At 45.7% G+C, this 70558-nt stretch overlaps 5 protein-coding genes, 2 non-coding genes and 1 pseudogene across 9 annotated transcripts; 3 read left to right on the top strand and 5 right to left on the bottom strand.

The window, feature by feature from the left end:
• Window positions 1–13257: 13257 nt before the first annotated feature.
• On the top strand, window positions 13258–14499 carry LOC127318578 (zinc finger protein GIS-like; annotated as a pseudogene).
• A 15624-nt stretch (window positions 14500–30123) lies between these two features.
• LOC127318529 (uncharacterized) lies at window positions 30124–32715 on the bottom strand. Its single transcript, XM_071824035.1, has 7 exons — window positions 32620–32715; window positions 32332–32526; window positions 32078–32251; window positions 31616–31984; window positions 31320–31535; window positions 31141–31251; window positions 30124–30471 (listed from the first exon to the last, which is right to left on the bottom strand). Exons 1-7 carry the CDS (start codon window positions 32647–32649, stop codon window positions 30124–30126), a joined length of 1443 nt encoding a protein of 480 aa, XP_071680136.1. The 5' UTR covers window positions 32650–32715.
• Window positions 32716–34540: 1825 nt separating this feature from the next.
• On the bottom strand, window positions 34541–35849 carry LOC139833693 (uncharacterized). The gene is made up of 3 exons (XM_071824034.1): window positions 34840–35849; window positions 34648–34761; window positions 34541–34562 (listed from the first exon to the last, which is right to left on the bottom strand). The coding sequence occupies exons 1-3, from the start codon at window positions 35754–35756 to the stop codon at window positions 34541–34543; spliced, it is 1053 nt and encodes a 350-aa protein (XP_071680135.1). The 5' UTR covers window positions 35757–35849.
• A 9497-nt stretch (window positions 35850–45346) lies between these two features.
• Window positions 45347–51756, bottom strand: LOC127318503 (uncharacterized). 3 transcript variants are annotated; one of them, XM_051348983.1, is made up of 3 exons: window positions 51376–51756; window positions 51189–51271; window positions 45347–45659 (listed from the first exon to the last, which is right to left on the bottom strand). In XM_051348983.1, exons 1-2 carry the CDS (start codon window positions 51754–51756, stop codon window positions 51209–51211), a joined length of 444 nt encoding a protein of 147 aa, XP_051204943.1. In that variant the 3' UTR covers window positions 45347–45659; window positions 51189–51208. The 3 variants fall into 3 exon arrangements, with proteins under 3 accessions (XP_051204943.1, XP_051204945.1, XP_051204946.1); XM_051348985.1 differs by lacking the exon at window positions 45347–45659 and adding an exon at window positions 48895–49193; XM_051348986.2 differs by lacking the exon at window positions 45347–45659 and adding an exon at window positions 49580–49935.
• LOC127318528 (uncharacterized) lies at window positions 47282–50137 on the top strand. The gene is made up of 3 exons (XM_071823744.1): window positions 47282–49068; window positions 49156–49274; window positions 49437–50137. The coding sequence occupies exons 1-3, from the start codon at window positions 47517–47519 to the stop codon at window positions 49821–49823; spliced, it is 2058 nt and encodes a 685-aa protein (XP_071679845.1). The 5' UTR covers window positions 47282–47516; the 3' UTR covers window positions 49824–50137.
• Window positions 51757–51787: 31 nt separating the features above from the next.
• On the top strand, window positions 51788–54460 carry LOC127318502 (protein PHOTOSYSTEM I ASSEMBLY 2, chloroplastic). Its single transcript, XM_051348982.2, has 5 exons — window positions 51788–51927; window positions 52095–52174; window positions 52863–53022; window positions 53837–53929; window positions 54041–54460. Exons 1-5 carry the CDS (start codon window positions 51807–51809, stop codon window positions 54169–54171), a joined length of 585 nt encoding a protein of 194 aa, XP_051204942.1. The 5' UTR covers window positions 51788–51806; the 3' UTR covers window positions 54172–54460.
• Window positions 54461–57767: 3307 nt separating this feature from the next.
• LOC127318583 (small nucleolar RNA snoR117) lies at window positions 57768–57845 on the bottom strand. Its single transcript, XR_007861986.1, has one exon. It is a non-coding gene; the product is annotated as a small nucleolar RNA snoR117 (small nucleolar RNA).
• Window positions 57846–58687: 842 nt separating this feature from the next.
• LOC127318582 (small nucleolar RNA snoR117) lies at window positions 58688–58765 on the bottom strand. Its single transcript, XR_007861985.1, has one exon. It is a non-coding gene; the product is annotated as a small nucleolar RNA snoR117 (small nucleolar RNA).
• Window positions 58766–70558: the final 11793 nt, after the last annotated feature.

Here is a 70558-nt window from a genome sequence, read left to right as displayed (position 1 = left end):
GAGTCCCAGAGGGACTCCACCCACCTTGGCCGGCCAACCTAAGGGAGGAGGAGTCCCAAGTGGACTCCCCACCATGGTGGCCGGCCACCCCACCAAGGAAAGGGGGGAGTCCCACTCCCCCTAGGTTTGGTCATATGGAAGGTTTATGTTGGGTTCTTATTCGGAGACTTTGACCTAATCCTTGGGGCTTCCACCTATATAAAGAGGAGAGGGGAGGGGCTGGCCGGCCACACCAAGCCATGAGTTGGCCGCACCCCTCAAGGCTGCCCTAGCCGGCGCCCCCTCTCCCAAACCCTAGCGCCCCTCCTCCACCACATCTCCCGCATACGCTTAGCGAAGCTCCGCCTGAGATCTCCATCGACACCGCCACCACGCCGTCATGCTGCCGGGATTTCGAGGAGAATCTACTACTTCCGCTGCCCGCTGGAACGGGGAGAAGGACGTCGTCATCAACACCGAACGTGTGACCGAGTACGGAGGTGCTGCCCGATCGTGGCACCGTGATCAAGATCTTCTACGCGCTTTTGCAAGCGGCAAGTGATCGTCTACCGCAGCAATAAGAGCCTACTCTTATAGGCTTTGGAAATCTTCAAGGGTTAGTCTCGTTCATCCCCTCGTTGCTCCCATCTTCTAGATTGGATCTTGGCTTGGATTGCGTTCTCGCGGTAGGAATTTTTTTTTGTTTTCTATGCAACGAATCCCTACAGTGGTATCAGAGCCGTGTCTATGCATAGATGGTTGCACGAGTAGAACACAATGGTTTTGTGGGCGTTGATGCTCTTGTTATCTTTAGTTTGAGTACTTTGCATCTTTGTGGCATAGTGGGATGAAGCGGCTCGGACTAACTTTACATGACCGCGTTCATGAGACTTGTTCCTCGTTCGACATGCAACTTGTATTGCATAAGAGGCTTTGCGGGTGTCTGTCTCTCCTACTATAGTGAAGATTCAATTTACTCTTCTATTGACAACATTAGTATCACCGTTGTGGTTCATGTTCGTAGGTAGATTAGATCTCTCTCGAAAACCCTAAACCACGTAAAATATGCAAACCAAATTAGAGACGTCTAACTTGTTTTTGCAGGGTTTGGTGATGTGATATGGCCATAATGTGATGATGAATATGTATGAGATGATCATTATTGTATTGTAGCAACCGGCAGGAGCCTTATGGTTGTCTTTAAATTTCATGTTGAGTAGTATTTCAAAGTAGTTGTAATAGTTGCAACATGAGGTGAACAACCATGAAGACGGTGCCATGAACCTTACGCTACGCCGACGATGATGGAGATCATGCCCGTTGATGATGGAGATCATGTCCGTGCTTTGGAGATGAAGATCGAAGGCGCAAAGACTAAAGGGCCATATCATATCACATATGAATTGCATGTGATGTTAATCCTTTATGCATCTTATTTTGCTTAGATCGTGACGGTAGCATTATAAGATGATCCCTCACGTTAATATCAAGATAATAAAGTGTTCTCCCCTCGTATGCACCGTTGTACAGTTCGTCGTTTCGAAGCATCTCGTGATGATCGGATGTGATAGATTCAATGATTACATACAACGGGTGTAAGCCATGTTGCACATGCGGAATACTTGGGTTTGCTTGACGAGCCTAGCATGTACAGACATGGCCTCGGGACAACGGAAACCGAAAGGTTGAACACGAGTCATATGGATGATATGATCAACATGATTGATGTTCACCATTGAAGCTACATCATCTCACGTGATGATCGGTTTTGGTGTAGTGGATTTGGATCGTGTACCACTTAACAACTATGAGGGATGTTGTATTAAGTGGGAGTTCATCAGTAATTAGATTAAAACATGAACTAATTATCATAAACATAGTCTGAGTAGTATTTTGTATTAATTTTGTAGTATTGGCATCCGCTTTCTACCATGCACTAGTCTTGTTATTGAGATAGAAATATTGTTAAAATCTGACAAGAAACTTTACGGATTGGTACCGTATTGTTAAAGAATCAAGTATTGATTAAGTCCTATTGCAAACTTTTAGTAAACCTCACATTGTTGATTCAAAGAGCTATGGTTTCAATTAGTACCTAAAGTTATCTTGTCTCCGTGAAACTTGAAGTTCAAATTTGTTTGAAAAGTAAGGAGCTGAAAATTTAGTTTTCAGAAATAATCAAGGTATGAGATATATGTGATATCTTAGACCTTATTGCAAGATGATAGAATATAATTTGGTGAGACTACATAAACTCATAAGTTTTATGGGAATGTAGGAAGGTTGAAGACGCAAGGCGTCCCAATCCTCCAACTATTGGGGCACTAACAATATTCGCATATCCATGAAATAATCGTCCTTAGTATGCACCGTTGCTATGACTCGTCGTTTCGAAGCATCACGTGATGATCGGGTGTGATAGATTCTACGTGTGCATACAACGGGTGCAAGCCAGATTTGCATATGCGAATACTAAGGTTAAAACTTTACGAGCCTAGCATGTACAGACATGGTCTCGGAAAGTCATCATGATATAATGGATAAAATTATGAGTGAAATTGTTCATCATATTACAAAGTTACTAATAGTGAAATCTGAAACACTTATCATATGATGATCAACTTAAAGTAAGAACCTCAAGGTTATTGGTATTTGACCAACAAACCTAGAAGTTAATAATGTTAAAGTGTTTTTCTGAATAATGAGGAAAGCTAAAAGAGAAACTGCAAAAGATATTTTGGCAAAAAGAAAAGAAAAGACTAGAAAGTCTAGCTCAGGTGTATATAAATGATATACATGTTATGGTTGTATTCCTAGTTAAATCACACTATGAAATTCTTGGGTATTAGTACTATATTGGTTGGTATGAAGTGTCATACAAAACAACGCAATACAAGAATACAATGGCCTAAGTGACTGACAAGGAATATGATAGGAATGCACGTCTGGAACAAAATAAAGTGTTATTATGTTCGTCGTTAGAATTCTATCTAGCCCTTAGAATTTATAATAAAGAACTTAATAATTGTTATTTTGCTCTGGTCAAATGAAAACAATGAGTTGTTCAAATTATGACATTACTCCATGTATGATGGATAAGTTATTATAAATCTTAATGGTGAAACACACATACATAACACTGACGCTAAAATGCCATAAGGAAAATGATTTGAATTCCACTTATTTGTGGAACCGCTATTTAGGTCATGTTAGAAAGGAACACATGAAGAAACTCCATGTAAATGGATTTTTGGAGTCATTTGATTTTTGAATCATTTGGCGCTTGCAAATCTTTTCTAAAGAGAATGATTAAAATACCGTTCATAGGCCAAGAATTGAACGGGCAACTAACTTAGTGGAAAAATACATGATGATGTATGTGGTTCACTAGACATAGTTGTGTGCGGGAGATTCTTCTACTTCATGAAAACTTTCAACAATGGATTGAGTATATATGGATATATTCGATAAGGAAGAAGTTTGAAATTTTTGAATGGATTCAAATAAATTTCAATATGAAGTGGAAATCATCGTAATAGAAAAATCAAATATCTATGATTGGATCATGGTGGAAATATTTGAATTACGAGTTTTAGCAAACATCTAAGAGAGTCATGAAATTGTTCTACAACTCAAATTTCTTGGAGTATCATAATGATGATATAGTATCCGAGAGATGTATCCAAACCTTGTTGGATTAATGATGAGATAAAATATTATGACGCCATTATATTTTTGTGGATTATGCTTTAGTGACTACCGCTTTTACACTAAATAGAGCATCATCATGATCCGTAGAAATGACACCATACGAGTTATGGCATGGGTATAAACCCTAATAGTCCTTTCTTTAAATTTTGGTCTAAAAGTTTACAACCAAAATCGGATGAATGTCTTTGTTGGTTATCCCAGAGAATTGATTGAGAATTCTTCCCACTATGGAGACAAAGACAAAAGTGTTTGTCAATGTTTCTTATTTCCAAGAAATTGTTTCTAGCGAAATTTTTGAGTGGGAGGACAATAGAACTTGATAAAGTTTATGAACCTGAGCATAATGATCAGAGTAGCGCAGCATTGGAATTGGTTCCAGAAGCGGCCACGACGATCATGGCTCCCATGACTACAAAGTGTTTTAGCCATGGAGATCGAAGTACATATTGAACCTTGTAGGTATGGTTTACTTTGTGATCAAATAAATGATTTGTGGACAAAGGATTGATTTTGAACAATGATAAACCAACTACAAACAAAGAAGTTATGATGGGCCCTGACTCCGTTAAAATGGCTATACGCCATGAAATCCAAGATAGATAAAATTTTGGCGACTAATGGGGCTGGACGGAAGGCCATTTTTCTACCAGTGGAAGTTGTTCCTTTGGTTGCGACTGTTTTTTTTTTTTACTATTTTTAGACTAGCCTCCTTTGGTTGCGACTGTATTCTTTTTTGACTGTTTTTATACTATACAACTCGTTGTTCACAACAAGTTGTAGTCATCTTGTAATTACATTCTGCCTTCTATAAAAAAATTGGTACGCCTCGTCGTACTCTTGAGAAAAGAGACTGCTTATTAGTTAAAAGTAGCAATATTTATGACAGTAAATTTAACAGGTATTCTCTCATCCCAATTTAAGACTAGTCACAATAGGAGTATCATAAGTAGTATCATGCATGCCATGTTGGCAAAAATCTGATGTGGCACACCAATTAATGAGGTGAGAGATAAGAGTGGTATCATAATATGATACCGTATCATAGCACGTAAAACTAGAAAACTTAAGGGATTTCTATTTTCGTGCCCCCGCTTCGTTAGTTGTACTCAGTTTTCCCCAGCCCCTTAGTTTTTCCTCAGTTTTCCCCAAGCCTATGTCTGAAACCCGCAGAAGGAGCTCAGACGGAAGGAATCCGTCTATTTGGACGTTCTGTGCTGACGTATTGCGCCGCGTCGTCTGTGGGGCCGCGTGGGGCCGCGTCGCGTGGGGCTGGTAGAAAGGGACCGCGTGGGACAGGACGAGAAGCGTTTGGTTGCACGTGAGCAGGAGCTGGGTTTTGTCTCTCTCGGCCCAAATTGGCATTTTTAAGAGCATATTTTCCCCTCTTTCTCTCTCTGTCTTTTTCACCAAATTAGTATCAAATCTAGAGAAGCTTCTATTTCTGTCTTTCTTCAATATGGCAGCAAATCTAGTAGTAAATCTCTGGGGTTATTTATGCCTTTTGGCCCTCGTTTTTTGCCCAATATGGCAGCAAATCTAGAAGCTAGTATATGATAAATTCACAACAGCATAATCAGAAAACTAAGTATAATACATAAACTGCATACAGCAGCCAAAAGCAGCCAATAACGTTGTTAATGTTCACGACAAACTAAGCTAAAAAAATATACAAGACGCACGCAATGTATGGACAACAAGAAGATTAGGATACCCCAGGATGAATGAATTTGTTCTTCATTCCTCCTCATATATTTCTTCATCGCTCCATTCCTGCATTACCCCAAGGAAATATTGGTTGAACTCGTTCCGTCTGCAGTGTGCGGCCAATACATCCTCCAGACGGTATGGCCTGTGTTCATTTTTCATACCGTAGTTTCCTATTCTATCCACACGTAGTGGCCACTCATCCCATGCCTTTGTATCATGAGAGTACTCTCTGATATAACCCAAATCCGTGTAGTAGATGCAGCCAGGTCGAAGTGTCGGGTGCACTCTAGTGTCGACGGAGATAGACCGGATATAATTCACGAAGAAGGCATTACTGCCAATGTTACTGACCGGATGGAGAGAGTGGCTATGAGTGTCCACACGGTACACCAATGGTTTGCGCGCCAAAGCCCGGTTGACCAACAACACAAGCAGCAGATCACCATCCTACTTCACAAGGTAGAACTTCTGACGTCCAAGTTCTGGAAATGAAATTAGTGTCTCCATCTTGACAGTGCTCGCGTGCTGCTGCAACTGTACATTGGTGCACACTATTCTTCCGGACTCAAAATTGTCCGCAGCTATTGCATACAGTTCACCATTGAATGGGGTAATGCAACGCAGACAATGGTTCTCGATCGAAAATCTTTCTTCTCCCTAATCTTCATATATATCCTTAGTTGGAGTGCTCTCATCGACCCAACCAATTTCCGGCGGGAATTGTGCGGCAACGAAGACCATAGTTGGGGATTTGATTACAGCGACTGAATCCAGAAAAACAGATGGCATCTGCGCCTCAAACATAGTGTTCGATGCCTTTGTGAGTGGGTTCAGAAGCCGTATCTTGTGCGGCGGGTTCTTCTGGGCAAGCACAATGACGCCACGGCAAAAGCCGATGAAGTAGTATCTAAAATATATAGATGAAGATAACATTCAGCACTAAGATGTTTAAGATTGAAAATAAAAAGGTAGATATGGAGGAATTTGAACCTTGTATGAACTTCCGATAGATCTATGGTGACAGAGCGTGATGTGCCGAGTTGGAGGAAGGTGAACTCAGCGACGCGTGGAAGGGCGTGGTCTAGCATGATCCATTCGTCCAGGTGCACGTCGGGCTCAGGCAAACCTAAGCGCCAATTTCTATAGACTTGCCTCATAGCAGAGTAGGTGTCGGTGTACTCCTCGTTCGCCAGTAAGCATTCGCCGATCTTGTGAAGTGGTCCATCAGCCGAGAGAGAGGCCCAGTTCACGGAGGCGCCGCGCTTGGATGCGCCGCCCTCGGCGGCGACGCGCTCGGCGGCGACGGGCGCGGAGGCAACGGGCTCGGAGGCGACGGTCGTCGGCGCATTCTTCTTCTCCATCACCGGCAGGGTAGCGTGCGTAGGGCGGTTGGGGTTTTTCCGATTTGGAGAAGTTGATGGGACGTGAGAGGGGTGGTTTCGTGCGTGAGCGAGAATGAGACGACTGTGTGCAGAGGGAGGGAAGAAGGGGCTTACGCGTCCTAAATGCGACCTGCGTCCTACGCGTCCACTATTTGCACGTCTGCACCGCGACACGCGTCAACAATGGCACGTCTTCCACTTCTGCACCGCAACACGCGTCCTCGGGTCTAACCCTGGAAATTTAGATATACTCAGGTATACCCTCGAGTCATATACTAGCATTTTTTTTGTGCTCAGTTTTCCCCTTGGGTGCTAATACTGGCTAGTGCAATATACTCAGTTTTACCCTCAAGTGGCTGGTCAACAGAGAGTCAACAAATGGGATTAACCAGTTAAATGAGTTATTTAATATGGAAAAAATTCCGAAAAAGAGTGGCACTTACTCATGGAGTCTTTACCATAAGTTGCCACTTCTCAAATCATAGATAAATCATGGATAAATCAAGTTTTACCACAAATTGCCACTTCTCAAATCACCTAGTAGCTATGAAGGTGCATGGTTTTCCACAATAAGCCCTACCCAAAACAGCTTTTTCCAAAACATACTTTGTCTGAATGAGGCCGTAATTTTCACACTCATGTATATTTGTATTGCAAATAGTTTGAGGTAGGCCAAGATGGGTTTCATTGTACAAAACATGCATTTTTCATTTTTTAAATCTCATATTTGAATCCCTTAGTCTGTTTACTACTCACTTGCCCTTGGTTTCTTGATACTACTCAGTTTTGCCCTCTCCCTTCACAAACTCTCACAGACGCCCAACATTGCCCTGATTGTTCTAGACCATGTCACGCGGATCGTGCCCGCCGACCGTTGATCGTATGATCTAACGGGCAGGATAACCCCTATCTCTCTCTCTGGTCGGGGCCACCACCCTCTCTCTCTCTGTCGTCGGTTAGCTTCACGCAAAGTTTGGTTTTCTGCATTATTTTTCACGAGCTAAATTATAAACTCTTTTTAGGCATTACGTTTCACGCAAAAAATGATAAACCATCACCGATTTGTTGTAGCCATTACTTTTCACGCAAAAAAATGATACACCATCACCGATTTGTTGTATCCATTACTTTTCACGCAAAAAACGACAAACCATCACCGATTTTGTTGTAGCCATTACTTTTCACGCAAAATGATACACCATCGCCTATTTCTTGTAGCCATTACTTTTCACGCAAAAAAACGATAAACCATCACCGATTTTGTTGTAGACATTACTTTTCACGGAAAAAATGATACACCATCACCCATTTCTTGTAGCCATTACTTTTCACGCAAAAAACGATAAACCATCACCGATTTTGTTGTAGCCATTACTTTTCACGCAAAAAATGATACACCATCACCCATTTCTTGTAGCCATTACTTTTCACGCAAAAAATGATAAACCATCAATGATTTGTTGTAGCCATTACGGTAAATGATAAACTATCACGAATTACCATTTCTTTTAGGCATTACTTTTCACGGTAAAATGATAAACTATATCACGAAGTTCCATTTCCGTCAAGATAGTCCGCATTACTTTTTTGTTGAGATATATACCCCCACAACGGTCGTCTCCTCCTTAATTTATTGTGTAAACCCCCACAACGGTCATCTCCTCCTTAATTTATTGTGTAAACCCCCACCAATGTTCACCTCCTCCTTATTATATTGTGTAAACCCCTACAACGGTCATCTCTCCCTTATAAACACCCACACGGCCATCCCTTGTGTCAATAGGTTCTGCCTCTCTCTTCTTCCTTCACATACACTTGATCCATTGCCATGGCTTCCACGTCTCGGACGCGGACCGGAAGTGGAAGGGGAAGGGGAAGGGGAAGGGGAAGTGGATCATCATCATTGCCACCACCACCGTCAACACTGCCATTGATCATAGAGGTGTTCTTCATCGTCGTCTATGAAGACCCTTTGGTCAAGAAGGTACGTACGCGTTCCCACATATATGATGCATGTGATTAATTATAGGCATGTTCTAAAAAACCTTTAATTTCAAACGATCGGCGCTCGATCTCTTTGCAGGCTCTCTCAAAAAAGTTTGCGGACTATCTTGACGGCCAGGAGCCAGCTAAGGTGTATCTGCGAGCAGCTGACTGTGGTCCTCGTCTCTGGACCGTGGAGGTCCTATTTGACGGTCAAGGCCGGATGTACCTCGACAAGGGCTGGGAAAAATTCGCCATCGCGCACGGTGTGGATTTCGGCTGCTTCGTGCACTTCAAATATGAAGGCGATGATGTGCTCACAGTGAAGGTGTTCGACGGAACAATGTGCAGGAAGTACTACTACTCGGATGACGAAGATACTGACGATGAAAGCGACGACGACGTGAAGCCATGCATCCATCCCCTTTAGATAAGGGGATTATGACCAATAATATATTTGTAGCTTCATATGCATCGATTTAGAGATCTAACTATTTTCTATATATTATGCATGTAAAAGATAATATCGCATTTCCACTATTATTCGAGCACCACATCCTCCAAACGATGCCGATGCCGATGCCGATATCGGCATGGTCAGAACGGCTATGCTCGCCGCCACTGCTAGGTCAACATCGGGATGCACAATGTTTAGCATAAGAGTCACTTTAGATTAAGCTGCGAAAATAGTCACCTGCCACAGCGGTCATTGGCTGCGGAGGCCCCACAGAGCGGCAATATAATTTTCTATAAATAAATAGACGACCCACTGGTCATTGCCTGCGGCAGCCCCATAGAGCGTCCCCATTTGTCATTGGCAGCACCGCGTATACAATCAGGAAATAAAACGGCCCACGCGTCAGCGGTAGATGGATGGCTACCCGTCAGCACGAGACGGTCAGAGAGGAACTGCCCTCTATGCAGCCCCACCTCTATGCAGCCCCACCCGTCAGATTAACGGTAACGGTAAGGCCTCTGACCTGACGGCAACCCGCGTCTTCGAGGGGTTTCAAACTAGAGGGAGGGGAAAGCTGAGGAAAAACTAACGAGCTGGGGAAAACTGAGTACAACTAACGAAGCAGGGGCATGAAAATAGAAATCCCAAAACTTAATGGCAAACACATCATGTACACACATTTGCATTGAGATTCTACAAAACATAAAATATGACGATACTATGATACTATCTTATGATACTATACATTGTGGGGTTAGTACCATAAACTAGTATCATGTGCATGATACTAGTGTATGATACTTCTCATTGTGACTAGTCTAAGTGATGCACATGTTTTTCGAGGTCTAAGTTTGATCATGAATTTGACCAATAAAATATGGATTATATATATCATAAAAGTATATGCACAATTGAATAAATATTCTATGGTAATAATTTCTATAACAAGTGACGCATATTTTATTGATAAAATTAGTAGTCAAAATTAAAGCCTGGCAAACGATGGTACCACGTCAACTGGGGCACGAGGAGTACTAGCTAGCAAGCTAGCTTTTGAATTAAGTTGAGGGTTGGTTGTGCCAGGAACCGACGAAAAGAGTAGAAATCGTAAGTGGAACTCAGGTCACGGGTAGCACTTTTTACAAATATGAAGAACTGGGTTTCAAAGTTTTATGCAAATTTATTGAAAAAAAATCATGAATGTAAATGCTACAAGCTAGCAGGGAGAACTCTCGCTTTTTTTGAATCGCCGGAGGAACACTGCCGTCATGTCTGTACCAAATATCTTGGCAACTATGCAAGTTATCGCATATGGCATTCCGGCGTTACACCGGTCGGTATCTTTTGAGAAGATGCCACGCTCAAGTGTATGCGGATATTTACCAAGGTATTGATCTAGGTCTTTAGTCTGGAGTATCTCTGAGCTCCCAATGATGAGGATATAAAGAGATCGATGAAGATGAATGAATCAAGAGGTTGGCCGGTCAAACTTACGAGCATTGATTGTATGCATTGGAGGTGTGAAAACTGCCCCGCGGCATGACATGTGCAGTACACCGATCATCATGATGATCCTACAACTTTGCTTGAAGCATTGACATTAGAGGACCTATGTATTTAGCATCGTTTATTTGGGTTGTCGGGTTCCCTCAACGGTATCATTGTGTCAGACAGGTCTCATATTTTTTCTAGGTTTCCTAGTGGAGATGATCCGACTTGTAACTACATCGCTAATGTGAATAACTATAATATGGTACTATCTAGCCGATGACATATAACCATCATGATCAACGTTTATGAAGACCATCCATGCTCCTCAAGGTAAAGAGAAATATGTTTTTTTTTGCCACGGCTCAAGAAGCACACCGAAAGAATATTGAGAGGGCTTTCGGTGTATTGCAAGCTTGTTATTGTTCGAGGTCCTGCTTGTTTTGAGATAAAACAAATCCCTCTCGAATATCATGCTGACATGTGTGATTCTCCACAACATGATTATAGATTATGATAAGATTTGTACTTGGAGTTTCCTTCAACAATGTTAGTATCCATGTCAATCCAACAAAAAACATGGACCGAATCCCACCATTTCTTGAGGCGTACCGGCAGATTCAAAAAGTGGATATTCATAACCAGCTTTCTGATGATCTCATTGAGTATCAGTGTCAAGTATATGTGAGATAGTCTCCTAATTTATTCATATGATTTTATTTGTATTCATGTGCGATTTGAACCATTATTTGCATTTCACACCATTTGTTATTTGCTTAATTATTTTTTGTATTGGAAATATTAGTGTAATGTGGATTATTGTTGTATGTGTGATATTAAAATGTTAATAAATTTAATTTAAATTTCTGTTATATTTAGATTGGGCTATCAAAAATTGTGCATATGTGCTAAAATGTTAAAACTGGTTTACGGTGTTGCACGGGCTCCAACGAAAGAGATCTTACCACCAAATATCATAGTATTGAGCGGGCTCCTGCAGAACAGATCCCGTAAATGCTTACCATAAATTGAATAATCAATTTTACGGTAAGCGTGTGCGAGATCTCGCGCAATACCATAAAGCATGTTTTCAGCGTGATACCAACAAGTAGTTTTTCGGTGAATCTTATAGAACTTTAAAATTCCGCTATAAAAGGGCATCTCCAAGGGACGCCTGTAAATAGACATATGGTGTTTGAATATGTGCACGTGGAAAGATATCCCAATGGCGACCCGCAAACAGACGACACCCCGCAGACTAGTCCCTTTCGGTGCATCCCTAACCTAAATTTGGGTTGGATTTGTGGTCACGTAGAAAGCCCGCTTTTCCAAGTCGTGTGACTGTTTGTCTACCCTGGGCCTCTTCAGCCCAGAAACACACTCGGCTAGACCTTTCCTCCCCAACCCACAAACCATGTCGCCCCATCCGCCGCCGCGCTGCCACCATCGCCTGCAAAGGCCGATTCCGCCACCAATTCCGGAAGTTTCGTAACAGTATGTGTCCGAACCTCTTGCCGCTGTTGTAGGGTGGCCTTAGCGCCGCCCGTAGTGTCCTACCTCCGGTAAGCGTCTGCCAACAAGGTGATTTGCAAGCCTCGTAGTCCATTTTTCACTCCACACACATGAAAATGATTGCTCATAGTGCGTTCTAAATTATCGTAGATCATGTTGGATAGTTCGGACGAATTTTTCTATAAACATGTCATCAACACATCCTCGAACGAGTACGATAATGATATAGAGATCCTAGCGGTCTTGGACGACATTTGTAAAGACAATCCGCATCCCTAAAGACGGGAAAGGGAGTAGATTTGCTAAATAGCAAGAAGCTGCTAGGAAGGATATGGAGTGGCCATTTGGTCTGTTGCAATCTCTCTGCGCTATTGCTCGGCACCCTGTTAGAACATGGAGCAAGGAGATAACGTGGGAGATAACATGGGTGATCATGCATAACATGATCGTTGAAGAGGAGTGTGATGACAACATGTATGACCAATGGTGGGAATTTTAGGGTGAGTTGGTTGCGCCCGAGCCCAGGCGACCGACAGACTTGGTTGATTTTCTTAAGTGCATCATGAATTGTGATACCGTGCAACTCAGAGCATCCTATTTGTTCTATTGGAGTTCTATTTAATTTCAGTTGATTGTAATAAACTATGCATTACCCATATTTTGTATTTGTTTTATAAACTCAGATGCTATGTTTTTTTTCAGTATTTTTATGTGTGCAAAAATGTCTGAAAACCTATGTGAAATTGGCAAAAAAAAAAAAAAAAAAAAAAAAAACTGCCCAGCCGCGAGCCAAACTAGGGCGGCGTCGGGCGGACTGCCACCCGCAACCAGGCATGGACCTCAGGTCGGTCCACATGTCACCGCAAACGAACCGAAACAAATAATTTCAGTGAACGAAATGTGGACCTCCGTTGAACATGCGGTAAGATGAGATGCTCTAAACCCTCGGCTAATACACTTAGCCAACGCCAAGACTGACGCCGGATGTGGTGTCACCTTTCCTTGTCAACCCTGCTTCCCAAAAACAGCTGGTCCCAAGTCCCAATTAGACGTCCCTACCACTACCCACAACCAAAGTGAAACCCTCCAATGCATTTCCCCGTTCCCATGAACAAAAATCTCCTATACACGCGAGCAACACCGCGGCGCGGCTTCTCGTCTCCCAAATCAAACCCTAACCCTACGCCTCCTTTAGATCCCCACGAGGCTTACGATCGATGAGCACCGGGAGAGATGTGCATGGCAAGCCGGACGATGCCGCCGGCAGCATCGACTCGTTCTCGCAGCTGCCGTTCCTCCAACAGGCACACGAGATCGAGAAGCAGCAGCGGCCATCAAGCTCCAGCCCCGTTCCCATCCGGCTGTTCGGGTTCGATGTCCCGCCGGAAGCTGCCACGGCAGCCCCCACCGTCGTGCCAGAGCTAATTACAAGGATAGAGCCGCCGCCGGCACCGCTGCGGCTGATGACGACGCGACTTCCCCAACAGCAGGCGCAATCGGAGGCGGGTCTCGGAAGTTCGAGTGCCAATACTGCTGCCGGAACTTCCCGACGTCGCAGGCTCTCGGCGGCCACCAGAACGCGCACAAGCGGGAGCGGCAGCACGCGAAGCGCGCGCAGTTCCAGGCGGCCATGGCCATGCACCACCGCCACCACGGCCACTACTACGCGCTCTCCGACCCGGCCGCACATGTCTACCCCACCTACTCCGCGTACCCCCATCACCACCGCTTCTCCGCCGTGCCGCCGCGGCCTCCTCCGCACTACCCCTCGTGGGCAGGCGCCACCGGATACTACAGCGGGCCCGGGTCCATCTCGCAGCCCATCAACGGCAGCCCGGTGACTCCAGGGCTGTGGCGTCTCCCCGTCGCCGGCGTCGGCGTGGGGATGCCTCTTGCCGCTCTACGTCAGGAACCGCGGGCTCGTCATGTGTCGTTGGCCGGAGGCGAGGAGCCGGCGGTGGTGCGAGGACGACCTGGATCCTCGTCGTTCTCACCGTCGACTTCCTCTTCGTCGTCATACGCTTCGCCGCATGAGCGCCGCGTCCCGCCGGAGCGTAAAGAGAATGTGAGTTTGGATCTGAGCTTGTAGCTCCTGGGAAATGATGGTCGGTGTGTCAGCCTCTTCTCATTATGGTTTTTTCTTACAGTACAAAACAAAAAAGCAAATGTTTTCCTTTGTTCTCCTGGCATGTCGCCGGATTCTTACACTCAGAGTGTAATACCACTCGTACCAAATTATATTAACCATGCATGCATGTTGCTTGATCAGGTTTTGCCAAATCCAGGATTTACAGCTCTTGGATATTTCTTGTTAATTTTATGTTTTACCAGTAGCGCTTAATCTTTATTTCTTTTCACTCCCAAAGTTCAACTGCTACCTTTTCTCCGGCAAGAGGCCGTCAATTCTCACACTGATTAGTACGACCTTTTGGAGCGAAAGGAAATTTTAGGTGTTGATCTTATCTCTCCTATCTTATCCTTTAATTTGCTTATATTATTTTCTTTTCGCATTTTTTTGCTACTTTTTTGTATTGATAGTTATTGTTGAACTTAATTATCTATAATAATTATTACCAAAAAATTTGAGGGCCCCTTTGATTCAAAGGATATGCATAGAACATTTGTAGGATGAAATCCTGTAGGAACTTTTCCTACGATAGTGGTTCGATTTGTACGATTTATTTACATAGGATTTTTTCCAAAGGAATCCTTTGCACTAGATTACATAGAAAATCTAATATCCACTCAAAAATCTTTTTTAGAATCCTTTGATTTTCATGTGGTGGAATCAAATGAACTTTGATTGATATGAATTCCCCCCAGGACTGGAGTGCTCGTGGCATTGTAATCATATGTTATTCATATTCCAACGTTATTTTCTATTCTATGAATCAAAGAGGCCCTAAACAACAAACCACAAATGGACTACAAGTGGATAAAGATCCCACTTGCATGCATCCTAGTGTTGACCTTCTTGCTGAACCTTTTGGAATCGAGGTTCGGTTCTCTAAACGGCACCTTGCCCCCAAAACAATTTGATCCATGTAACATTGCTATATTTGCCTATTTGGCTATAAAGCCATTTGCATGCATCCTAGTGTTGACTTCTTTCTGAACCTTTTGGAATTGAGGTTCGATTCTCTAAACGGCACCTTGCCCCCAAAACAATTTGACCCATGTAACAGGCTATATTTTTCTAGTTGGCTATAAATGTTTGTGAGCATCCATCCTCTTGAGACTTTCGAAATGATTTAGGCACACCATTTCCTTTCATAGACAAAGAGGAATCGATAGAATACTGACCTTGTCCACAAAATAAGAGCACAACATTAGCTATTTCTAGCACAACATGTCCGCCTGTCATTCCTATCTTGATCAGAATCTTAGGTAAAAATATATAGGTATTTGTTTGCAAACTTCAATCTCAATATTTCAAATTTGAAACCATCCGGCTCTTTTACTGTGGATGTGTTTCTGATCATTCGTAGCAACAACAAAAGGTTTCAGAACACGAAAAGACTTGTTTGTCATTGTCATTAAGATTGGAATAGGACTACATGCATGTACATCAGAGGAAGTAAAACAACAAAGGCATGATCATATCATGTAGCCTACTGCATGATATTTCAGTGGAGCCGAATTGTATGCACAAATGCCATATTTAACATTTAGCATCCCAATTCTGTTGGGCCATTCCTTGCAGTAATCCTAGCTACTTCATAACATAAGCTGGTAGACCTATAATTAAGATGAGTACCCGGCCATCATACAGTTACCTCTTTTATATAAGTTCCCTTCATGATATTTCAACCGAGGCCTCACTGTAACACACAAATATTTATGGACTCTGCATGCATGCATCAATCGAATTGCTTCATGAAATTTCTTAGACTGTAACATTTGATTGCGTCATGCTAACAAATTAATCTAGATCTCTTAGGAAGAACTATATACATTTACACAACACTAGCGAGAAATAGAGCACGACTTCGCTATTTAGCATTAAACCTTCCGTTCTGTTCTAAGGAGGCAAAAAAGTACCTTAATAAGTTGCTCTTGTTGTAGAAAGATGGGACCGCTGACGAGATGCCCGTACCATTGATCAATGTGCTTATATAACTTCTCTAGCTACATTTCTTAACTAATCTATGCGTCTTTTTCAGGTGTTAGTTATTTTGTTCCCATATCCACTTCTATATGTCCCTGATGTGGAAAGTAACTCTGATATTAATCAGTAATCGTCCACCCAATATTAACATGAAACTAAGCCTCTTTCTGTACGGAAAATTATATGAAGTTGCTTAATTATACTCCATATGCATCCCAACAAAAACTGCAATCTGACACAAAGTCCCAGGAAAAGGCTGGAAAGTTGTTTCTCAATAATTGCATATTCCTCCAAAAGGAGTAGTAAGCAGCTAGCACTGGAATATAATCATATCATCCATCATTATGTAAAGGCCTATAAAAACTACTTTAAAGTGTGTGAAATCATAAAGCGTTTGTGTGCAACATTATATACTAGTACGATGTATCTGATCTGCAAAATTAAATCAGTTTAGTGATCATTTCATGATTACGAGAGTAGTTAGCTTCCAGCATGCATAATTAGCCAGCTAGCTAGCAAGATATATGGACTACATGTCTACAAGTTTATTAGTTCATGCATTGTTTTTTTTTTTTTGCTAATAAATACATGAAGCTGACTGAATGGTTTTTGCACTGCATAATGTTGGTACTCATAAATATTCAACTGTTCGTATGCACTCTGGCCATTCAGGTTTTGGGAACAGTTTCTATCCATTGTATCACATCATCTTGCATTTGGAGATCTCAATGAAATGCACATGATACGTACTATATGAAATAGGAAGTTCTGATTTATGCTTTAAATACACCGAACCTAAGTTCCATTATATTGTAAATATGGGTACAGCAGTAGTGCGTAAGACAGAATTCAGCAAATGTGCTTACATATATGCATGCACTGATGCACTACCAAACTACCCTATTTTACATAGGTCTGATGCATCGGTGGACCTATATATGTTGCCAAGATAGAGCCATCGATCTCTATTAATTCCATGTATAGCCTGAAAAAAATCTCATTGTAATAGAAACTGATTTATCTAATCTCTATATGTATTTAGGTGAAGTTTATGCCTAGCACCTGATGTGTGTTGTACACTTGTACAGCCGGCCATCATGGGTGTGTGTCGCACAAAACGCTGCATGCATGGAAAAAAAATGTATTCTGCACATTTCAAATAAGTGAAAGACTCATCATAGGCATGCAATTACTATCATGAGCAGTCACAAAATACTATTCAACGAGTTATATGAAATTCTCCGACCCGCAAAAGAAAGAATACTTACATCATTGTTTTCCTAGCTGCAATAAAATATTTTGTAAAGAATTTTCTCAAATATATGTTTATACTAGTTTGTTTGGCTGCAAATAGAATAATTCCCTAACTTTTTGTGCAGCGCAAAAACGGCCATACTTTTACACACAAAAAGTTCAAATACATGTCATCGTGATGTACACATATATCTGTGTCTCTTTTCGGGTCTTTTGAAATTTATGGCGTGATGTTTAGTATTTGCCAGAGAATTGCGTGAATTTTATTTGCGAAACTAATAAAGAAGCACACTTTAATGAACCACCAAGAAAACTAGATATGTTAAATACGTTTTGCCTATGTGAGGTACCAAACACTCAAACTATACCAAACAAAATGGATAGTCCTCAAATGTAGATATTACACATATTTTTTTAACAATGGTATAAGGAAAGCTAAACATACATGCATATAGTCAGCCCTGCCGTGCTATCGACTGGAATGTGCTGCGTGGACGCATGATGGCAGGGACTGTCCACGCAAACCACCAAAGTAAATGAAATATGTGCAATTGGCAGTAGTGTACAAAGTATTATTGTATACCCCAGAGAGAGACGGCAGATAGCACACCGTCCAATACTCCAATGATATACTCCCATGTAATCCTACATGTACTCTGATCCGCCGCTGCATATGCATGTGCACAGCACTGGCATCGATCTATGCCTGGGCTTTTCTGCCATGCGCGCCCGGACTGCCGCGCGGCAGTGTCACTGCACTGTCGCCTGTATGCGTGCGTAGCGGGCACGGGCCAGCAGCTCGATGAGATCCGGCAGCCTCTGCGTGCACCTGACTTGAATTTACATCAGATCTCAGCGTCACTGTGTGTTGTCATATGGTGTTTTTCTGTTCTGTGGTATTGTCATATATTTTTTCCGAAAATAGAAGTTTTATTTTCATCTCAACGCATCATCAAGGCCTCAAGGGCATGCTTCGATACTTGCAGTTCTGTTTCCCGACGGGCCAAAATTCGTGGGTTTGGTTGCCCACGGGGAACTTTTGGCCCGCACAACACGCTCCTTAAAGCAGCAAAAACATGGTTTGATAGACATGCTCGATTCGGCCGTGAGACAGGCGCTGGCGAGTGCAACATGAGAACGCAGCTGCACGCACGGAGAAAAGCGGGAGTCTGAGCGACGCATCAAGAACATGCTTCATAATTCGCCCAGTCTCTCCTCTCACTCGGTCGTTCTCACCCGCCGTCTCCTCTCCTTCCTCTCTCCTCTCTTCGCCGGCAGTTGCACTGCCGCCAGTAGATCCAAGACCACCGTGATGACGACGGAAGAGTGGGCATTCAAAAGGCATAAACGAGCAAGCCTTCATCAACGTCGAGTTGGACGCCTTCTTCATCAGTTCAAGCTCTTCTCATAGAGCTTCAACAATGGCAGTATGTCTCGAATCCTCTCTTATCCGGTCTAGTATGCATAGATTTGTTCGTACACTAAGCTCCTATTTGACACACGTGGCATATCTGCAGTGGTAGGGTTAACTGCTTGTTCATGAGGTAGATTATCTTGGTTATCCTTTCGTAGCATGAAAAACAGTTGATGAGGTCTAAGACCCCGTGTGTGGCCCGATCTCGCGGATTGACTTCGAAACCAAAGGGGGAAGATGGGAAAACGCGAGGAACACGAAGAACGCGACGAACACGAGGAACTCCGAGACTCACGCACACACACAACCCGATACACCCGATGCTTACCTCCGTGGCTCGATGGACCACGCCAATAGAATCTCCGAGGAAGAGACACGCGGTAGAATTCCCCGGGGAGAGATTGGAGCTGGAGAGGAAGAACTTGGTGAGGGAGAGAGAGTAGCTTGTACTAGAATCTCACTCAACAAGTTCAAAGTCAACAACTAAGGTGCCTTGATTACAGAGGGATGATACCCAAGGGAGACTAAGCTCAAAGGTAGGTTTGAGTTCAAAACAAGTCTAAAGAGCTAAAGGGGCGTCCTGGGGGTATTTATAGTCTTACAAGGCGTCATGGGCCGAAAAGGTACAAGTGAAACGATTCGGGCCGAAATAGTGACTTAAGTTGTGCAGGCCGGTCAGGGGGCCGGTCAGACCGGGCCTGTGACCGGGCAGGCCGGTTTCAGACCGGGCCTGTGACCGGGCGGCGGCGGGCGAGGCTCCAAGTCCCCCTGGATGGCGCCGGATGTCACGAGCGCAAATTCCGGTTTCTGACCGGGCGGCCCGGTCGAGGCCGGTCGGACCGGGATGTGGACCGGGTGATCCGGTCGGGAGGCCGGTCTGACCAGGTTCTGGACCGGCCATCCATCTTCTCTTCTTTGCGCTCTTCGGGCGACTTCCAGTCCAGCTCCATGTCCATCTTCGCGTCCATCTTCCTGTCCAGCTGCTCCTCTCCTCCCTTTGACCATGGTGTGTCCTCCTCTTGGTGACCTTGATGCTCCTTGTATCTAATGACACATAATACGTCGGCATGAGGTAGCAATCCATCCAAAGGGGTACCAAGATCAAGGGTGGTGAGGAGCGAGTTCACCTCATCATGTAGTGCTTTGACTCGGGCTCGTGTCATCGGTCCACTTGGGGGACTTGTTGGTCTTGGTGTAGTGACGTCGGTGACCGGGGCTACATCATCTCCCCCCCCTTGGGAAAGAGTCGTCCTCGACTCTTGCACCTCCTCATCTCCATGATAGGGTGACAAGTCCGAGACGTTGAACGTGTTGCTCACCAAGTACTTGGATGTTGGTATGTCGATGACGTAAGCGTTGTCGTTGATGCGTTTGAGGACCTTGAAGGGGCCATCTCCTCTTGGCTTGAGCTTGGAGTTGCGCTCATGAGGGAACCGTTCCTTCCGGAGGTGGATCCAAACGAGGTCTCCTTCTTCGAATACCCTTGCCTTCTTCTTGGCGTTGATGCGGTTGGCTTGACGAAGAACATGTGCTTGTATGGTTGCCCTTGTCTCTTCATGTAGTTTCTTGACGGCGGCGGTGCGCTTGTCGAAGTCCATGTTGATGCGCTCGTGGAGGGGAAGCGGAAGTATGTCGAGTGCCGTGTAAGGTTCGAAGCCATAGACGACCATGAAGGGGCTCCTTGACGTAGTCTTGTGCTTGGCGCGGTTGTAGGCGAACTCGGCGTGAGGAAGGCACTCCTCCCATGACTTCAAGTTTTTCTTCACGAGGATGCGTAGGAGGGTGGAGAGGCTTCGATTGACCACTTCCGTTTGGCCATCCGTTTGCGGGTGCGAGGATGATGAGAACAAGAGCTTGACTCCAAAATTCGCCATGAGTGACTTCCAAAGATAACTCATGAACTTGACGTCTCGATCCGACACAATGCTTTGTGGTACTCCATGTAGGCGAACGATTTCCCTGAAAAACAATGAAGCAATGTGTGAAGCATCGTCGCTCTTATGGCAAGGTATGAAATGAGCCATCTTAGAGAATCTATCCACTACAACAAATATGGAATCATGACCATGCTTAGTGCGAGGCAAGCCTAGAACGAAATCCATGCTAATATCGGTCCATGGTGCATAAGGAATAGGCAATGGCATGTAAAGACCATAAGGGTTGGAGGTAGACTTAGCTTGTAAGCATGTTGTGCACCGACGGCAAAGGCGCTCCACATCTCGCTTCATCTTTGGCCAATAGTAGTGGGTTGAGAGCATGGCATATGTCTTGTCACGGCCAAAGTGGCCCATAAGACCTCCTCCATGAGACTCTTGCAAAAGCAATTTTCGAAGCGAAGACTCGGGAATGCAAATCTTGTTAGCTTTGAACAAATAGCCATCATGCAAATAGAAATCATCCACTCCTCGCTCAACGGAGCACTTCTCAAAAATGGGAGCAAAGAAAGAATCGGAAGGATAGAGTTCTTTGATCTCTTCAAGTCCCAAAACATGAAAATCCAAACGAGTTAGCAAAAGGGTGTTTTTGCGGGAAAGAGCATCCGCCACAACATTGTCCTTGCCCTTCTTGTATTTGATCACATATGGGAAGGACTCAATGAACTCGACCCATTTTGCATGTCGTTTGTTCAAGTTGTGTTGGCTTTTCAAATATTTCAAGGACTCATGGTCGGAATGAATGATAAACTCTTTTGGCCAAAGATAGTGTTGCCAAACTTCAAGAACACGAACCAAAGCGTAGAGCTCCTTGTCATATATAGGATAGTTGAGGCGTGCGCCATCTAACTTCTCACTATAGTATGCCACGGGTTTGCCCTCTTGCATAAGAACACCACCAATACCAAGCCCACTTGCATCACACTCAATCTCAAAAGTTTTTGCAAAATTTGGAAGAACAAGAAGTGGAGCTTCGGTAAGGCGTTTCTTCAACTCATCAAAAGCATTTTGTTGGGCCTTGCCCCAAACAAATGGAACATTCTTTTTGGTAAGCTCATTCAAAGGGCAAGCAATGGTGCTAAAATCTTTCACAAAGCGGCGATAAAACCCGGCAAGTCCATGGAAGCTTCGGACTTGGCCAACATTTGTAGGGGTAGGCCAATTGTGGATGGCCTCCACCTTGGAAGAATCAACTTCAATCCCATTAGCGGAAACCACAAAACCAAGAAACACCAATTTGTTTTGAGCAAATGTGCATTTGGGGAGGTTAGCATAAAGCTTTTCATGGCGCAAGATGCACAAGACTTCTCTCACATGTTGCACATGGTCCTCGAGGTTTTTGCTATAAATAAGAATATCATCGAAGTAGACAACCACGCTCTTGCCAATGAGAGGACGCAAGATGTGATTCATGAGGCGCATGAAAGTAGACGGTGCATTGGAAAGACCGAAAGGCATAACGAGCCATTCATAGAGACCAAGTTTGGTCTTGAATGCCGTTTTCCATTCATCACCAATAGCCATGCGGATTTGATGGTAACCACTTCGCAAATCGACTTTAGAGAAAATCGTGGCACCACTAAGTTCATCTAGCATGTCATCTAAACGCGGAATGGGATGGCGGTAACGGACGGTAATGGCATTGATGGGGCGACAATCCATACACATCCGTTGCGTCTCATCCGGTTTAGGCACAAGGATCACGGGAACCGCACAAGGGCTAAGGCTTTCACGGACATACCCTTTGGCGAGGAGATCTTGAATTTGGCGGTTGATCTCCTTGGTCTCTTCGGGGTTGGTGCGGTAGGCGGCACGGTTTGGTAGCGGAGCGCCGGGTATGAGGTCGATGCGGTGTTCTATGCCGCGGAGTGGTGGTAGTCCATGAGGGAGTTCGTCGGGGAAGACGTCTTGAAATTCCTGCAAAAGAGACAACAAAGACGGAGGAATGTTGGTTAAGTCGTTAGTCTCCGACGAGGGTCCCTTGCATATGAGCACATAGTGCAATATGGTGGATGGGTTCTCTTGGAGCTCTCTCCACTCACTCTTGGTGGCTAGAAGGACACTCTTGGACTCGCTCATATATGGCTTGTGGCGCTCACTCTCTTTGTGGTGGGTCGCTCCCTCACCTCTCATCTCGCTATGGTGGGTGTGGAGTTGTGCCCTCGCTAAAGCCTTCACATTGTCCGCGATGATTTGGCTAGGAGTCATCGGGCGCAACTCGAACTTCTTGTCGTTGACCTTGAAGGTGTATGTGTTGGAGAGTCCATCATGTATAGCCTTCTTGTCATATTGCCAAGGGCGGCCAAGCAACATGTGGCACACCGTCATGGGTACCACGTCACACTCGATGGTGTCCTCATAAGGGCCGATCTTGAAGTTGACGGTGACGGTATGTTGTATCTTGACGTTGCCCTTGTCACTCAACCATTGGATATGGTAAGGGTGAGGATGCTTGCGGAGAGTGAGGTGGAGCTTCTCACACAACTCGGTGCTTGCAAGGTTATGGCAACTTCCACCATCTATGATGACCTTGATCGACTTGCCACCAATTCCGGCACGGGTTTGGAAGATGTTGCACCGTTGTTCTTCCATATCATGAGGTTGTGTGGTTAGCACCCTTGTGACCACAAGTGAGGGACTTGGGTCATGCTCACATAAGAGAGGATCTTCTCCACTTTCTTGCTCATAAGCTTCTTCACTTTCCACGGTGGCTTGCACAAGGGCTTCATATTCATCTTCATCAAGAGTCTCGATGTCACCATTCTCCATAGTGATCATGACCTTGGTGTTCTTGCACTCAAACGATTTGTGACCTTGGGTGCCACACTTGAAGCAAGTGACACTAGAGGGTCCCGTGGATGCCTTAGAGGAGGCGGTGGAGGAGACCGTTTGCTTCATTCGACTTTGGATAGTCGGTCTCTTGGATGGTGTAGAGGATGCGTCGGCCTTGGCACTTGTAGCATGAGGAGTAGATGTTGTAGTAGGAGTCGATGTAGCGAGCTTGGAGGAGAAATAGGACTTGGCCTTGGAGTACTTGATGTCCTCAATCACTTGGCGCTCGGCCTTCGATGCTTGGTGGACTAACTCAACCATGTTGGAGTAGGGTTGGAACTCGACAATCCTCTTGATGGGATAAGTAAGGCCATTGAAGAAGCGGGCAATTGTTTGCTCCTCGGACTCTTGGATGTTGGATCGCATCATAGTGAGCTCCACCTCCTTGTAGAACTCCTCAACGGTTTTGGTGCCTTGCTTCAACTTTTGGAGCTTGTTGAAGAGGTCGGTCATGTAGTGTGCGGGGACAAAACGAGCATGCATCTCCTTCTTCATATCTTCCCAAGTGTCAATAGGAGGTTCACCCTTCTCTTCCCGAAGAGTGAGGACTTGCTCCCACCAAGTGTTGGCGTAGTCTTCAAACTCGAGTGATGCCATAGCCACTTTCTTGGCACCGGAGTAGTTGTGGATGCGGAAGATCTTGTCCACCTTGAGTGCCCATGAGAGGTAGGCCTCGGCATCTTCTTCTCCCTTGAACTTTGGCATGGTGAACTTGAGTCTTCCAAACATGTTCTCTTCATCCTCCAAGGTTCTTCTACGAGGAGGGGCGTCTTCATCTCTTGCGGCTAAAGGTGGAATAGGAGGTCTTCTACGGCCAACCATAGCATTGGGTTGGCGTTGGAGTTGAACACTTGCTTCACTTGGTTCACGGTGAGGATGTGGTTGAAGATCTTGTCGCGGTTGAGGACGATGCTCAAGGTTGGGTCTCTCATCTTGATCATGGTGTAGTTCTCCTCGTCCACGTTGATCATGGTGAGGGTGGCGACGAAGATCTCGCCGAGGTGGATCTTGAGGATCTTGGTCTTGGGGATGGCCATCACGCCCATGGTGAGCATGGCGATCCGCTTGGTGACGATCTTGTTGAAGGCCTTGAGCTTGTGGAGGACACTCATGTGGACGAGCATGGCGATGTATTTCTCCACGCCTAGAGTTGGAGCGGGAGTCTTCATGACGAGCATGTGAGCGATGATGTCGATGATGGTCTTCATGCCTTGAAGAAGAGCTTGGGGACGAAAGGCCACCATGAGAGTAATGGTCTTCATGCCTTGAGGAAGAGCTTGATGAAGAGGAAGTAGAACGGTGTCGACGATGGCGACCCAAGTTGGTGATGGCGCGCTCGAGGCTATCCATGCGCCGCTCCATGTTGGCATCATTGGCCGCCATTTGGTCATTCAAGTTGTCCGTAGCTTCACGAAGAAGGGCCAAGTCTTGGTTGACGGTGGAGAAGTTGTGAGCCACCTCATCGTATTGCTCGTCGATGCGCGTCTCGAAGAGGGAGAGTTGCGCCTTGAACTCTTGTCGTTGCGTCCATAGGTTGTGTTGAGTGGCCAACCTCTCGGTGTTGCGGAGGATCTCTTCATCCCTTGTGGTATCTCCGTTCCTATCCATGATGGAAATACAAGAACTATGTTGTGTATGTTAGTGGAAGGAGACTACCTCGCACTCTTACCAAGGTAAGATAGTATTGAGGCAATCCACCAAACCGAAAGCAAGATCAAGTGTATCGGGAACACACGCAAAACCACACGCAAAAGCTAGCAAATATGGTGTTAGGCGAGTGTTGTGGAAAGCCAAAAGACAAATCCAAGATCGAGTATGTTGTTAAGAGTGGGTGAGGACCAAAAATCCAAATGTCAATGTGAAGATCACTATAAACACGGAAAAAGTTGTGGAACACACACACGAGATAAGCGGGGTTAGTGCAACCAAAAGTGAGCGGAAAAGTGTATGTATAAGTGCTCGGTGTCACACTAACACAAGGAGAGCCAAAGCTTTGGTTGCAAAGGAAGAGACAACAAGATTCACACATGGCCTCTCTTCTCCTATCTCTCTTTGCTTAAAAGCTTTTTCTCTTTTGTATATGGCGGCACTTGCACTCGTTTGTATCTTTGGTGGCACGTGGACACTTTGTATGTATGGGCGTATGGATGTATGGATGTATGGATGTATGGTGCTACTCGCACTCTTTTTGTGTTTTTGGGGCTTTTTGACGCACTATGTTAGCGTTAGCCTCGCTTTTGCTATCTTGCCACACGAGTGTTTGCTTGGGTGCCTTACTCAACGCGACACACACACCTCACAATGCGGGGCCACGTGCAATGTCTCGCAACACTAGACAAGCAATGCTCGATGGGATAGATCGCAAAAGGAAGAGGGGTTACAAGGTGAAACCTGCAAGTTATACCTGCGATGGTGGTGGTGGTGGTGGTGGTGGTGGAGATCGCCGGAAGACGAGGTCGACGGAGGGGATGCTGCTGCACCCGGTCAGGGGCCCGGTTGGACCGGCTCCTGGACCGGACTGGCCGGTTGCACGGCCGATTGACCGGATTCTGGGCTGGCCCGGCCGGTCTGTAGTCCGGTCGACCGGCTGCTCAACCGGATTTCGCGGGATGAAGGTTTCTCTCTCCTGTTCTTCACGAAAACCAAGCCAAATCGACCAAATCGAAGGGAAACGATGGAATTGGAGGCTAAAAGTTGGGGAAATAGTAGATCAAGCACAACAACACCAGATCCACGGACCAAAACCACTCAAAACGCAACCAAATCACAGATCGGTCAAGAGGCAATTTAGGGCTATTTTTGGGGATTTTTTTGGAAAATTTTCTAGGGACGAAATCGGGTGGGTGGGAGGTCAAATCCGCGGTAACCAAGAGCTTCTGATACCATATGATGAGGTCTAAGACCCCGTGTGTGGCCCGATCTCGCGGATTGACTTCGAAACCAAAGGGGGGAGATGGGAAAACGCGAGGAACACGAAGAACGCGACGAACACGAGGAACTCCGAGACTCACGCACACACACAACCCGATACACCCGATGCTTACCTCCGTGGCTCGATGGACCACGCCAATAGAATCTCCGAGGAAGAGACACGCGGTAGAATTCCCCGGGGAGAGATTGGAGCTGGAGAGGAAGAACTTGGTGAGGGAGAGAGAGTAGCTTGTACTAGAATCTCACTCAACAAGTTCAAAGTCAACAACTAAGGTGCCTTGATTACAGAGGGATGATACCCAAGGGAGACTAAGCTCAAAGGTAGGTTTGAGTTCAAAACAAGTCTAAAGAGCTAAAGGGGCGTCCTGGGGGTATTTATAGTCTTACAAGGCGTCATGGGCCGAAAAGGTACAAGTGAAACGATTCGGGCCGAAATAGTGACTTAAGTTGTGCAGGCCGGTCAGGGGGCCGGTCAGACCGGGCCTGTGACCGGGCAGGCCGGTTTCAGACCGGGCCTGTGACCGGGCGGCGACCGGGCGAGGCTCCAAGTCCCCTGGATGGCGCCCGGATGTCACGAGCGCAAATTCCGGTTTCTGACCGGGCGGCCCGGTCAGGAGGCCGGTCAGACCGGGATGTGGACCGGGTGATCCGGTCAGGAGGCCGGTCTGACCGGGTTCTGGACCGGCCGTCCATCTTCTCTTCTTTGCGCTCTTCGGGCGACTTCCAGTCCAGCTCCATGTCCATCTTCGCGTCCATCTTCCTGTCCAGCTGCTCCTCTCCTCCCTTTGACCATGGTGTGTCCTCCTCTTGGTGACCTTGATGCTCCTTGTATCTAATGACACATAATACGTCGGCATGAGGTAGCAATCCATCCAAAGGGGTACCAAGATCAAGGGTGGTGAGGAGCGAGTTCACCTCATCATGTAGTGCTTTGACTCGGGCTCGTGTCATCGGTCCACTTGGGGGACTTGTTGGTCTTGGTGTAGCGACGTCGGTGACCGGGGCTACATCAATAGTGATTGATCACGATCACAAGAAGGTCAGACCGAGTAAAAAGGATTTGAAGCCCCATGTGCAGAACAAATGGACCAAACCACCTCCAGGTTGGTCCAAACTGGATATAGATGGGTTCTTGGTCGGAGGAAGATGGCGTAGGTGCAGCTGGTATGGTTCTGAGAGATGAAATGAGTGAAATCATAGTGTCGGCCTGCAAGGTCTTGCCAAACTGCAATGGCCCTTTGGAAGCAGAGCTGAGAGCCTGTTCTGATGGTCTGAACCTAGCCATGCAATGGACGGATACTCCGATCATTATAGAGAGTGACTGCCTCGTAGCTATCCAGATGATTACGAACACAGAAATAAACAGGTCTAAGCTAGCGTCCTGGGTCAACAGTGTCAAGCACGTTGGCCAGAGTGGTAGAGAATGCAAGTTTCAGCATATTTGTAGAGAGTTAAATGGTGTGAGTCATGGTTTAGCTCGTTTTGGTCGTGTGAACTTCTGTAATATGATCTGGCCTAGGTCAGTACCAGAGGAAATTGGCATAGCTTGTAATTGGGATGAAACCCATATTCCATAATTAATATATTTTATTCCGCAAAAAAAAACTGTGTTCTAATAAGCATATCTACAGTGAGGCACATCTTTTTCATGGTTTTATTTTGCCCGATTTAGCTAGATGTGGTTTTTAGGGTGCATGGATGATAGAATTGGGGGGTTTTCAGTGTTCACGTCGATGATTAAAATGTACCACTATGGCGTGAATATTTTTAACCGTACCTAGTGGTGAACCCTAATTGTTATGCAGAATTCTTCTTCTCCATGGCCAATGATTCTAATGTCGCCCAAATCAAGGGATGGACTAAGCGAACCATGTGCATTGTACTAACAGTAATGGTTAGCAATGAACTCGGTTCGCTCACACCGTCCCTAAGATTTTGTGTGTCCATTTTTAGTACGAGGCCCTGATGTTCTGATGTGTCAATGATTAAAATCTGGCCCCAAATAGGTGCCACGAATGATTCTATCTGACCTTGTGTAGTGTACAATGGCTGATGATTTTGCATGGTACTTGGTCAGAAGGATCATTCATGGCGCTAGGTGAGGCATGAATTATATGTACAATTTAATTGAACCATCCGATGATTAAACTGTGGCACCATCTTATGGAAAAGGGTGTCTATAAGACCTCGTCGTATGTCCATGCATTTTGCCTTGACATGAGGCTTTACCTCTTTGTGCTCCTTCTATAAGACCTTGTCAAATTTGATTTGGTCTTATACGCACTTATTGTCCTTCATTGTGTCTTGACATGAGGCTTTACCTCTTTGTGCTCCTTCTAATTGCCTTCTCCTTTCCAATGCTCCAAGACGATGAAGGGTTCACTGGTGCACAACCTCGGCTAGGGATGTTCCAAGGATGTTGGAGAGGGCATCTCTACCAAGAGGCTAAGGGGAAGGCCTCCCAAGACCAGACACTTCTATGACGATGTTGGTCCAACCCACTACGTCAAGGTCATATTGGCGCTAGGATTGGAAATGCTTCCAATTCCATTGGTTTCCGTCATCACAAGGACAATCATCCCGAAGAAGAACACCGGTTGCTCCTGGATGGTGAAGCTCAAACACGTGAATGGCATAGCTACGTCATTACCTTCAAGGTGCTTAGGGGCGACATCTTAAAGGTCACTATATTTGACTACAACATGACTGAGGTAATGAAGAGGTGCCCACAACAGGATTCATCCCTTGCCATAATCGATGAATGAACCATGTCTGATCGTATATCTAGTTGTCACACTGAGTTTTGTCTAATTTCATGTCAAACTATCAATGACCGTATGTCCTTGAATTGTCCTGAACTCTATATGATCATATACATGTTGTCGTGAAGTTTTTTTTTCATCTGTTTTCGGTTTCTATGTATGATCGTATGTATGTTACTTGCTTCTGTTTATTACCCTATAGTAATGCACAAAAGGGTTGTAACCTCACTAGTTCGAGAAGAGGTTATCGCATCTTCCGTTCAGCACATAACCAAACAACATGTCCAGCTGGTTACTAGCCTAAAACACCCTACCAAACGAATGGGCTTTCGTTTCTCCTGCCGAGTCAAAATGAAATTGTTGACAACCAATCGAAGTGCGTAAATAGGCTCAAGCCAAGTATGGACTCATACACTTTCCACTGGATCAAATTTCATATGGCGGGGAGGAAACCCATACGAGTCACTACGGCACAACAGTGCTTTGCCGTGCAGCCGAAACGCACGGCAAAGGCCAAAATCTGCTCGGCAACGCCTTTGCCGTGCGGGCTTGCACGGCAAAGACTGCACGGCAACGAGCCGCCCGGCAAAGAGGACTTTGCCGTGCGCCGCGGGCAAGTGGCACGGCAAAGGCCTTTGCCGTGCAACCATGCTTTGCCGTGCGCTATCCCTACTTTGCCGTGCAGATTTCTTTGCCGTGCGTCTGAAATTGTTGCCGTGCGGCGTTCTTTGCCGTGCGCTCCGCCTCCAACCCGCACGGCACAGGGTCGGCTTTGCCGTGTGCTTCGCCAACACCCCGCACGGCAAAGAAACAGACCAGCACACAGGGCGCAGCGCAGTGCACAGCTGGAGGCTCTTTGCCGTGTGTGTGTGCACGGCAAAGAAGGCCTTTGCCGTGTGCCGTGTGTGTGTGCACGGCAAAGAAGGCCTTTGCCGTGTGCTTTTTTCTTTGCCGTGTGCATATGCACGGCAAAGATGCTGCCAAAATTCCAGAATTTCCCTGCTTCCCCATTAATCCCTGCATATGCAATTCACAAATAGCAATAATCATCCAGATACACATATAGCACAATATATAGAGTATTTGCATCATCAACAACAAAGTTCATACAAGAGTAGTCCAACAAAGTCCATACAATAGTTCCAAATCACATAATTAGTTCATACAACAAGTAGTCCAACATCAACAACAAAGTCTCCAACATAGAATGCGGCAAGTCGCACAACAAGTTCATACACAAGCAACATCAACCTTCGCCACTTCCTTGTCCTTCTCCACTTCCTTGTCCTTCTCCACCTCCTTGTCCTCCTACAAGTTCATAGATGCATAAGTGGCATGGAATGGCTAAAATTGACATGTAAGAACTAGGATTGACATGGAAGAAGTAGAATTGACATGGAATGGCTAAAATTGACATGGAAGAACTAGAATTGACATGGAATGGCTAAAATTGACATGGAAGAACTAGAATTGACATGGAATGGCTAAAATTGAACATAATCGCTAGAATTTGGATGAAATGGCTAAAATTCAACATAATGGCTAAGGATGACATGGAATGGCTAAAATTAACATGGAATAGGTAAAATTGAACATCTTGGCTAAAATTGACATGGTTGAATGGCTAAAATTCACAAGTGACATGGTATGGAAGAATTAGAAGTGTAGGAGAACTCACCTAGAAACTGCTGCAGCTCGGATGATGCCCGTATTGTTGACGGTCAAGCCAGGTGTCAGCGGGCTCTGACTTGGCGCTTGCTGGAGGAGCGCCATCACAGCCGGATCGGGCGTGGGGATCTGCAATATCCAAAGTTCGGTTAGACAACAAACAAGATTGAGACGGAGATATTAAGTTAACCACTTACAAAATGTGGGAACATAGGAGGACACGACGTGCTAGGACCACTACTCCCCGGTGGTGAAGTCAGCACGGTCTGGTTCATGAACATCTGCTGGAACATCTGCTGCTGTTGTTGCATCTGCTGCAACATCTGCTGCTGCATCTGCATGTTCTCCCTAAGCTGCTGCTGCATCTGCATCTGCTCCTCTTGGTGCCTCCGTTCCCTTTCTTCCATCTCCGCCTACGTTGTGTTGCCGCGATGTCAGTAACATTGCAATGGAAAACATGTAATGAAGCGTAGAGGATCGACGAAGAACTTACCCGTAACTTCTCGATAGCTAGGTCCGAAGCCCGTGGGCGGGTCTCTACCCGAGGCTGCTCGCTCGTACGCCCACGACGGATCTGGCGTAGAGATGGAATGGTACTTGGGTCGACTAACCCGTCAGCAATCCATAGGCGGCCACCCTTCTTGCCTTGTCCCGCAAGCACCGCAACCTCAACGTCAAACTCTTCGGTGGTTGGGTCGGCGTCTTCGCCGTGCTTGTCCTTGAACTTCGAGCGGTACGCGCCACACTGGCCCTCCGCTAGGTCGTTGACCCACAAGGACCCCGTTTCAGGATGCGGCTCCTTCCTGGTCTTCGACTTTTGGAAAAAGCCAAACAAGTTTGGTGCCACGCCTGTCTTCACTTCCTGCAAAAGAGTACATGCAATTAAGTGAAGAGGGAGACACTTGCGGGGCTAGCAATAACATAAAACGAAAGAATGAAGAAACCACTTGCTCACCTCATCCTGCAAGGTAAGGGCCAAGTTCTTGCTGCCCAGGACATGTGATCCACCTCCCATCTCTGAACGCTTCTGCTTGCCCTCCTCGTGCTTCCGGGCGTACTCGCGGGATGTCCACCATATGACCATCGCAAGAAAGCACGCCCTGTCTTCCCCGACGTACTGAGGAGGGTGCTACATACACAAGATAGACCCATTATTAGAACATAAACTACATGAAAATGCGGAAATAAATAACACATCGATGCTAATACCTGCAGGTACTGCCATGGTGCCATGAGCGTATCCCGACAATCAGCCTTACTCATCCAAACTTTGCGCTCGGCGTGCCAGTCGCGGACGCACTGGACACGTGCCTCGTAGTGCATGCCAGTCACCCTCACCCTGCACAACTCGTGTAAGATAACGTCGCACGCAATTTCCTTGCCCTCAGCCCTCTTGAAGTATTTCTGCAACCATGCACATAGGTAAAATAAGATGAATTAGAGCAACTATTGGTAGCCAAGAAGTGTTTGAATGCTAAGAAGCCAAAAGTCACGTACCCAGAAGTGGCGGACAACCCGCTCTTGCATGTTTTCGTACTTGCCGCTAGGATCTTCCGCGTAGCTGTAGTGCTTCCAAGTCCAAGCCACGTCGCGGCCACCGGTAGGAGATTGACAATCCCAGGGAAATGCTTCCTAATTATGCCTCCAAGGATGTTCGGGTACTCACGTGTCGGCTTCCTCCTCGGGTCGCCATACTTGAACATGCTGCACAACGAAATGCCAAAATCAGTATGCATGTGATAAAAATATGTATAATGATAAAAATTTCAATAATGGAATGCCAAAATCAGCATGTACCTCTTTCCAGCGGGCACGAGAACAACATCGCGGAAGGCCCAAGTTTTTAGCTTGGGGAGTTTCGTAATCCCGCGCCTATACGGCTTCTTGTCCCGTGGTTCCAGCCTCTCCTCGGCTGCAACGTACACCTCCTCCACCGGCGGAGACCAAACTAGGGTCGGGTCTAGCTCCTGCGGCATACCCCCCAGCCCCTCATCCTCCTCGAGGTCCTCCCCACCGTCCTCCCCACCGTCCTCCCCACCGTCCTCCCCACCGTCCTCCCCACTGTCCTCCCCACCGTCCTCCCCACCGTCCTCCCCACCGGCCTCCTCGTCCTGCCCACCGTGCTCCTCACCGTCCTCCTCGTCCTCCCCACCCCACTGCTCCTCGTCATCATCCTCGGCTGGGGGAGGACTAGGAGAAGGGGTCTGAAATCGCCGTGGCTGGGCATTCTTCCTCCGTGGTGGAGGGCTAGGAGGAGCGCTAGGAGGACGTGTCTGCGACGACGAACCACTCGAAAGTCCCACAAGCTCAGCCACGGCCTTGATCTTCTTTTTGAAACCTCCCTTTCTTTTTCTTGGCGGCATGTTTCAATCACCTGCAAACACAATGAAAAGAGTGGTTTATTAGTATGCAATGTAAACAGATGAATATTAGTGAAATCAACAATAAATAGCACATAGTTCAGTACATAGATCATAGTTTATTACAAATAGCACATAGTTCAGTACATAGGATAGCCTCACAATTACAACTACATAGATCATAGTTTATTACAAATAACACATAGTTCAGTACATATATAGGATAGCCTCACAATTACAACTACATAGATCAGTAGCCTATGTCGACATCCGTAATCGGACCACATGTTTCATCATCATCAGGCTCAGCGAACCAATAATCATCGATGAAACCTGGAGGTGGTCCATTTGGATCTAGGTCAACGCCTGCTTTGAACGCCTCGAGCAAACTAAGGTCTTCTACGGCACACACATCCTCAGCTTCATATTCTTCATTGTCTTCCTCCATAACCGCATCTTCTTCTTGCTCATCGTCTCACGACCATGTTATCAACAACGGCCGACAAGTCGATAGTGAAATGACCGGGGAGCCCTTCTTCTTGATAAAAATCAACAGTCCTTGTTGAGGGGTCTACGCGGCGGTAATCGTCCTTGTTTGGCGGGGGTGGCCTAATGCGTGAAGGAACCGTCATCACAACATCCCATCCATGTAGACGTTTGGTCGGGTTTCGGCACGCGTACGGGAGATAGAATACTTGGAAGGCTTGGGTGGCCAAAATGTACACGTCCTCTCCCTTATAAACAGAGCTTCTTTCAACTTCGACCAATCCAATTTCAGGATCCCGTCTCACGCGGCGTGGGTCGAACCAATGGCATTTGAATACGACGGGATTTAGCCCTTTGTCAAACCCGTAATTCAGCTCGTATATACCCTCGACTCTTCCATAGTAATGGAGTCCATCATCACCTTGACATACCACCCCGCTATTTATTGTCTTCTTGTTTGGACGGCTTGTTGTGTATTGATGGGTTCTGGAAGCGATACCCGTTCACGTCATAAGAATTGAACGAGTCGACGGAATGGTTGAAGCCCCTAGCAATTTTTCGTAGCAAGGGATTCATGTCTTTGTCGGTTCTTGCCTACAAGATTAGGACGACAAGTTTAGAACAAGAAATGTCGGCCGAAATGTCGACGGTGTACAAACAAATTTGGATAGGATAGTACCAAACCACAGAACCAGCCTCGAAACCGTGACCGCCGCCCTTATCGAAAATATCCTTGGATTCTTCCGAGGTAGGATCCCTGTGGGTATACCTCCAATATTTAGCCGTGAATTGTCTACAACAGTGAACGGAGGAAGAGTTAGCCACGAACATACGATGAATGTTTGCGAATAACTAAATGGTTAGCACTTACTTGATGTACGGCTTCACTTCCACCATGGTGTTCAAGACATATGAGTGGATCAACTCCCGCTCATGTAAATTCGTTGTGTACGGCTTCGAGCCACTTGACTTGCCGCCAAGCCCTATGAAGATGCTAAGCTTGGGTACATCTTCATTGTTGGCGGCATTGTAACGGAGGACCGGGTTGTGCTTTGTGGGAATGTTGGGATCATAGTGCTTAGTGGTGAAGTTTGCCACCTCCACGTTCAGGACTGCCTCGGCTATGGATGCTTCGATCTTGCATTTATTGCCAGTCATCTGACGAAGCTTTTGTGTTTCTCTCTCGGGACCAAACTGCCAACGGCCCCAATTCGGCCCCCCCTTTAAGCATTCCTTCGCGAGGTGCAGGATCATATGTTGCATCGGATTAAAGAACGCTGGAGGAAAGATCTTCTCTAGATCGCAAAGCAACATGGGTGCCTGTTCATCCAGCTTCTCAATCACTTTAGTGTCTAACTCCCTTGCACAAATCTGGCGGAAGAAATAACTCAACCTCGCTAGCACTCGCCAAGTCTTCTCAGGGACATAGCCTCGAATCATCACCGGCATTATCCGCTCAATCCATACGTGGTAGTCATGACTCTTCAGTCCTTGTACTCGCAACGTTTCAATGTTAAGACCCCTCATCCAGTTGGCTGCGAACCCATCAGGGAAAAACAAGGAGTCCTTCATCCATTGGAAGACCTCCCTTTTTTGGGCCTTTGTGAGGCAGAACGGAGCGTGTGGCTTAGTCCAAGTTTTTTTGGCACCATGAGGTGGCTGCATGTTCAACTCTGGCCTATCGCACAACTTTTCCTGGTCAATTCGAGCCTTTATGTTATCCTTCGTCTTCTCAGTGTCCACTATGGTGCTCCAAATGGCTTCACTGATATTCTTCTCGGTGTGCATTACATCAATGTTATGCGGGAGCTCGAGAAACTCAAAGTAAGGAAGCTTCCAGAAGCACGGCTTGTGGGTCCATTGGTGTGTCTCCCCATATCCCAAGAAACCATTCCCATCGGGGTTAGGGCGAGAGCGTCTAACTCGGCCTTGGTTTCCTGTCCGGTCTTCGGAATTGGCTTCGGTGCATGGACAACACGGCCTTTTTTGAAACTCTTAACATCACTCCTGTATTCATGACTCTGCTCAAGGAACTGTCGAGCTTCATCAAAGCAGGAATACTTGCCACCCTTGTTTAGCCAGAAGAAAGTCACGGCTTGCCTGCACTCCGGACAAGGCCACTTCCCATGTGTACACCACCCGCAGAACAAAGCTCGTGCTGGCAAGTCATGCAGGGACGTGTGGTACCAGACATACATATCGAAGTGTTCCTTCTTTGCCGCGTCATAAGTTCGGATCCCGCGATCTTCCCACCCAAGAAGCAAGTCATCAATCAGTGGTTCCAGATACACGTTCATGTTCTTACCCGGGTATTTCGGTCCTGGGATTATCATCGACACAAACATGTACTCTGATCTCGTGCGGACGCCAGGGGTAGGTTCAGGGGAATAACAAACACTGGCCAACAACTGTATACCGCAGCCGACATACCATATGGATTGAACCCATCGGTTGATATCGCAATTGCTACGCTCCTCGGGTCACCGGCTTTCAGGGGATATTTCTTGACAAAGTTCTTCCATGCAGTACCATCCGACGGATGTATCATCTTGCCACTGTCTGGTCTGATCCCTTCTACAGCCCACCTCATCTGTGGGCGATATCCTCGGTCATGAAGAGCCGCTGGATCCTCGGTAGGACTGGAAGATAGCGGAGGATATTCTTGGCAACCGTGGTCTGCCTCTTCTGACCATCACCATTGGTGTCAACCTCAAAGTACCTAGAGCTATTGCAATGGATGCAATAGTTTGTGTTAGCATGCTCCTCTCTGAATAGCATGCATCCCTTTGGACAAGCGTGTATCTGCTGAGATGACATCTTGAGGTCACTGAGCAATTTTTTCGAATAGTAGAAGTTTTGCGGCAAGAGGTGCCCTTTCGGCAGAATGCTGCCAACGAGGACCAGAAGTTCATCGAACCCATCTCTGCACAGATTCCTGTGGCACTTAAAGGCCAAAAGGCGAGCGATGGCATCTAGTTGGGTGACATCTGTATTTACGTGTAGGGGTTTCTGCGAAGCAAACAAAGCCTCGTAATACTTCTTTGTGTTTTCCTCCGGCTCCTCACTTGTCTCCGCATCCCTAGGTGTCTCCGCCTCTACATGAGGGCTTTCAGGCACATTACCATTAGCCAAGTTCTCTAGGCACCTATCAAACCCAGTATCATATTCTCTCGTAGGCTGAATCTGCCGCACCTCCTTCCTAGCACGTTTCTTCGCCTTTTCTCCATGAAAAGTCCAAATCTTGTAGGACGGTTTAAACCCGGACTTGATCAGGTGAAGACTCATAGTTTCCTTGTCCTGTGTTTTTTGGTTGTTGCACTTACTACAAGGGCAAAAAACTGTCCTGGGTCTGCTAGGGATGTCAAACGCCCTGTCCACGAACTGCTGGGTCTTTTCTCCCCATTCCTCGGTATATTTCCACGGACCGATTCTGCCATCGTACATCCAGTCACGGTTATCCATCCTCTAACCAGCACCAAAACAGACGAACTTAGAATTTATATCAAACATGATCCGCATTTTAATTTTTCCTTTTTTACGCATGCATCAACCTGAATCTCTACTAGGTGGGCTCCTAGCAGCCGCCGGATCCGTAGATTGAGTACGTTCTCCCTGCTCTACCCTGATCCGAGACAGAATTTCGGCAGCACCTCCCCGCTGCTCTCCCGATACACGTCTCGCCAAAAAGCCGAGAGGGGTGTGCATCCGGAGAACAACGGGGAGGCGCTGCCGAAATCCTGACTCGGATCGGGGTAGAGCAGGGAGAACGTACCCAACTACGAATCCGCCGACTGTCCCGATAAATGCCGTAAGAGTTACGCTTCATAATATGCGAGACCACTAATGCATATTTATCCGCGTAACCCTTACGGTCGGGAAGAGACGCCTAGGTAACGCGACATACTTGGTGATCTAGACCCAAAAAAAAAACCTAGGTACATAGGGGCGAGATTTTTACCCTTGACGCGTGAGCGAGTCGGCGAACAAGATCCGGGACGGCCCCTCAAAGACCACCGCGACGCCGCCCCCCGTGACCACCTCGAAGAAGATCCGGGACGCCCCCTCAGAGACCCTCGCGGCGCCGCCCCGTGTCCTCCTGTAAGCATCGCTCGCATAGCGACAAAATGAATTACTAATTATTGCAAGCGAACACAATTTATTTGATATGCTAGATTATTTCAAGAATAAGAATCAGATTAATATGAGTCGTGCATCCTACACATCACTGGCGGAGCTTCCTTGGGGCAAAACCGGGCCATGGCCCGCCCAGCCCAGGTGAGAAAAAATGTATATCTATGCATCCCCGTGTAAAGCCCACTAAAGCACTAATTAACTCAACCCAGTACGAGAGAGATTCATCTGTTTCCGATACATTCGTCGCATCCTTTTTCTCCTTGATTCTTCTCGAGGGCATCAATGGCGCTAGGCCGCTAGCTAGGGCAACTGCCGACCTAACATGAACCGGTGCGTGAGCGGCTGAGGTAGCAGGCGGACTGCCGGAGAGACTTGATCCGACAACTGTACAGCAGAAAGTAGCGCGTGCGGGCGCCCGCCGCCCAGACCCCGTCCCAAATCTGCAATTCCTGGGCAAACAGCAGACGCAGGCCGGCAAGAGGCCAGAAAAGTTGCAGCGGCGACTCGGAAACTCAGTCTAGAATTCCTCATCTCCTCTAGCCCTCTATTTCTTTAATTTTTCTACTGCAGCTCGGCAGCTGCTCTAATTCTTCCCAATGCGCATGACACAAGTGACAGGTTACTCACTTTCCCCAAATCACTTCACGGCAATATCATTGCAACTTGATCTGTACCAATATCAAATTCCCTAGGCTGTAGCAACTAAACTATCTGTTAACAATTTGGTAGCACAAATTTGGAGTTGCTCCTCACCTTGCCGCCCAGGAAGTGAAGGGCGAAAAGGAGCTCAGCAGCAGCGGTGGCAGTGCAGGGCGGCGTGGCCGGCGGGCATGGGAAGAACGCCGGAGGAGGAGATCTGCGTGTCGGCGGCAGTGCAGGGCGGCGGCGGCCACGCAAGAAGAACTTGGGGCGGGAGCTACGGCGGCCTTGGAGAGGCGCGCGCCGCCGGTGCGCGCGTGCGTGCGGGGCGAGGGCGAAGCGAGGAGGGCACGGCGAGGCGGCGCGAGGTGGCGGCGCGAGGTGGCGGCGCGTCGGCAGGGGGCGCGATGGGCACGGCGAGGTGGCGGCGCGTCGGGAGGGCCGGGGGCGCGATGTGGGTGTTGGCGAATGGGTAAGGTAGCGCTGGTCGGATCCGGCCCGACCTAAAAGTGCACGCCTTTGCCGAGTGCACGCCTTTGCCGTGCGCCACGTCGGCTTTGCCGAGCAAAAGTCTTTGCCGAGCGCCACGTCGGCTTTGCCGAGCGCAATCGGCCTTTGCCGTGTGCCCCTGCACGGCAACGACGCCTTTGCCGTGTGTGGCAACCCTTTGCCGTGCGTTTTTGCACGGCACAGAGGGCAGTTTCATTTCTTTTCCTTCTTTTGTAGTATTCATATTTATATTAATACTTATATTTGTTGTAAAATTAGTTTTTACTTTTTGTAGACTTTTTGTTAGTGTTACTTAATATAATCTGTATACCGATAAAACAAGTAATCTACATCTTCATCGACCCCTCCCCCCACATATTTGGTGCAATTTCTTACAGCTTTACACCTTACACGACACTTCCAAACATATTCTTGGTCCACATGAAAGTTTGGCTGAGATTCAATGCTCCGGAGGTCTTCCCCCCCCCCCAACACAGCGGTCTATATATGGGCCCCGGGGGTCTACCCCCCTAGATTTCTCCGCGCGAGGTTCCACCAACATACTTTTTGATAGGTTTAGTTTTGTTTAGTCCATACACACATGGAAAGCTAGGTTTGACACACTTTGGCACACTATAGCCACCGGTATTACCGCGGCGGGACACTTGACCTACAAGTCGAGGAAACTTCCAAGTGTATCGCCCGAAAGAGAGGAATCTCACACATGGGAGCTATGCCTTGCACCATTTGGTGAATCACACCTTCCAACACACTTTCACACATATCCTAGGTCCACTTGCAAGTTTTGGTGGCATTCCGGTGCCCCGGCGGTCGTCCCCCCCGATAAAGGCGGTCTGTGTGCCTCCGGCGGTCTACCGGTGGCTATAGTACGTGTGCCAAAGTGTGTCAAACCTAGCTTTCCATGTGTGTATGGACTAAACAAAACTAAACCTATCAAAAAGTATGTTGGTGGAACCTCGCGCGGAGAAATCTAGGGGGGTAGACCGCGGGAGGCACACAGACCGCCTTTATCGGGGGGGACGACCGCCGGGGCACCGGAATGCCACCAAAACTTGCAAGTGGACCTAGGATATGTGTGAAAGTGTGTTGGAAGGTGTGATTCACCAAATGGTGCAAGGCATAGCTCCCATGTGTGAGATTCCTCTCTTTCGGGCGATACACTTGGAAGATTCCTCGACTTGTAGGCTGAAGTGTCCCGCCGCGGGTATACCGGTGGCTATAGTGTGCCAAAGTGTGTCAAACCTAGCTTTCCATGTGTGTATGGACTAAACAAAACTAAACCTATCAAAAAGTATGTTGGTGGAACCTCGCGCGGAGAAATCTAGGGGGGTAGACCGCCGGAGGCACACAGACCGCCTTTATCGGGGGGGACGACCGCCGGGGCACCGGAATGCCACCAAAACTTGCAAGTGGACCTAGGATATGTGTGAAAGTGTGTTGGAAGGTGTGATTCACCAAATGGTGCAAGGCATAGCTCCCATGTGTGAGATTCCTCTCTTTCGGGCGATACACTTGGAAGATTCCTCGACTTGTAGGCTGAAGTGTCCCGCCGCGGGTATACCGGTGGCTATAGTGTGCCAAAGTGTGTCAAACCTAGCTTTCCATGTGTGTATGGACTAAACAAAACTAAACCTATCAAAAAGTATGTTGGTGGAACCTCGCGCGGAGAAATCTAGGGGGGTAGACCGCCGGAGGCACACAGACCGCCTTTATCGGGGGGGACGACCGCCGGGGCACCGGAATGCCACCAAAACTTGCAAGTGGACCTAGGATATGTGTGAAAGTGTGTTGGAAGGTGTGATTCACCAAATGGTGCAAGGCATAGCTCCCATGTGTGAGATTCCTCTCTTTCGGGCGATACACTTGGAAGATTCCTCGAGTTGTTTTGTGAAGTGTCCCGCGGCGGGTTTATACCGGTGGCTATAGTGTGCCAAAGTGTGTCAAACCTAGCTTTCCATGTGTGTATGGACTAAACAAAACTAAACCTATCAAAAAGTATGTTGGTGAAACCTCGCGCGGAGAAATCTAGGGGGGTAGACCCCCGAGGCACACATACCGCCTTTATCGGGGGGAACGACCGCCGGGGCACCGGAATGCCACCAAAACTTGCAAGTGGACCTAGGATATGTGTGAAAGTGTGTTGGAAGGTGTGATTCACCAAATGGTGCAAGGCATAGCTCCCATGTGTGAGATTCCTCTCTTTCGGGCGATACACTTGGAAGATTCCTCGACTTGTAGGCTGAAGTGTCCCGCCGCGGGTATACCGGTGGCTATAGTGTGCCAAAGTGTGTCAAACCTAGCTTTCCATGTGTGTATGGACTAAACAAAACTAAACCTATCAAAAAGTATGTTGGTGGAACCTCGCGCGGAGAAATCTAGGGGGGTAGACCGCCGGAGGCACACAGACCGCCTTTATCGGGGGGGGCGACCGCCGGGGCACCGGAATGCCACCAAAACTTGCAAGTGGACCTAGGATATGTGTGAAAGTGTGTTGGAAGGTGTGATTCACCAAATGGTGCAAGGCATAGCTCCCATGTGTGAGATTCCTCTCTTTCGGGCGATACACTTGGAAGATTCCTCGCCTGTGTTGCTGTAGTGTCCCGCCGCGGGTATACCGGTGGCTATAGTGTGCCAAAGTGTGTCAAACCTAGCTTTCCATGTGTGTATGGACTAAACAAAACTAAACCTATCAAAAAGTATGTTGGTGGAACCTCGCGCGGAGAAATCTAGGGGGGTAGACCGCCGGAGGCACACAGACCGCCTTTATCGGGGGGACGACCGCCGGGGCACCGGAATGCCACCAAAACTTGCAAGTGGACCTAGGATATGTGTGAAAGTGTGTTGGAAGGTGTGATTCACCAAATGGTGCAAGGCATAGCTCCCATGTGTGAGATTCCTCTCTTTCGGGCGATACACTTGGAAGATTCCTCGACTTGTAGGCTGAAGTGTCCCGCCGCGGGTATATACCGGTGGCTATAGTGTGCCAAAGTGTGTCAAACCTAGCTTTCCATGTGTGTATGGACTAAACAAAACTAAACCTATCAAAAAGTATGTTGGTGGAACCTCGCGCGGAGAAATCTAGGGGGGTAGACCCCCCGAGGCACACAGACCGCCTTTATCGGGGGGAACGACCGCCGGGGCACCGGAATGCCACCAAAACTTGCAAGTGGACCTAGGATATGTGTGAAAGTGTGTTGGAAGGTGTGATTCACCAAATGGTGCAAGGCATAGCTCCCATGTGTGAGATTCCTCTCTTTCGGGCGATACACTTGGAAGATTCCTCGACTTGTAGGCTGAAGTGTCCCGCCGCGGGTATACCGGTGGCTATAGTGTGCCAAAGTGTGTCAAACCTAGTTTTCCATGTGTGTATGGACTAAACAAAACTAAACCTATCAAAAAGTATGTTGGTGGAACCTCGCGCGGAGAAATCTAGGGGGGTAGACCCCCCGAGGCACACAAACCGCCTTTATCGGGGGGGACGACCGCCGGGGCACCGGAATGCCACCAAAACTTGCAAGTGGACCTAGGATATGTGTGAAAGTGTGTTGGAAGGTGTGATTCACCAAATGGTGCAAGGCATAGCTCCCATGTGTGAGATTCCTCTCTTTCGGGCGATACACTTGGAAGATTCCTCGACTTGTAGGCTGAAGTGTCCCGCCGCGGGTATACCGGTGGCTATAGTGTGCCAAAGTGTGTCAAACCTAGCTTTCCATGTGTGTATGGACTAAACAAAACTAAACCTATCAAAAAGTATGTTGGTGGAACCTCGCGCGGAGAAATCTAGGGGGGTAGACCCCCCGAGGCACACAGACCGCCTTTATCGGGGGGGACGACCGCCGGGGCACCGGAATGCCACCAAAACTTGCAAGTGGACCTAGGATATGTGTGAAAGTGTGTTGGAAGGTGTGATTCACCAAATGGTGCAAGGCATAGCTCCCATGTGTGAGATTCCTCTCTTTCGGGCGATACACTTGGAAGATTCCTCGACTTGTAGGCTGAAGTGTCCCGCCGCGGGTATACCGGTGGCTATAGTGTGCCAAAGTGTGTCAAACCTAGCTTTCCATGTGTGTATGAACTAAACAAAACTAAACCTATCAAAAAGTATGTTGGTGGAACCTCGCGCGGAGAAATCTAGGGGGGTAGACCCCCGGGGCCCATATATAGACCGCTGTGTTGGGGGGGGGGGGGGAAGACCTCCGGAGCATTGAATCTCAGCCAAACTTTCATGTGGACCAAGAATATGTTTGGAAGTGTCGTGTAAGGTGTAAAGCTGTAAGAAATTGCACCAAATATGTGGGGGCGATAACACTTAGCAGACACCGAACCCCCGTTAATTTGCTCTGAAACCCTGATATGTTGGGTCGATGAAGATGTAGATTACTTGTTTTATCGGTATACAGATTATATTAAGTAACACTAACAAATAGTCTACAAAAAGTAAAAACTAATTTTACAACAAATATAAGTATTAATATAAATATGAATACTACAAAAGAAGGAAAAGAAATGAAACTGCCCTCTGTGCCGTGCAAAAACGCACGGCAAAGGGTTGCCACGCACGGCAAAGGCATCGTTGCCGTGCCCACGGCTTTGCCGTGCGCCTTGGCTCCCTCGTTGCCGTGCATGTTTCTTTGCCGTGAGCTTTTGCTTTGTTTGCCGTGCATTGCTTACTTTGCCGAGCGCTGACCTGGCTCTTTGCCGTGCGCTGTTTGTTTGCCGTGCGTCGCCCCGGAGCCACACGGCAAAGAATTCATTGCCGTGCGCGAGGCGCACGGCAAAGAACTTCCGCACAGCAAAGGGCTCTGCAAGCACACGGCAAAGACCCGTGCACGGCACTGAGCTTTTTTCCCGTAGTGAGTATTCAAACACACCCCATGTGATATATAACTGCAAGAGCTTACACCGGCATTTGCATTCGAAGATGCACATAGAGGGCAAAAGTATAACATCTAACAAAGTATGAAAATAGAAAGATAAATCCACAAAGCGACAATTTGCATACTAGATTGCATCCATGGTGGGCAAATAGCTCTCGAACTACTTGTTGGGCAAATAGCTGTCGAACTACTTGTTGCGGATGAAATAATGCAACCATAATCTAAGAATCGTAGACCAAGTAGTGAGCAAGATTATAATGTGAACCGTTGATCAAGAAGAGAGCAAACATATATATGAGTATACAAATCTGCATGGGTAAAAGACATATCCCATTTCGTTAAAAATCATATCATTCATTAAAAAAAGTCAACACCTACCAAAGATAAGAACCCTCAGCTTCTTATCAAACCCCCGCAACCAGCTCCCAAATATTTGGGTCACATTACAAGGGTGGATAGACGAGTGAACGATAGACCAAACAACACAAGCAAAGGGGGAATTTAAAAAAAACAAATGTCTAAAAGTCTCATTCTTATGACAAAGACGATATTTTGTACGGAGTACTCCCTTTTCCATGATTTGCATTGTGTAAGCCTTCACTGTAACATGATGTGATTGATTAAATCTCCCGGTAAGTGAATTTGGCACCCATAGTTCCACCATTACCAGGCGATATTTCAGTTGGCGTTCCAAAAAAAGATGAATAATGCAATGCTCCCGGATCTCGACCGTACATAGGTTTGTTCAGGACCTACTGACATTATTGGAAAATTGACTGGGATAATCACAACATTGGACGGCGGACATCCCAGTGGAAACAAAATTGTGTTGATGAATAAGATAGAGGGAGGATGAAGATTTGCTTCAGTTGATTAGAGCATCTCCAATAGGCGCTCTCCATCTATATTTTGCGCGCGAGACCATATTCACCTCCAACAAAAGCTCTAAATTTTAGAGCTGTAAAAATATATGGTTGTTTCTGTGTGAACGAGATAGCGTGCGCTCTTTCCAGCGCTGTAAATATAATGCACGAGATAACGCTTTTACCTCAAGCTCTATTTTACAGCGCCGGTTGAAACACCTATTAGAGCATTAATTTGCACCCACGCGCTAAACTAGTCAGTTTTTTGGATACAGCATCGTTTCGAGCGTCTATTGGAGATGTTCTTAGGCCCCAACATTTTGTTAATAGGAAGCAAGCAATAAGAGTAGGGCACTTTCCCGAAAAAATGAATTGGCATTGAAGCGGTAAAACTATGTCGTGTATCCAGCAATTGCAATTAGAAGCACTTCATCTCCTCCTACAACCCCATGTGGAACTAGATTAAAACTATGAGACACTCCCCTCAAAAGAAGACTAGAAAATGCTAGGATTACGGAAGAAACAAGCTAATATTAGCCAAGTCTTCCAATGAGGGCCCTTCGTTCTCCACAATAAAAGCATCTGCCAAGACGAGCCAACTCTTGCAGAATAAATTCAGACAAAACCTTATCTCAGTAACTTCTTTAGAATTATCTGCACCATGGGATCTGACAAAAAAAGAGCATAAGATCATACTATTTGAATAGTCAGCAAGGTATAACTACATGGAAATTACACATCTAGGATATAGGTAAGACAATTAGTTAAGGGAAAGCCACTCATTGTTAAGTATAACACAGCAAATGAGCAAATGAAGGAAATAATTCAGCCTTCTATATATTTTAAGATTGATGAAGGTCCATATATAGAATCATTATGAGACACATATGTACGCAGATATGGCAATCAACTTTTTTTGACATTGGACGATACTTGAGATAAAGAGAACAACCTGGTACTACCTCTGTCCATAAATAGACGTCTGAGATTTATCTAAATCTGGATGTATCTAGACGCTATTTACATCCAGATTTAGACAAACAAACCTCAGGCATCTATTTATGGACGGAGGGAGTATATCATTTTATTTGTTCAGAGAAAACTTTGAAATATATAGCAATGGGAAAGTTGAATCTACAGAGAAAGTAACAAAATTTATTGGTTAATATCATCTAGTCAGTGTGAAAAATTTATGAGAGAAATTCAATCTCCATATTCTCACAGCCTCAACACCCCCCACCACCACCACACAACACACACACAGACCCTTGAAAATTGAAAAAAAAAAACTTTGTTTAATGTATTCAGTACTAGTTAGAGTCATTTAAATATAGCCCTGGCAGTTCTATATGAAGAATGTCTATTTTAAACTCTGGTTAAAATAGCTGGCTATAAACTTTCGCGAGGCCTACGGCTACAGCTAGAGGCTTCAAAGGCTAAAATAGAAATAGCTGCTAATAGCCCCGCTAATCCCCACGAGTCTAACCCTAGCCACAAAATATACCATGTCCCTTGTCTCCCAAACTAGGCAGGACAGGAGAGGCAACCATGGCAGCGCACCCTCGCTGCTGAATCTGACAGTCGTCGCTGCTGAACCCGGACGCCCTCGCTGCCGGAGGTGCTCAAGCTCTTCACCGCACTGCTGAATGCCGAGGCGGCGAGTTGCTCAACCTCTGCCCGAGCTCTCCTCGCCGCAAGCGACCCAGGCCACCCTACCTCTCCACGCCGCGCTGGACTGCTGCTGCTCTGGTTGCTGCAGTGGACTGCTGCTGTAATCCGGCAAGGGCGTCGTCAATTGGATTGATATCCTCCAGTCAGTTCCGCAGTTTCCATCCGTGAGATTTATTTCCATGGCCTATAAATTGAAACCTTGTGCTCCTAATTTAGCAGCTCCATGGTGTACTAGAAAAGCTTGGACTAATGTACGTATGTAGCTAAGCAAGCAAGTAGCTAACTAAACGTGACTACTGTCTCTGCCTCTAGGCACAAACTACAGTGGAGTGGTTGCTCAATTGCTGCTCTCGGTCTGCTGCTACCACGGCAACCATGTCGCATCAAGGCAAGCCCCTCTAGTCTCTACTCTCTTTTTAATTTGTAAAACTGTCCAAATTTTGCTATGTCATATGCGATCAATAGATCCTAAACTTTGTTACCCTGTTTTGATTGCATTACCTAGCCAGCTCATGCCTTAATGTGTGACTAGTATAGTAGATGTTTGCACTGTTTTATTAACTTTTGTTGGCCATTCAGCCTCTTCCTAATTTGTTTGACCTTTTTGTTCTGTAGGTACTGGTGCATCAAGCACCGCCTCGATACAACAACCTCCAGCAGCTACTGGTCTCTCAGATGATCCTGCTTGGAAGTATAGTACTATTCCAGATAAGAATAAGAAGAATGCCCTCAAGTGTAATTTCTGTGACAAGATATGCACTAATGGTGTTACAAGGATCAAGTACCACCTTGCTGGCATTAAAGGATTCAGTGTTACACCTTGCCCAAAGGTTCCTACTGACGTCAAGGCAGAGATGTTGGCTTTACTGCTAAGCAATAATGTTGCAAGGGATAAGAAAGTTGAGGCATTGGAAACAGCCAGAGGTAAAGTTTGCTTGGATCACTCGGAGGGAGAAGAAGGTGATGAAGATTGTGGCAATGCGGTTGTGATGAAGTCAAAACCCCAAAGAAGTAGCTTCAAAGGTGCAGGATCTATGGAGAAGTTCTATAGTTCAAGTACAATAAAAGAATCTGTCAAGAAATATAACCTTGGCACAAAGACTCAATCAGTGTTGTCAACTCAAGAAAGAGTGAAGAGGAGGAATAGAGCTTGTGAGTACATATGCCAATTCTTCTATGAAGCTAGCATCCCACACAACACTGTGACACTTACTAGCTTTGCTTGTATGCTTGAGGCCATTGGACGTTTTGGTAAAGATTTGGAGGGACCTAGTGCATATGAGATGAGTGGACCATTTTTGCAGAAAAGGAAGAAAAAAGTGATGGATACATTCAAGCACCATAGGGAAACATGGGAGCTCACTGGCTGTACTGTCATGACTGATGCATGGACAGATAGGAAGTGTAGGGGAGTAATGAACCTAGTTGTTCATAGCGCTCATGGTGGCTTATTCGTGAATTCAGTTGATTGCTCGGATGTAAAAAAAGATGGCAGATATATCTTTGAGCTTGTCGATCAGTGCATTGAAGATATAGGGGCAGACAAGGTGGTACAAGTGGTGACTGACAATGCTAGTGTCAACATGGCAGCAGCAATTCTATTAAAAGCAAAGAGACCTTCCATTTTTTGGAATGGATGTGCAGCCCACACAATTGATCTCGTGTTGGAGGACATAGGGAAGCTTGGACCGGTTGACAAAACAATTGTCGAAGCAAGGCTAGTTACTGTGTTCTTGTATGCTTATACAAGGGTGTTGGCTTTGATGAGGAGTGTTCTTAAGAAAGATCTTGTGCGCTCAGGTGTTACCAGATTTGCCACAGCTTATCTCAATCTAAAAAGCTTGCAAGATAACAAGTATGGGCTGCAGAAACTATTCAGATCAGATGAGCTACATGAAATGGGATACTTGAAGAAGGACAAAGGGGACAAAGCTCAGAAAGTGGTGAAGTCTGAAGCCTTCTGGAAGCGTGTTGATCTTGCTGTGAATTTCTTTGAGCCAATGGCCAATGTGTTGAGAAGAGTGGATAGCGATGTGCCAGCAATGGGATTCTTCTATGGTTGCATGCTAGATGCAAAAAAGGAGTGTTTGTTGAGGTTCGACAATGATGAGAGTCGTTGCAAATCAGTTTTGGATATCATTGACAAGCGCTGGGACAACAAGCTCAAGAAGCCCCTACATTTGGCTGGTTACTTTCTGAACCCCTACTACTACTATCCAAACAAGGTTCAAATTGAGAAAGATGGAAAATTTAGAGCAGCTGTGATCACTTGCATAACAACAATGATTGAGAATTTTGAAGAACAAGATAAGATGATTGAAGAACTCGAGGAATATCGAGGTGGGAAGGAGTCTTTTGGAACAGACATTGCCACAAGACAGAGAAGAAACAAAAACTACGATCCAGGTGAGGTGCTTGCTGATTTGATCTCACTTCTCCTCTTTGTCATCTCTTTATTTGCGTACCTAATAATCTGGCCATGACTTAATGCAGCAACATGGTGGTTGAATCATGGTGCAAGCTCACCAAACCTGAAGAATTTAGCAGTAAAGATTCTTAGTTTGCCATGCAGCTCCTCGGCTTGTGAGAGAAATCTTTCAGCATTTGAACAAGTAAGAAATCTTTCAACTCTTATTAGTACACCAACATTAGCTTCTAGTTTACCACATGTTGCTGGCTGCACAACTTCCATTGTATATTTCTAAAAATGCATGAAAAACATTAGCTTCTAGTTTGTTGCAGCTTATAAAATTTGTACTTCTAAATTTACACAGGTCCATGTGAAGAAGCGCAATAGGCTACTTCGTGATAGGCTTAGGGACCTTGTCTTTGTCAAGGTTAACTCACGGATGATGGATCAGAAACAAAACAAGAAAAGGGACCCCATAGAGAAGATAATAGGTGATGTTCTTGAAGATGATGAGAATGAGTTCATTACTGGGATTGTTCCTGAAGACAATTGGCAAGTTCAACAAGAACAACCTGATAATGTGACTGAAGAACCAGAAGCATCAACATCGCAAGCACAAGGAAAGAGAAATGCACACGTTAGGAAGAAGCGGAAGAAGAATATGCATTATTTGCTTAATTGTGTCCAAGAAGATGCCATCCTATCTGATTCTTCCAGTTCTTCAGCTTCAGAAATAGAAGGTAATCATTAAGATGATGACATTTTCTCCGATGCTTCAGCCGACTCAGATTGATTGCATGCATGTCTTGCTGGTTATCTGAACTTGTTGTTGCTTGATGTTGCTTGCTGTGAACTTGTTGTATCTGTGAAGAACTTGCTGTTGGTATGTAATTTACGGACAGAACTATGTCCTGAACTGCTTAATGATGTTGCAATATTTGGACAAAACTATGTATTTAATTATCTGTGAACTATGTCCTGATTATGTGTATCTCTTATGTGAAGATGTTATTATGTTATGCATCTGTGAATTATTGATATATATACGATTATATGCTGCCCAAATATTTTTTTGTTCATTGTTTAGCAAATTGGCTATATGGCTTTAGCTGCGCTATAGCCTTTCATAGCTTCAAAAATTGCTGCAGCTATCGGCTATAGCCCGCTATTTTAACCACAGATTTTATCATGGTTTTAAAGGCGCCAAGGCGTCCTAAGGCGAAGGGGGGTGCTCCGACGCTTAGGCGACGCCTAGGCGGACGCTTTGGACGCCTAGGCGCCTAAGGCGGGCGTTTTTCTAAGGCGGAGGGGGAGCGCTTGGACGCTTAGGCGTCCCTAAGGCGACGCCTTTAAAACCATGGATTTTATAGGAGGTGGCAACAACCTCCAGTCGCTAAAAATGTATTCTATGGCAAGCCATCTGCCAGCAACATTTATCAGCAGAAGAAACAAGGGAAATGTTTTGAAATCTTATCACATGGCAGTTACAAATACCCCTCCGTCCAAAAATAAGTGTCTCGACTTTTTCTAGATACGGATGTATCTACAACTAAGACACTTATTTTTGAACGGAGGTAGTTACCACCTCCGTGGAGACATCCGTATCTAGTACAATACTTCTGCTGATGGTCCAAACTATTGCAAACATTTTGGCGTAGCAACCAACTCAATGAAAGCTAAGAAAGTCAATCGAATAATTACTTCCACCAACTCAATATCAGGCTATTAGTCAAAATTCCTGGCCTACACTTTTTGCCCTAAACAAATGGCTGGCCTACAATCTGGATAGCATGTTGGATAAACCTTGCACCTAAAGAATAGTAACTAGCTGTAGACTGACTACATCACCTGAGAAACATCCTATTGCAGGGCATAATTCAAACCATGCCCAATCGCCCTTACGCAATGTATGATGCAGAAGACTATGGCCGCATGTCTCCACTGTAAGCAGCGGCAAGACACAACATTATGATGTGATTGTACGCATTCTGATTCGTCTCTCGTCTGGCATACCGCATTACCAACATTCTAGGTTCCTAATATGCAGGTTAAAGAATGTGGGAATGCTACGAGATGCTGGCAACCAAACTGTAGAGGGGCAGAGAGAGTAGCGTACCATCAGGACGCGGGTCGGCGTCAGGGGAAGGGCGGCAGCCGCAGCACGGCCTGCTCGGTTTCCACGGGGTCCGACCGCGAGATCTGCAAATCAAAACAACCAAAGCACAAACTCTGAATACGATGGACATCCAAAATCAAGCAAAAACTATGGCGCGCGCTCGAGGAGGGGGATGGGGGGAACGAACTGGGTCGCGGAGCACGGGCTTGGTGTCGTCCGGCGCAGGCCGGAAGGGCGGCTTCCTCTTCGTCCCCGTGCCCTCCGCCGGGCTCTTGCCGCTACTGGCGGCGCTGCCAGAGGCGGACGCGGCAGATCCGCGCGAGAGGTCCCCGAAGATTGTGGCCGGTGTCGCGTAGGCGGAGCCGAGGCTGCGCTCGCTCCTAGACGACATGGCGGACGGCCGGCCGGCCGGCGACGCGGCCGCCGAGTGATGCGAGCTCGCCCCTCCGGTTGGGTGCGAGCCGGACTCGGACGTACGAACGACACGGTCCGACCGAGCCGGGCCAGATATTTGGCTTCCCCAATCTCCAAGCGCGGTGCCGCTGCTCCGCCCTCTTCTGGTCCTCATAGCGCCACAAGGTGAAGTGAGAGAGGTTGCTGCGGAGACGTGTGTGAGACATGGCCGGCATCAGCTCCCACTTCCTCCTCTCGCCGGCGACAGCGCCGGCGCCGCCGCTGTCGCTCTGCCCTCGCCCCCGCACCGCTGCCGTTGGAGGCGGCCTCCGCCGGCCGGGCGAAGGTAAGTATAATTCTTTTCTGCTAGGACCGTCCATGGAGTGCTGCTCCATCTGGGGCTGCGAATTAGCAGGCTTTAGCGCTGTTGCCTGCCGTGTTCTTCTTGGCACGATACAGGATTATTCCCAATTTGTGAAGTAAGCTAACTTGTGTGCTTTGGTAATGTTTCAGTGCGGCGCCGAATCAGTTGCTGCTCGAAACCGGATGATGTAGAAGAATGTGCAACAAGCAAGTCAGACACCAGTGGCAAGGTTGTGCGAAGTGTTCCCTTCTCTTCCCAACTCCAGTGACCCTCTAGTCTTCACCAAACATGCATACTGTTCTTTATCGGAAAAAACTTGCATACGGAGTATTAACTTTTGTTTAGCATTACGGAGTACTAGTCTTCAAATTGCATAGTTTTAACTTGTAGCAACATAATTTGAGTAGCAAAACAGGCGGACCAGGCAAAATACCGTGATATGACTATAGTCAGTTAGAGCCTTAGTGTCTCACGGTTAATGGACTAATGGTTATCAGTCACATAGTTGAGAATCAAGCTTCTTCTGATGGAAGAGGTGATACCTGTAAGATATAGGACTGCAGATTATATAATCAAAACCTCAAGGATTATTCATCAACAAAAGCATAGAACCGGGTCATCCAGAACCTATGTGTCGAGTGTCGACTACTAGCTTTCCTTTGAGCTCTGATATGTAGCAACTGGCAATCATAACCATGCTGTTGGGGGAGGAGGTTTGAGTGAAATGTCTATTTCCTCACCGAGTAGTCTTATATTAACCCAAGACTGTCGAACAATGTCTAAAGAGCCAAACGGGTGTATGGGTAACTACCAATTTCGTGTTCCTGGATTTGCTACTCCTTACACTTAGTCGCTTACCATAACCTTGTACGGGTAACATTTGCTTAGAAGTCTGATGTGCTTTTTCTCTCTTATAGGATGAAGAAACTACCCCTTCTAGAAGAAAATGTCTTGCTTGCCTGTGTGCTGTAACATTGATCAGTGCGTCAGGCCCAACACTTTATACACCGAATGGACTTGCCGCAGATATGCAAAAGGCAGTATGCAGGAATTGTGGCGGTGGCGGCGCTATAATATGTAAGATTTTTGGTCCTTGATCTCTTTCTGTGCCATTATGCCTTGTTGATGCTACATGCTTCCATCAGTCATAAGAATAGAGCTCCTCCACCTTGAACAGAAGTTCGGAAGAATAACTTCGTTCATAGATTAGCCTACAATTGCAGCATGTGTTTCAGAACTGCTACATTCATTAGTAACTGCAAACATGGTTCATTAGAAGCTAGTTTTGTGTTTAAACCTTCAACAAGTTGTATGGCCACGGGCATCACAAGAGTTTAGGGGGAAATCCTACATTTCTATTAGTTTTGATTTCTTGATTTTCTTCACATCTTTAACAATATTGGCTGTTTGCCCATAATCAAATATACTAGCTGTATTGGCTCGTCCAGAATTCTTGGCCTGAAAACTGGTAATCTGTGTTGTCCTTGTTGATATTACATGCTTTCATCAGTCATAAGAATAGGGCTCCACCTTGAACAGAAGTTCGAAAGAATAATTTCGATCATAGATTCATTAGCCTACAATTTCAGCATGTGTTTCAGAACTGCTACCTTCAGTTGTAACTGCAAACATGGTTCGTTGGAAGCTAGTTTTATGTTTAAACCTTCAACAAGTTATATGACCACGGGCATCATAAGAGTTTAGGGGGAATCCTGCATTTGTAGTAGTTTTCATTTCTTCGCATCTTTAACAACATTGACTGTTTGCCCGTAATCAATATACTAGCTACCCGCAAAAAAATATACTAGCTGTATTGACTCGTCCAAAATTCTTGGCCTGAAAACTGGTAAACTGTGTTATCCTTCAATAATTCATTGTCAGCTGGATTCAGGTGATATGTGTGGCGGCACAGGGAAATGGAAGGCTCTCAACAGAAAGAGAGCCAAAGATATTTATGAGTTCACAGAATGCCCGAATTGCTATGGTATGCATTGTTTTGTGCTAATGTACTAGATTTCATATCCATCAAGACTTCATTTTTTCACTTTACAGGTTTATTTGTAAATCACACACTTCTATGGTTACTGTCATGTAGGGCGGGGGAAGCTGGTCTGCCCAATTTGTCTTGGAACAGGCGTCCCAAACAACAAGGGGCTTCTCCGACGACCAGACGCAAAGAAGTTGCTTGAAAAGATGTACAACGGCAAGCTGTTGCCCAACTCTTAGGATCAGCAAGAAAAATGATAACCAGGTCTGTATGATCAGATTATGTATCCCAGTTTTTTGCTGAGACTTCGGTTTTGACTAGATGTCAGGCTGCATCAGCAGTTCTTGAGAGAATGGTTTTGAGTAATGTAAGTGCTAAAATACGTTGCAAGTATAACCAGTTCTTCACAGTGTATACAGATAGAATCGTTTGAATAGATGTAAATTGTGAGTATGTCATACAACATTTTTGTGCGATCAAACCTTCTTTTGAGAAGCCTTTAAATTAAATATGTTCTTGCTTGGATTAGTTCATCATGAGATTGAAGGAACATCGGAACTAGTTCACCATAAGACCTTGCGCATTCCAACTTAGCCATGCCAATTCCATAAAGCAAAACAGAAAATATTAATGTCTACATGAGACAGCACAGCATTGAGCTTGTTCCGGACTCTCCTTTTGGAACTTGGGGCATTCTTCATTTATTTATAAATGTATTACACTAAGCATTGAGCTTGTTTCTGCACATCAAGAGCTTTTATCTGAGCTAAAACAAGGCATTGATGAATGTTGTGCCTAACTCCTGCACAAATGAAGACGCAAGAGCTTTGGTTAAGATTTATAACAACTTCATCAGCTTCTTTATCTGTAGTCCTGATACTGTGAACAAGCGCTTGTCTTCCATCCGTTGCCTTCATGTATTGACGTAGCACTGGTCTAATGGCCCAGCGACCTGGGTTTCTTCTTGGGTCTCTTGCACTAGTCGCATCAGCCAAAGTTTGGTTATATGCTATTTGTGCAAACTTCATCTGCTATCTGTGCCAAGTGATCTGCCATTTGTGCTCCAAGTTACATTGACTCGGCTTCTGCCTGCAAAGCTGAAGTAGCTGTTGTTCATGCCTGAATAAGAATTCTTTGTTTCTCCCATCCAGTGTATGAGATTTGAAAGTCAAAGCTACTCTTTCTTTGACATTAAAACCTTGAGTATGGCCTGACGAAAATGTCAATTCCTATCAAAAGAAACAGATTGTTTACAGATAGGATGTTTGAGGATATCGAATATCTTCTTCATTCTGTCCTGCATTTGTAAACTACTATTTGAATCTAAGTAATAGCAGCAATATCATGTCGTGTGTACTGAAATATAAGATCAGTTTTCTGCCATTTGAGAGACAAACCAGACAGTTCTAGCGTAAAATAAAAAACGAGGCATGTAGGCACACTTCTGCAATGGAAATCAACACTGAAGCCACACGATCAGCTGTTTGGAAGAGTCATCCTTGACAATCTCCAGGCAAAAGATTTTATCCCTGATGGAATGCTCATATTGTTCTTGTGGCCCCCAAAAAATTGTTGTGAACTCTAAAGGGGTAACATAAATTGGTTTGAAAATTAGTAGGAGCTTTAGTAGTGTGGTCCCATATAATAGTATGATATACAAAAAATTCGAGATTCTCTAGTATTTGGCAGAAAATTCATGGATATTGCACCAATAAGGGCAACAGGGTGTTTGCAAATAGAGTGCTGCTATACACACGATAAATTTGATCCGATTTCTGTACGATCCAACTTACCACACGCAGGCAACGATCGGTTTTGCTTTGGGCTGGAAGTGTGACTTGGATTGGGAAGAAAAGACCTGGTCTATGCTCCCATCAACATAGACCCTCTCCACTAAGTGACACGCGTGTAAATATATATCTCAAATAGCTGTAGGCTTTCCGGAAATAGCTAGTAGTGAAAAATAGGTGTAGACGTACCCATTTATTTAATTTTTTAAAATGTTATTTAAAGTTTTTTAAAAATGTAAAATAAATATTTGCATATACATGTTATCTTGCCACTGTTCAAAGAAATATAAATTTTATTATTTTCCTTTTTTTGTGTAGGCCACATATGGTCATATTTTCACTTGACAATTGGTTTGAGTAAGTATTAATATAATTTGTACATGCAAAATTTCAATTCAATTTTTTTCCGAACATATAATATGTAAATGAACCATGGCTGTCCGAGTGTCCTCCCGCTTTTGCCCTGGGCCCACCCGTCATTGATTAAAAAAACTAGTTAGGGTGGCCATCTGAGTCGCATCGAGCGGCCTCCTGTCCGTCGTGGCTAGAGGGCATGGTATCGTCGGGAACCCGACGCCAGTCCCAAACCTCGAGCTCCTAATGGGAAACTAGCCATGGACACGATCTCATCGCTAGGCAGCCCGCTCCAACCCTTGGGTCTGCCGATCCTCCTTTCAGCGGGAAAGGGCGTGTGCACGCGAATTGAGCAGCCACGGCCGCACGGGAAGCCGGGAAGCCAGGAGGAAGTTTATCCACGAGACATATTGCATCGGCGTTAATGGGGGTGTGAAAAATTGTCGGGTTGTTGGGTTTGAGTCTGGGTGTGTTGTTCCCAGCGGGCGACCCATTTGCGTCTAGGTGGAGGTAGTGCGGCGGCTAGGATTTTGTGTGGGAGGAGATGAGATGCGCACGCCCCTCTTCATATACGCCAGAGGCAGGCGAGAGGCGCGGCACGCGTGGCATCGCCATTAGTTCGTTCGCAAAGGTGGGTGGCGGCCGCTCGACACGCAAGGCATCGCTATTAATGTGCCGCAGACTGTTGAAGCGACGCCTCGGCACCAATACTACCGCAGCAGAGAAGATGCATCGAGCTCGGGCCGCTGCTAGGCGGACCCGACGAAACGTCTACCAGACGGAAGCGGACACTTGACGCGTCTGCGCAGCGTCTACAGAGATGCATCCGAGACGCATATTTGGACCATGTTTGCGTCTCCGCGGACAACTAGTTACTATGCGTCGGGCCGCTAGGTCTGGTCCCAGACGCATTTTTCGACCGTTGGAGATTCCCTTAATATATGTTTCTGATCTAAGGGTATTTTTACTAGGCTCGGCAGTAGTGCGGTTTGGATCTGAACTGAACTTGTGCACTGGAAGAGGTTTAGCACCAGAAAAACGGGACGTCGTACGCTGATCGGACAAAAATTGTCGTGTGTGAAGCATTTTTGTTGCAAATATTTGTTCACATCACAGGCCCAACAGAGATTTCGTTGTTCTTTTCTGCTCGCATTAAGGGGTTTTAATTAAATGCAAACATTGGATGCCAAATTGATGCAACTACACATTGAAACAAACTCCAGAAGTACTGAATTTCTAGTAATCGACATTTTTACTTTTACGTCAGGATTCAGAAATTATTCGTTATTCAGCAGTTAATGTCAGGTTTCTCCATACATCCGACGCAGGTCCTAAGTAAGCATCAGACTACAGTCGTATGTTCATTTCTGTTATCGTTTGAAATTTGTATGTCTCACAACTTTTGTCTCGGCACTTCATTGAGATCTACTATTACATCCAGCAAACATATCGAATGGGACAATTAACAGATATAAAAGAGCCAAAACTGTATGGATTTGGAGTGTCGGACAAAGAGACGTGCATGCCGTACGTGAGACGTTGCACGCATGAAGCTTGTTCCGGAGTTCACTCTCGGCAACGTACAGCACCGAAGTCGCTATGGGAATTAGCGCATCAGAGACTCTAATTTGTTGCCTGGCTTGATTCACAGGATCCCGAGAGAGAAAACCAAGAACGAATATCAGATCGAGGGGCCTCAGAGATACATTAGCAAATGTGAATCATCAGAGATATCAGATGGTACGGACAAATTGTTAACATCATAGGCCCGGAATGCATTTCGTTTTTCCTTAGTAATGCAGTGCAATTTCTTTGTACTGAAGTTTGTTTGTGGTAGTAACAAACTTCTTGTAGTCAAGATTAATACTTTATTCAGGAATCAGAAATTCTTTGTTATTCATTCAATGTCTGGAAATGCTTCGAGCAGTTTGTCTGTCGTAGATGGCATATTTTCATCAGAGAAATGCGCAGGTCCGCCGTATGTATCAGACTACTGGCACATCATTTCCGTTCTCATTTGGACTCGGTATGTGTAGCCACTTCTGCGGAAGAGAAGCAATTTGGATCTATTACTGGATTGTCCAGTCTTCCATCCGGAAAACATAATCAATGGGACAACTCAGTGGTAAAAAAAGGGAAATTCGATTGCAGCGTTACAAAATGAATGTCCAATTAAACTGATAAAGAAGAGGCGAAACTGTCATGGATTTATAGTGTCGGACAAAGAGACGCGCATGCCGTACGTGAGACGTTGCACGCATGAAGCTTGTTCCGGAGTTCACTCTCGGCAACGTACAGCACCGAAGTCGCTATTGGTTTTAGCGCATCAGAGACTCTAATTTGTTGCCTCGCAAACAAAGAACTCCAATCAATCTTTGAAGAATTCTACAGGAGAACAAGGTGTAGGAGACAAGGATGCACAGGCCGTATGTACAAACCGCCAATGCATGATAATTATCTCCCGGATCGCTCTTGGCAACGTACAGCACTGAAGTCGCTACAGAGATAAGCGCATCAGAGACTCTAATTTGTTGCCTGGCTAGATTCACTGGATCTCGACACAAAAAACAAAGAACAGAGAGAGAAAACCAAGAACGAATATCAGATCGAGGGGCCTCAGAGATACATTAGCAAATGTGAATCATCAGAGATATCAGATGGTACGGACAAATTGTTCACATCACAGGCCACGATCAGAGATACAGATTGATTGAGACGAGAGAGAGGAAGAAAACGAGGCAGGGAAAAACGACCGACGATCTCACCTGTGGGCATTGCTGGCCCCGGCGGCGGCTGGTTGCGTTGGATGGTGAGGGTATGAGGCGGTTTATATAGTGCTGGCCTCCAACCCTAGTTCCCATCGGCGTGCGGGCTGCGTCTTTGGAGATGAGATGATATCGTTTTCAGGCCCATAAGACCACATGGGCATACTCAAAGCCCAAACGAGCTAGTGGGCTTGTAGTTAAGAGAACAATTTTAGCTGTCTAGCTCCGACAGAATTAGGCCTGCAATGACAGATACAGTCATTCTGTTGTGGCAGGAAAAAACTTCGCACATGCATGTTCTGTAGGGTTTTTCCATAACATAATCTATTTGTTTAATCCATGTCCTCAAACTTTGTTGGTTATATTTATATTTTTTAAGGGATTATATTTCTTTCTCTCCTGACAAATATTTATTTTCTTCTTCTTTTTCCTTGTACATAATCTTTGACAAATATTTATTTTCTCTCTTTTTTCTTCTCTTTCTTTTTCTCAGGGGATGGGATCTCATTCCTTTCTTGCAATCTTTCTCATACCCTATCCGCTAAGTACTAAAACATTCACTCCCTTCAGCTCCAACTAAGAGGGGAAGCTCGTACTTGTCTCATAAAGCTTATGTTAGGATATTTAGTTTGATTGGGGTACCTTCGGGCTAGCTTGTAGATTCTTTGGAATCTCATTGTATTGAAATCATAGATAAATACATATACTTACCGATATGAACGCAAGCAAGCACATCTTATCTCTATGAGCATCTCCATAATACTGAGAAGGCGAGTCTTGAGAATGACAATATCACTTAAGTGCCTCGTTGTTGAAGAAAATGTTTTCTCCCACCGAAAGAAAATTTCGCATCTTATGAGACACCAAATTTTTCAACCTAAGGTTTGATTCTTAGGACTCAATGTGTGAAGATTTTAGCCGGACCATGATATGCGGTGGGGACTCACTACTATTGTTGAGACCCAGGTGGTGGAGGTGTTAATGGAGGGCCCTGTGTCTACAGTGGTGGCTAAGATTGTTGCAGAGGTGATTGTCACCATGATGACATGATGATTATATACATTTTTGTTGTAGCTAGGGATTACAAATTTCTTATGGCATGTATATTTTGATGAGGTGGTATGTTCTTCATCATGTGACGGTGACCTTGTGGTGTACATAGGATGACACCTAATGTTAGTGGTAGGATGAACTTATGATCCACTTCCGATAATAATCATGCATACTCCTCTTAGTTTATGATTTGTTGTGAACTTATGATGATTTGATATGATTTCGTTAATATTTGTGATGATTGTACCTTACTTCTTCTGATGATGATTGTGCCTTACTTCTTCTTCTTGTAACATGTGAGTGGTATTTGATGTTCCGAGGGAGAATACAAAAGTCTACGATTTGTCAAGCTAAAATCAATGGTTACATGAGATATGATACTTCGAAAGATGCAAAAGGAGTACTTGAGCTTTTTATGCCTATAGGCAAATGAGCATCTTAGGTACTACGCCCATAGTGTAATATGCAATGGCATAGTAAACTCTTATGTAAACCATGATAAGAGCATCTACAGTCGGGTCCTTCAAAAAACGTCCGGCACGATGATTTCGGACGCATTTTGGGACCGCGCCAGATAAAAAGAGACCAAAAAATTATATACAAAAAAGAGGCCCTTCTCAGCCGTGTCCCTCAAACAGCGTCCGGATGCATGTATTTTTTAAGGGATTATATTTCTTTCTCTCCTGACGAACACCAGCATTACACCGATGTTCACGCCCGTCACAAGCATCGCCATGTCGTCGACCACGAAGACGAACACCACTATAACACCGCCGGTCACAAGCATCACCACGTCGCCGATCATGACGACGAACACCACCATGACACCGCCGTTCACGCCCGTCACAAGCATCACCATGTCGCCGACAACGGATCTGGATACCACCATGACACGCCGGTCACGCCGGTCACAAACATCACCACGTCGCCGACCACGAAGACGAACATCACCATGCCGCCACCACCATGGATTATCACCTCTCAGTTCTCACCTATCATCACCACATCGTCATCCATGAAGATGGCAAGCGAGAGGTTGAGCAAGAGTACTCCAAACTATACTCACACATATGTACAGATTACATATACTAGCGAGTCATTTATCTATTTGTGTATGTACACCGAAACAAAAGTCTGTTAACATGAAAGTCATGCGTAATGGTGAGGTGAACCTACTCTTCAAAGGAAATTTCAACCGGTTAAGCGTGTTCGATGAATTTGGCAAAATTTGCTTAAAAATTCGTACACGAAATTGATGATTTACGACTGACGAAGCATCTTTTTTATGTGCAGCTTATTTTGATTCGAAGTATGGTTGTGTTAATTTGAAAAGAGGGTGTGTGAAGTAGTGTAAGTGAGAAGGTTGCACACGATAGCCGGCTGGAAACCCTATCTGAGTCGTTGCTTGATGTCTACGCACGCTTCTATTCCTGTAGACAGTGTTGGGCCTCCAAGAGCAGAGGTTTGTAGAACAGCAGCAAGTTTCCCTTAAGTGAATCACCCAAGGTTTATCGAACTCAGGGAGGTAGAGGTCAAGGATATCCCTCTCAAGCAACCCTGCAATTAAGATACAAGAAGTCTCTTGTGTCCCCAACACACCTAATATACTTGTCAGATGTATAGGTGCACTAGTTCGGCGAAGAGATAGTAAAACGCAGGTGGTATAGATGGTGGTAAACGGTAATTGCGATCTGAAGTAAATATTGCAGGAAGTAAAGATGCAGTAAAACAGTAAATAAGCGATGTTTGCAGTATTTGGAAACAAGGCCTAGGGATCCCACTTTCACTAGTGGTCACTCTCAACATTGCAATCATAATTGAATATAAATATAAGCACTTCATCATACTACTCTCCTGTTGGATAAAGAACTCAAATTCATTGGGCAAGTGTGCAAAAGCACACCTCAAAGGCGTATTCCCAAGTACTAATAAACACCCCACACTGTCACCGTGAGCATTCATAGGAGGTACTAACACACCACAATTTATAAGGGAGTTACACACGGCGCACACACTGTCACCATTACACCGAGGTCACAGTAACTCCAAAGTTCACATAATGAAGAACTTGAATAGCATATGACATCTAGATTGCAAAGCCTACGATCACATAGATGAACAAATAAGTACTACTCTCAAACACTCTCTTGTTGGATAACAAACACCATTCATTGTGTAGGGCTACAAGAGCTCCCTCAAGCCGGAGTAAACAAGCTCCACAACATCCGGAGTTCATATTTAAAGTAACCTCTAGAGTGCATAATAGACAAGAGTAACATCTACATATTCATAAAGATCACACCATGGGAGAGAGAGATGAACCACATAGCTACCGGTAGAGCCCTCAGCCTCGGGGGAGAACTACTCCCTCCTCATCATGCACTACAAGAAAAGTTCTGATAGACAATGTCTCAAAATCGTCCGCTAAGGGGTATTTTTCGTCGCCTATGGGCCTAACCCGACGATATGGGTTCTGTTGTGGAAACTGCGTCAGGCAAAGTCCTACGACGATTTTTTCGGTCCGTCGCGCTTGGGCGCCCTTCCGCCACGGAAAATCGGACCGTTGCCCAAGTGTTTCCGGGAGCCCGTTGATCGCGACGTCATGCAACCGACACATGGCGACGCCGCAGATTAGCGCGATTAACGGCGTTAACCGGCTGAAACCCCGTGGTAGATGGTAGGCCCACACGAGGCCTGCCACGTCTTAAGCGGGCCGGCCCATTAAGTTTACGGGCCGGGCCAGCTGACTTAGTTTGACCGGTCAACTATATAGCTGGGCTGGTCCATTAGTTACGTGGGCCGGGCCTAACCTCTAAAGTTGACTGGTCAAAACTAAGCATGTGGGCCGGGTCGAATGCACTCGTTTGACCGGTCAACAGGCAAAAGGGCCGGCCCACAAGACATGTGGGACCCACTTTCCTGTTATCGGGCCGGCCCATTTAATAAGTGGGGTCCGCCTTAAAGCAAGTGGGCCGGCCCAAAAAATTATTGGGCCGGCCCAATTAGCATGTGGGTCCCACTTTCCTGCTATCGGGTCGGCCCATTTAGTACGTGGGGTCCACATTAGATCAAATGGGCTGGCCCAACAAGCCAGTGGGCCGGGCCAAAAGCACCGGTGGGTCCCACTTTCCTGTTAAAGGGCCAGCCCATTTAGTATGTGGGGTCCACCATATAGCAAGTGGGCCGGCCCAACAAGATAGTGGGCCGGGCCAAAAACACAGGTGGGTCCCACTTTCCAGTTAAAGGGCTGGCCCATTTAGTATGTGGGGTCCACCATATAGCAAGTGGGCCGGCCCAACAAGATAGTGGGCCGGGCCAAAACACTGGTGGGTCCCACTTTCCTGTTAAAGGGCCGGCCCATTTAGTATGTGGGGTCCACCATATAGCAAGTGGGCCGGCCCAACATGCTAGTGGGCCGGGCCAAAAACACAGGTGGGTCCCACTTTCCTGTTAAAGGGCCGGCCCATTTAGTATGTGGGGTCCACCATATAGGAAGTGGGCCGGCCCAACAAGATAGTGGGCCGGGCCAAAAACACAGGTGGGTCCCACTTTCGTCTTAAAGGGCCGGCCCATTTAGTATGTGGGGGCCACCACAAAAGCAATTGGGCTGGCCCAACTATTTAGTGGGCCGACCCAGTAGTGGGTGGGGTCCACCTTAAAGCAAGTGGGCCGGCCCAATAAAAGTGTGGGGTCCACAGTAAATCAAGTGGGCTGGCCCAATAAGTAAGTGGGCCAGCCCGTTTAGTTGTTGTTTATATGCCGGCGTAATAGGCGCTTTAGGATTTTGCGGGCCGGCACATATGTGATTTCGCTTAATTGGGCCGTTTAAGGGATGGGAATTCGTGATTTAGCTACGAGAATATTTACGCACATTGATTTACGTCGGATAGCCTCACTTACCACAAGCACCAAAGAAAAAATGCGCGAAAGAACTATAAAAACTAACTAAATATTACATCAGCTGCAAGGCATTGAAAAAATATTACAGAACCCAGAGAAATTGAATAGTAATTAAACCTAGCAATACAATGAAGGGATCCGGCAAATCTTTTAAGTTGTCCATGCAGCACCTATATCTGAAACAAAGACATTACAAGTTAAGACAACAACAATGGAAAGACAAAGACACTACAATATTGTTTGCCAAAGAATTTGGAACTCATCATTTCGTCGTTATAACAAGATCATTGTAATGCGCACAATAAGCAAACAAAGAGTGCATGCCGCATACCAACAGCCAATATAACAGAGCATGTTAGAATGAAACAAATAGACTTACTCTTGTCGAGTCCCATGCAAACCAACATGTTCGGGGAGTACAAAATTGGCATGAACAACATAGTAGCGGCTATAAATTTTGTAACAACGATCGAGCAAGATGAAGTTATGATGGCTACATCTACAGAAAGCAGGAATGTAAACCAAAAATAGAAGTTACGATGGCAAAAGCTAAAGAGGAGGGAATGTGAACCAACATGTGCCAAGTGCAATTACTTCATTTTGGCCGTGAACTAAATAATACTCCCCGAACTTAAAGTGAAGGGGATGCAAATCAAGATGTTTCGGGATATAAACTTGTAATGAGCAACACATAGAGGATAGTTAATGCTGGAGCTTAGGATGGACCAGATACAGAATATAGTGGGATCACCTGTGAACTATTATAAGAGGGAATGCAAACCAATATGTTCAGCTTTCCATATGTGAGCGTCATGCCAAGTCAGAGAAACAAGTCAATAATGCAGCTTTTGAAGAACAAGATGGCACGCAAAATTATTATCTAGTAGTATGACAAGTTTATTTGTACTACAGGCTAGATAGCAGAGTGATAGCATGCCAAACTAAGTCCTTACTTTGTTAGCTTACAATGAACTAGATACAAAACAATGGCATCACCTGTAGTACAGGGAATGCAAGCCAACATGTTCATGGAGTAAAAAATTGGCACAAACAACATAGTAGCAGGCCATAATTTTTGTAACAACGACTGAGCAAGATAAAGTTATGATGGCTAGATCTACAGAGCAGGGAATGTAAACCAAATATAGAAGTTACGATGCCAAAAGCTATAGAGCAGGGAATGCGAACCAACATGTGCAATTACTTAAAATTGGCCATGAACTAAATAATAGCAGGATGTTACTATAATACCTATAATTTTTGTAACAACGATCACAAGATAGAAGTTATGATGGCTACATCTACGAGCAGGGAATGCAAACCAAAATGTTCAATCGCTTAAAGTTAGCAATGAAGTAGAAAATAGCAACGTGTTACGGTCATAGCTAGGAATGAACTAAAAGAGCTTCAGACAAACAAGCATCTGAACCCAGAACATGGCGCTAAAACAAGGGACTTACATTAGGAGAAGCACTCTGTGGGAGTCACAACAGATCTTCCTGGGGTTGATAGATCCGGTGATGAAGTACGCTACATGTGCTACTTGGGGTTGGAGAGACGGCCATTACACTTCATGATTACTCATCTCATCTGCAAAAACGTAACGGCGCGTCGTTAGCACAAACAGGTTCCCCCAAGATTAAACAAGAACTTGCAGGCAAGCAATAGAAAAGCGACAGTAGAAGAGTTTAGATCATGCACAGCGGTGTCGGTGAGCAAGATCCGATGCGGTGGACGACGGATCCGGCGAAGCGGCTCAGCTGAAGCGACTGCGGTAGACTGCTGGATGAGCATATGGTTTCGAGGTACGGCGGGGATGATCCGGTCCGGTTGATGACGGCGTTGATGAAGCGGCTCCGGCAGGCAGCCGGCTGACGAGGATCGCGAGGGCTCGGGTAGACCAGGAAAGTCCGGCGGGGATGTTCCGGTGCGGTGGTCGTGGAGGTGGGAGAGAGGGACTTGGGAAGTTCCGGCGGGTGGTCTGAGGGAAATGAATTTTTTTTGGGAGGGTCTCCGGGCTAGGGAGGTGGTGATCCAAAAAATGACGGGCATACCCCCCACCAACCGACTTTGCTGCCATCTCCACAGGGGTAGAATGGGAATTTGGAAGCGTGTGAAATTTTTGTATTTTGTGGGCGGGAAGTTTTGCCGCTATGAGATTTTGAATTTGGCTACCGTCCAAGTATAATGATAAAAAATTGTGACACCGTACTAGTACCTCTGTTCAAGGCCGAGTGCAAAATCAAATCATCATCATATTAAATACCGGTTACTATCATCGTGATCTATCTTGTTATCCCATTCAAAAACCCGTCTGAAATATTTCAGGATTGGCGGGAGATTTTGCCGCCCGACTGAGATTTGATTTTGAATATGGCTATGGTCAAGTAATATAATATAATACTAATATAAAGACGGTACACCTGGTTAAGTACTAATTGCTCTGCTTCGGCAGTCAAGGCCAGCAGCCACATCAAGCCATCATCATTACAAACAAAATCAGTCAAATCTAGAAGCTAGTATACGAAAAATCACAGCAGCATAATAAATCCAGAAAACTAAGTACGGAGTATAATACATCAACTGCATACAACAGCCAAAAGCAGCCAATAACAATGTTAATGTTCACGACAAACTAATCTGAAAATAATACAAGACGCAATGTATGGCCAACATGAAGATTAGGATACCCCAAGAAGAATGAATCTGATCTTCATTCAGCATATATTTCTTCGTCACTCCATTCTCTGATCTGAAGGAAATATTCATTGAACTCCTTCCGTCTGCAGTGTGCAGCCAATACATCCTCCAAACGGTATGGCCTTTGTTCATTTCTCATACCATAGTTTCCTAATCTATCCACACGTATTGGCCACTCATCCCAGGCCTTTATATCATCAAAGTACTCTCTGATATAACCCAAATCTGCGTAGTAGATGCAGCCGGTCGAAGTGTCGGGTGCACTGGTGTCGACGGAGATACACCGGATATAATGGACGAAGAAGGCACGACCGCCAATGTTATTGACGGCATGGAGAGAGCGGCTCTCGGTGTCCACACGGTACACCAATGGTTGACCTTCCTCCAAATGCTTGTTGTCCAACAACACAAGCAGCAGAGCACCATCCGACTTCACAAGGTAGAACTTGTTATTTCCAAGTTCGGAAATGAAAATAGTGTATCCATGTTGACACTTTGCTCGCGCTGCTCCAACTGGACATTGTTGGTGCACACTAATTTTCCGAACTCAAAATTGTTCACAGCTATTGCATACAGTTCACCATTGAACGGGGTAATGCAACGCAGAGAATGGTGCTCGGTCGAAAATCTTCCTTCTCCCCAGTCTTCATCTATACCCTTAGTTGGAGTGCTCTCATCGGCCCAAGCAATTTCCGCCGGGTAATCTTTGGAAACGAAGACCATAGTCGGGGACTTCATTACAGCGACTGACTTTAGAATAACATATGGCATATGCGCCTCAAACCTAGTATTCAATGTCTTTGTGAGTGGGTTCAAAAGCCGTATCTTGTGCGGCTGGTTCTTCTGGGCAAGGACGATGACGCCACGGTAAAAGCCGACAAAGTAGTATCTAAAATATATTGATGAAGATAACATTCAGCACTAAGATGTTTACGATTGAAAATAAAAATAGATTAACTCTATAGATATGGAGGAATTTGAACCTTGCATGAACTTCCGTTAGATCGATGGTGACGTAGCGGGATGTGCGGAGGTGGAGGAAGGTGAAATCAGCAGCGCGTGGAAGGACGTGTTCTACCATGATCCATTCATGCGAGGTGCACGTCGGGCTCAGGTAAACCTGAGCGCCAATTTCTACAAACTTGCCTCAAAGCAGAGTAGGTGTCCATGTACTCCTCGTTCGCCAGTAAGCAGTCCCCGATCTTGTGAAGTGGTCCGTCAGCCCTGAGAGAGGCCCAGTCCACGGAGGCGCCGCGCTTGGATGCGCCGCCCTCGGAGGCGACGGTCTCGGGGGCGACGGCCGCCGGCGCATTCTTCTTGTCCATCGCCGGCAGGGAACGCGCGTAGGGTGGTTGGTGTTTTTTCATTCGATTTGGAGAAGTTGATGGGACGTGAGAGTCGTGGTTGCGTGCGTGAGTGAGAATGAGACTGTGTGCAGAGGGAGGGACAGAGGGGCTCTGTACAGGCAACGTGACGGTTGGTCTCGGCAGTTTCTCAAAAAAGCTAGACGTTTGGTCTCAACACGCGCACCGCCTAACCGCTGCGCACCACGACACGCGTCCGTGGTACTGCACGTCTGCACCGTTACGTGTACTCAGTTCTACCGTCGAGCCTTACACTGGAAAAATATATGTACTCCGTACTCAGTTTTCCCCTCGAGTATAGTGGCTAGTGCAATATACTCAGTTTTACCCTCAAGTGGCTGGTCAACAGAGAGTCAACAAATGGGATTAAGTTGTCTAATTGAGTAATTTCATGCGCAAAAAAATAAAATCATAGTGCCTCCTACTCATGGAGTCTTGTTAAGAAGAGGAGGTCTAACACGTGGAAAAGAGAATAGCACACCACAGGTCTGAAATGATGGAAAGGGCTAGGCAATCCACTTATTATAGATCTCAACAAAAACCACATGGAACTAGTATATTAAACTTATGCAGTAGCCAACGCAACCAAAAGTCAGAAGTGCAGGCTGAGTCCCAAAGGCACAACACAATACGGAAACTTGCAAACTTATATAAAAGGGGCTATGCAACCCACTTATACACACATTAACAGCCATCCTCCTATGTGACAAGAGAAATTCAACACTGGATTCGGAGGCAGGCACATGAAGCTTTACAAGGGCCAATGAGGCACCAACAAATTAAGGATGAATTGAACCACACCATCAACAATTCAAACTCGAGACCTTGGCTCTAATACCATTTAAGTTCAAACTGATTGAAAAGGCTAGGCAACCAATTTATAAAACATCCACAGAGTTGATCCCAGCCGCAGATAAATGCATCCACCAACAAAATAGGAACATTGCCTCAGTCTCAGGAAAATTTCACAATACCAAGGTACTCACATGTCAATGACAATGTTCATCTCCAATTGTCTATGGCATTTTATTAGTCTTTGAGAGATTATAACGAACTTGATTGGCCTCCTCCAGTAGGGCATCACATGCTTCTGATCTCGATCTCAACATATCAACTTGGTTTCTTAACACATCTGCTGCAGCTCGTTCTATTTGGAGTTGTTCCTCTAGAACTTGTGCAGAGAAAGACTTGGACTTGGACTTGGACTGCAAAAACCCAGCATTTCGCAGGAAAGTGTTTTTGGTGATATCTTTATTTTTAAGTACCATGGTAAATGTCTCCATACATTCTTCTAGAGTTTTTTCCATACCGTCTTTCCAGGGTTTTGCCATCTCCAATTTCATATTTGCCTGAAAAAATTTCAGTCGTGTAAAAATTAAAGTTATTACAGAGAAACATGCAGACGGTAGATTTAATGTGTATGAACTACTTTTAATCCTACAAGTTGGTATGCCTGATTACACATCAAATGCATTTTCACAAAAACGCCTAAAAGATCATATTGACATGCCCATTATTGCTCCTACAAATTGGCAAGTGTGTCGTTAAAAAAATTAAATCATAAAGAAGACTTACAATAACACTTTCTCATGAGTTCTCCTATCACATTATGTTTGTTCTTCTGGCATGCCTCGAACTGCTCTGCGTAGTCATCTCTTTGTCTGGTTGCATGTTGTTTGCATGATCTACTTTCTGCATTTTTGTACAATCATATAGAAATCAAATAACGTGGTTAAAATGGAGGATGGAAATATAACATGCACATGGAGTTCTACACAATTTACGAGTAACATATGTAGCAAGATCTGACCAGCGGGGCATTACTTTTTGCAAGAGATGCCCAACCAAGTGACGAGATCCTGTACGGCTTGGTAAACGTTGTTTCAAGCGGTTAGCCTGGTTCCTTTTAGACAACGTCTGCAAAAAGAGACTAGTGAGACACTGGCGCAAAATAAGTATTCGGAATTTGATCTGGTTTCACGGTCCTCATAAGCCATACCACATTCATTGGATCAGACCAGTGCTTGACAAGATCTCCCCACTGCTCGTCAGTCATACAGGGTGCAGGAGACTTTGCTCGAACATTGGCAGTAATCTGGCCAGTGAAGTATGTCGCCTTAAGCTTATAGCGGTGCTGGCGCAACAATTCTTTGAATATGGAAGCGATGACAAACTTTACATCCTCATTATCCTCATCGAATTCAAACCTTAACTGTTCAGAACGGTGGAATGATTGGTGAGTTATATAGCATAGAAACAACAGTAAGCTACAAGAAATGGGACAGATCAATGTAGAATAATTTATCATTACCAGGAGAAGCATGACTTACATGTAAATTATGCACTAAACTCTCGAACTGTGAAGGGGTGTCAACGTCTTTGCTTCCACAATGGGAAGGTAGGAAGTTCATTCCTGATAAAATAGCCAATATGTGATACAAGATATGAAGATTCATGCGGATGAAGTGGCCTTCTGCCACCTACAATAGATGTGATGCGAAATCTTGAACCCATTTCGGAAATCTTAGCTGCAAGTTTTCTTCCTACCGTTGGCCCCCTCATTTTTATTGATCGTGGCGAACCTACCAAGTTAATCATTACATCAAGCTATCATGGTATATAGATACATAAGGGAGCATTAAACTACAAGTCTTGAAAAAAGTATTACCTTTTTTGGCGTGGGTCTCGTCATCGGGAGAG

The sequence above is a fragment of the Lolium perenne genome, chromosome 7 (genome assembly GCF_019359855.2).
Source record: "Lolium perenne isolate Kyuss_39 chromosome 7, Kyuss_2.0, whole genome shotgun sequence".
Classification (NCBI taxonomy): domain Eukaryota; kingdom Viridiplantae; phylum Streptophyta; class Magnoliopsida; order Poales; family Poaceae; genus Lolium; species Lolium perenne.
The sequence above is the reverse complement of the archived record's forward strand: the minus strand, read 5'-3'. Positions and strand labels throughout refer to the sequence as shown.

Excerpts from the sequence above, each read along its gene's own strand:
- LOC127318529 (XM_071824035.1), bottom strand. The coding sequence starts at position 32,649 with ATGCAAGAGCGGGTTGTCCGCCACTTCTGG. Across the intron at positions 31,985-32,077 it reads CCCTTACCTTGCAGGATGAG|GAAGTGAAGACAGGCGTGGC; the intron begins GTGAGCAAGTGG and ends ACTCTTTTGCAG. Across the intron at positions 31,536-31,615 it reads TAGCTATCGAGAAGTTACGG|GCGGAGATGGAAGAAAGGGA; the intron begins GTAAGTTCTTCG and ends AACACAACGTAG.
- LOC127318528 (XM_071823744.1), top strand. The coding sequence starts at position 47,517 with ATGTTGGCTTTACTGCTAAGCAATAATGTTGCAAGGGATAAGAAAGTT. Across the intron at positions 49,069-49,155 it reads AAACAAAAACTACGATCCAG|CAACATGGTGGTTGAATCAT; the intron begins GTGAGGTGCTTG and ends GACTTAATGCAG. Across the intron at positions 49,275-49,436 it reads ATCTTTCAGCATTTGAACAA|GTCCATGTGAAGAAGCGCAA; the intron begins GTAAGAAATCTT and ends AAATTTACACAG.
- LOC127318503 (XM_051348983.1), bottom strand. The coding sequence starts at position 51,756 with ATGAGGACCAGAAGAGGGCGGAGCAGCGGCACCGCGCTTGGAGATTGG. Across the intron at positions 51,272-51,375 it reads AGCCCGTGCTCCGCGACCCA|ATCTCGCGGTCGGACCCCGT; the intron begins GTTCGTTCCCCC and ends TTTGATTTGCAG.
- LOC127318502 (XM_051348982.2), top strand. The coding sequence starts at position 51,807 with ATGGCCGGCATCAGCTCCCACTTCCTCCTCTCGCCGGCGACAGCGCCG. Across the intron at positions 52,175-52,862 it reads AGTCAGACACCAGTGGCAAG|GATGAAGAAACTACCCCTTC; the intron begins GTTGTGCGAAGT and ends TCTCTCTTATAG. Across the intron at positions 53,023-53,836 it reads CGGTGGCGGCGCTATAATAT|GTGATATGTGTGGCGGCACA; the intron begins GTAAGATTTTTG and ends AGCTGGATTCAG.
- LOC139833693 (XM_071824034.1), bottom strand. The coding sequence starts at position 35,756 with ATGCACACCGAGAAGAATATCAGTGAAGCCATTTGGAGCACCATAGTG. Across the intron at positions 34,762-34,839 it reads GAAGTGAAGCCGTACATCAA|ACAATTCACGGCTAAATATT; the intron begins GTAAGTGCTAAC and ends TCACTGTTGTAG. Across the intron at positions 34,563-34,647 it reads GAGGCTGGTTCTGTGGTTTG|GCAAGAACCGACAAAGACAT; the intron begins GTACTATCCTAT and ends CTAATCTTGTAG.